The sequence below is a fragment of the Cottoperca gobio genome, unplaced genomic scaffold (assembly GCF_900634415.1).
Source record: "Cottoperca gobio unplaced genomic scaffold, fCotGob3.1 fCotGob3_332arrow_ctg1, whole genome shotgun sequence".
NCBI classification, from domain to species: domain Eukaryota; kingdom Metazoa; phylum Chordata; class Actinopteri; order Perciformes; family Bovichtidae; genus Cottoperca; species Cottoperca gobio.
The window spans coordinates 75865-147953 of NW_021166938.1; the positions used below are offsets into that span (position 1 = coordinate 75865).

At 41.5% G+C, this 72089-nt stretch overlaps 5 protein-coding genes across 7 annotated transcripts in view; 1 reads left to right on the forward strand and 4 right to left on the reverse strand.

Moving 5' to 3' along the window:
- Positions 1-217: 217 nt before the first annotated feature.
- serinc3 (serine incorporator 3) lies at positions 218-19396 on the reverse strand. Its single transcript, XM_029427556.1, has 10 exons — positions 19145-19396; positions 13991-14152; positions 12580-12773; positions 11112-11191; positions 10869-11006; positions 10425-10594; positions 8229-8319; positions 7560-7761; positions 6267-6494; positions 218-1892 (listed from the first exon to the last, which is right to left on the reverse strand). Exons 1-10 carry the CDS (start codon positions 19181-19183, stop codon positions 1757-1759), a joined length of 1440 nt encoding a protein of 479 aa, XP_029283416.1. The 5' UTR covers positions 19184-19396; the 3' UTR covers positions 218-1756.
- Positions 19397-26001: 6605 nt separating this feature from the next.
- Positions 26002-28022, forward strand: LOC115005620 (fibronectin type III domain-containing protein 11). The gene is given in 5 exon segments (XM_029427517.1): positions 26002-26054; positions 26888-26979; positions 27156-27178; positions 27424-27499; positions 27502-28022. Coding segments are annotated over 5 exon segments (765 nt in total).
- A 7004-nt stretch (positions 28023-35026) lies between these two features.
- On the reverse strand, positions 35027-38005 carry LOC115005618 (P2Y purinoceptor 1-like). The gene has a single exon (XM_029427515.1). It carries the CDS (start codon positions 37608-37610, stop codon positions 36540-36542), a length of 1071 nt encoding a protein of 356 aa, XP_029283375.1. The 5' UTR covers positions 37611-38005; the 3' UTR covers positions 35027-36539.
- Positions 38006-39532: 1527 nt separating this feature from the next.
- LOC115005621 (WNT1-inducible-signaling pathway protein 2-like) lies at positions 39533-43666 on the reverse strand. Its single transcript, XM_029427518.1, has 5 exons — positions 43610-43666; positions 41972-42188; positions 40962-41210; positions 40240-40490; positions 39533-39667 (listed from the first exon to the last, which is right to left on the reverse strand). The coding sequence occupies exons 1-5, from the start codon at positions 43664-43666 to the stop codon at positions 39533-39535; spliced, it is 909 nt and encodes a 302-aa protein (XP_029283378.1).
- Positions 43667-60211: 16545 nt separating this feature from the next.
- The window catches only part of LOC115005625 (serine/threonine-protein kinase 35-like), a 14821-nt gene continuing 2943 nt past the window's right edge, over positions 60212-72089 (reverse strand). The window contains exons 2-3 of one of the 3 annotated variants that reach the window (XM_029427524.1): positions 71973-72089; positions 60212-62576 (exon numbers count right to left, since the gene is read on the reverse strand). The exon at positions 71973-72089 is cut by the window's right edge and continues 620 nt beyond it. In XM_029427524.1, coding sequence (XP_029283384.1) covers positions 72009-72089 — 81 coding nt within the window. In that variant the 3' untranslated portion in view covers positions 60212-62576; positions 71973-72008. Of the gene's footprint in view, positions 62577-63419; positions 65074-67626; positions 71532-71972 lie in introns of those variants that run through there. The other 2 variants (XM_029427526.1, XM_029427525.1) reach the window with 2 other exon arrangements.

The window sequence follows — 72089 nt, forward strand, 5'->3', positions numbered from 1 at the left end:
GTTGATATAAATATTCGACCTGCGCATGCGCGAGACGGAAGATATTCAGTGTTAAGCACTGCCTCTGATGGTCTGTAAGGATGAAATAGAACTGCTTCCAAGCTGACAAAAAATCAATTAATACTGAAAAATCTTTTTCATTTGTGTCATTTATCCAACCTCCATAAAAACAGAATTGTAAGAATAGTAAGACAGTTGATTGAATCAGGACAAAAGCTCAGTTGTAAAACTGCTTTTATTCTTTTACAGTGTTTACACAATTGATGTAAGTCACAACAGAGTTTCAATGTACAGACAGCATTTTGCTGAATTCTAACATTTACTGGCAACTCAGAAGTGTAAAACCGACTTCTCAGTTATCAAGTTTTCAGAACACAGACAGACTGCTAATATTCTGGTGTTTAAAGGCTTATTACTGGACAATGCATTTATTTTTTTGGTCATTGTAGAGTTTATATTTTGTAAATTGATTAAATATAATTACAAAATCAGCGTTTAAAATATTTTATCACCGTTGTTTATGATGAGAATTAGTTATTGTTTGAAAGGATCCTTTGATGACGATCATTTTAACATGAGACTATGATTACAATTAACTGTTGGACATGACGCAAGATGGACTAGTTTATTTATTAAGAGATTTGCACATTGAAAATCTGTTGAGTGCAGAAGCTCAGAACTCACAGCCTGCTTATCACACACTAACTACAGTAAATCACTTTGGCTTACAAGGCATTTGGTTAGTGTTTGTATATCGATCTGGTTTGATTCAGAGTCATAATAAACATTAAAGCTATTCCAAACTATTTGGATGCATAGAAAATAATAACCATCACCAATATCAGCTTTAAACACACATCTTTTGATTGTATCTGTGTGTTCAGTGCAGTTATGTCACTATGGATTTGTTCTAAAACCTGAAGCGATCACATCTCAAAGACACATTTACATTAAAAATATCTTGGTCCATAAATATTTGGCAGAAACTTAACTTGACTTCGAGTCATATTGCAGGAATGTGTCATGTTTATCAGCAATAGTTTACTACTACTACTACTACTACTACTACTACTACTACTACTACTACTACTACTACTACTACTACTACTACTACTACTACTATGCTGATACTACTATGTGCTTACATATCTGAAACATTTTACAGACATATACCGTAAGGCATTGGAAGGCATAGCAGCAAACTATATGAGTTTCACTACTGTGAGCAGTTTACAAACCAACCCTCATTATTAATACTGTAATACATTCATATTTTTAAGCAGTGTAGAAAATATTGGTATTTGATCAAATCTGACAAATATTTGTTGCTGTTACAGCAGAAATTAATTCAATTGTTTTTTGTTAATCGATTGTTAAGAGCATGCAATATCAAAATGTGACACTGGTTTTATTTTGGACCTGGATACACAATTCATATACATTTACACAAACAAACTGAATGTTTCTCTTGATAGAGTTTTTGTGTGTCTGTAGAAAATGTGTGATTGTACTTGGATGTCCAATTAATGAGCTGCTGCTGATATGAAATCATTACAGTAAATACCTAAAAGCAGCTGTTATGGCACCTCTGAACCAGACCACATGTTTAACTTAATTAAATAATGAAACTAAACTCCAGTTAGAAGTATAAAATCCAGTCCATTTAGAAAGTAAGATGTAGGCAATGTGGTCAAAGTTTCTGTAAAAAAGATGAGGTTTGTGGAGGACAGAGTGGAGCCAGAGATGGAGCTGCTGATCAGCTGAAGTCTCGGTTGGTGAGGATCATGGGGGCCACCAGGGTCCAGACGTACAGGGCCAAACACACCCAGCTAGAGGTGATCTTCACCCACACTGCTGGCCACTTGCTGGTTATGGTGTAGTCTGCATCAGGGCTGTCAAAAAGAGAACAGTCATCAACATTACTTTGCTAATAATATTTTAAAAGCATCTTTCATCTAAAAACAAAATGAGGTTTCAGAAAAGAAGTTCAGATCTGGGGATGCAGTAATATTGCAAAACAGTCCAAAAGGGAAAGGAACATATGACACACAGGTTGTTAACAACCCCCTTTTCACTATATGCTCCCTAAATATTGGTTATAAGATAATGCCTTACTGCACAAAACAGCAAGTAACAGCTGTAAATGCTACTGGATGAGTAAAACAGAAAACTTTATAATAACTTTGACACTTGACTTTCAGCCAGACAAACCAGTTAAGGGAAATTCTTGTATTTTCCAAACCTTTTAAAAAAGAAATTGTGGCCATTCTATCTAATGGGTCACCACCGCCCCAGTTACAGCCTCGCATGTATTAGTGTTACATTTGGGTCACAGAGGCAAGCATTCTTTTCTCTGACAAATTAATACAAAACATGCTGAAAAACCCAAAAAGGGTCGTTGAACAGAAGACTTTTTTATCCATCCGGATGAAACAATTCCGTCCATAGCAGTGCAGTCCAAATCTTTTTAACCGTGTGACTATATTTCCAGCTGGAAATTACAGATCTTGTCTTTTTTGTATAAAACAAGAAAAGTATGAAGACATTACTTTCTATGAAAATATATGGTAATAGAAAGTAACATCAAAAATAGTTCAAACATTGGCAGGTATTTATTTTTCAGAGGAAGAGATGCTAACCCTGTGACTACTGTAATGGTAATACATGTGAGGAACATGTTAGGACTAATGGGGAATGCTAACTTTGCACTCTCCACCTCTGATGTAGAGATTCGGCTAAACAACGTATCTTGTGGCAAACAGCTTGAGTCTTGTAAAGGCCGTGACACACCAAGCCGATATTGGATGTCGGTGAGCGTCTGTCGGCCTGGTTTTTGCATTGTGTCTCGCGCTGTTGCCATTTTTCCGCGCCAGATTCAGCGTGTTGAATCGGCGGCGGAGACTGTAAGCAAAATAAATCACTCTGATTGGCTGTTCAGCTTCAGCGGATCAGTGCACGAAAGGAGAAACGGAAGTGAGATCAGCAAACAAACGACATAAGTCAAGAGGGCACACACAGAAGCTGTTTATTTTTCACTACATTACATTACATTACAGGTAATCTATCAGACGCTCTTATCCAGAGCGACTTACAGTGAACTAACTACAGGGACAGTCTCCCTGGAGCAACTCAGGGTTAAGTACCTTGCTCAGGGGCACAATGGTGGCAGCCCTGGTATTGAACTCACGACAATCCGGTGTTCTATTTGGAAGAAGTACCACAAGACCACTAGGCCTCATCTTCCTCTTATCTGAATACAAATGTTTTACAGCATCATGGCCATCTGGAATGAAGCAATTGAAGACCAACTGATCAGCACGATGAAATGGAACGAAAACACTATTTCTTGTTTGTATAAACGTAGTCTAAGGTCTTCCGGTTGCCTCGTGTGAATGACGAATACAGACTACCTCTGCCTGCTGGCGTGGAGACTTGTTGCAACTCACGCAGGCGCAGTACTGCATGATGGCTGGTGTGTTCAAGTGCGACTTGAATTAGTACTTTTATGTCGGCTTGGTGTTTCAGAGTTTTAAAGCTTCCAAATAAACTGATACACTGATTCTGTAAGTAGAACCTAGCAGCCAATGTAGAGGACTACTTTCCATGTTTATTTTCAGTTAGACTTAGAGACAAGGGTTTGAAATGGCTTAATCAATTTCAAATTACATTTGGAACTATCTTGCACTGTGCTGTAGACACGTAATTTTTTTTCTCCATGTCATCTGGTTTAGCTCATCTTCATCTTCTGTTAGATTTGACTCTTTTTAAGTCCCATTTATAGTGTCTTGTGCTTTTGTATATCTTGTCTTAACTTGTTTAAAAGTACTTGTTGTCATGAACATGGCCACTGTAGTTTATTTTAAGTCAATCCTATGTACCACCTAATACTCAGTGCTCAGTGCATCAAATGTGGATTCATCTGAAAATAGTCCTCAACACATGTTTTGTTAATAACCTTTGTAAAAAACAACTGCACCCAGGTGGTCATTGAACCAATGGGCTTGGGGCTGAGAGCCAGAATGTATGTATAAATCAGACATTTGTGTTAGTTGCTTAAGACTCTTCAGTTGATCCAAAATGCAGCGGCATGTGTATTGACAAGAACAAGGAAACGGGATCATATTACTCCTGTATTAGCTGCTCTGCACTGGCTCCCGGTAAAATACAGAATAGAATTCAAAATCCTTCTCCTGACTTACAAATCAATTAATGTAACATCAACTTCTGCCAAGCATAAATATATTGTGTTAAATAACATCCATGACCTCCCAGCAAATCAAAAACAAAAACAACTGTCTAGCACAGGAGTGTCCAAACTACGGCCCGTGGTCTATTTTTAATTGCAGCAAATTCTAAAAGTATAATGGAATATGGCCCAAATAGAAACTTGCGCTTGAATGTTTTGTACTTCTTAGTTCTAACACAGAAACACAGTTTTGACTTGTCAGCTAACTTAAAACATCAAGTGTCAGATAAAGCTTGTGCTTTTGATTTTTACTCGATTGCATGTGATGAGAGCACAGCTGTTAATTTGTTTGCGGGGAGTTGATGATAACTTTTGCGTTACGGAAGAGCTGCTTGGTCTTAGGAGTCTAAAGGGCACAACAACGGATAAGGATATGTTTGAAGCTGTGTCAGGTGCAATTGACAAGATGGGACTTAAATGGGATAAACTGTGTGGAATTACAACGGATGGGGCTGCAGCTATGACAGGCGAGCACAAAGGAATGGCCTCTATGGTGCGCGCCAAGGTGCGAGAGAGTGGAGGGGAGGCTGTTAAAATGCACTGTATCTATCATCCACCAAGAAGCCCTCTGTGCCAAGACAGTGCAGCTTGACGATGGGATGAACACTGTTGTGAAGACTGTCAACATAATTCGAGCACAAGGACTTTACCACAGAGAATTTCAAGCTTTCCTGTCTGATGTTGATGCTGAATACGGGGACGCCCTCCACCATTCTGATGTGCGCTGGCTGAGTCGCGGCTCCATGCTGCAGCGGTTTTATTCCCTGAGATCAGAAATCGATCTGTTTTTGAAAGAGAAGGACCGACCTCTTCATGAGCTGAGAGACCCTCCATGTTTGGCAGACCTGTTTAGTTGATCTTACTGGTCATCTCAACACTGAACAAGAGCCGACTGCGCACATGAAAGCATTCTGTGTGAAGCTCTGTCTCTTTGAGACACAACTACGCAACTTCAATGTTGCGCACTTCCCCACGCTGTCCGAAATCAAATGTGCTTTTCCAAAGGCCAAGCTTTCTGATAACAAGGGGAAATATGTGTCTGTGATCACGTCTCTCATGACAGAATTCAGTCAGCACTTCCAAGATTTTTCTATCATTGAGAAATAAATCAAGCTGTTCTGAAGTTTAAGAGAGTCTGCAATTAGAATCAACATCAGGTTCTCTCCCTCCGGACCTCCGCGACTTCTACTGGAGCTTGGAAAAGTAATGATGAGTCTGTTCGGCTCAACATATGTGAGCAAACATTTTCTCTGTTAACTCTGAACAAAAGCAGGTTGAGAACCAAAATGACCGACAGCCATCTCTGTGATGTCCTTCGTATCTCAAACACCAAACTTACTCCTGACCTGCAGCATCCTTCAGTCCAAAGCGCAGCATCACTGCTCCCACTGAGTGCAACGCTGTTCCCATTATAGGACATATATTACAAAGTATTCATGTTAATAAGCTACATGTTTCAATAAATTCAGTCAATTAAAGTTGATAACATTTTCTAACTAACGTTAGTTGATGTGTTGACAAGCCCAATAACTTATTTGCTTAACAAGCTTGAAATCTATCCATCCCCTTCTCCATCATTGTTCCCCCTTTATACAGGTCTGTGAAGGGATCACCATCTTGATTAAGAAGCAATCTGAGGCTTCTGTTCTGAGAATGAGCTGCAAATCGTTATTGTAACAACATGAATGAAAGCCTATTAATGGAAAGCTGTGATGGAGGCTGCCCCCCACCTTTAAGCATTTTTAGGCAATAGACCTCACCTCGAGTGAGTGGCCCAGTCCTTCATATATTTTTCTGTATGTGACCCTCAGTGAAAAAGGTTTTCTGATTTAAAAGTTTTCAATATTTAATGGTGTACCAGTTTATAAAAAGGAAATAATTTAAAGAGGGGCTTTTAGAATGAAATCTGGTAAAATAACAGATCAGTCTGCATTGACTGTGGTATCTGCTGCTAGGTGCATTTCTGTCAAACTGCTTAATCCAGCTGAATGGAAATGTAGGTTGTGTTGGGAGGACTGACCTGTACCAGTTGGTGAGGGTCATCATGATGTAGAGTGAGGCCAGGAAGAGCATGAAGTGGAAGAAGGAGTAGCTGTATTGGACCATGTCCCGCTCATTGTCCTCCACCCGCCTGGGTCCCGTCGACTCCTCTGAGAGGTCGGAGCTGCTGCCGCCCTCAGCCAGGATGGTCGAGTCTTTAGAGGCCATGGTCAGCTTGTTCACCTGGCTGGTGCTGGACGAACGAATGCTGAGGGCAGAACAGAGGTAAATGGACACTGTATGTCCATTTAGAAATACAACAAACTGTGTAGTTTTTTTATACAATGGACCTGAAGTGCAAAATCATATGGAAAGAAAACAGAGGCACCAACATTTCTCATGCTGACAGGTAGTTAGAGTGTAAAATCTTTCGAATAACCTGAACTTTATTTGAGTGGTTGACAAAGTGGCTGACAAAACAATCACCTCAAGGTCCATCTGTAAACTGCTCTGGAACTTTTGATCATATCACATGATAGTCCTCAACAGATGGACTTTGCCCAGTTGAGATGGCATTGTGCCCATGAGCAAGGTACTTAACCCTGAGGGAGACTGTCCCTGTAGTTAGTTAAGTCTTTTTGGATAAGAGCGTCTGCTAAATGACATGTAATGTAGAAAATGTAATGGCATGGAATACTAGATTTTAGTTTAAATATGGAATATTTACTTTTTTCCTGACATATTTTTGTCCACATTGTTGGCTTAAACGTTGAGTTTCAGCCAGCAGATAAACATCTGGTGATGCAAATGAAAGCTCTAGAACAAAAACTAAATGGACCTTGCGGTGAGACTAAGATTTAAAACTCTGTCGACTTCTTTTAATATTAATACATGATGAATAATTTTTTGTAACATTGTCATTTCATATTTGTGTTTATGACAGTAAATAGAGCTTGCATGTCAAGTCATCAAGCATCCAGGACAGTGTGGAGCTAAATTGAGCTGTGAAGGTCCTGTGACAAAAACAGCTCATACTAATGAAATAATCTGAGTTGAAACCATTGTGTTCATATTTTGAAGTGTATCAAGACATACAGTATCTTTCTTCACTCTTTAAAATGTGTGTGAGTCACACAGACTGAGCAACAACAAGGCTGTGAGATGTGGGCAGGCCAATCAATAATCCGTTAAAATCTCTGATTTGGCCATCAATGACTGACCATTGTACGACCAGAAGCCACATGATGTTCATGTGAACATTTCTAGACCTCGTAGGAAGTTTGTGAATGGAAATAGTTTGCATGTTGTTTCTTATCTCACCCAGTGATCCTACCTTGAGTAAAGGATACACAGGACAAAAATAGTGAGCCCCACGATGCTCTGGGCGTCCCACCACTGCAGGTACGGGGATGTGAGGACAGGTTCCTCTGGGCCGATGATCACCACAGCTGTTTGGTTCACCATCTCCAGAGGGGCCAGTGTGGGGACTGCGATCTGCTGGAAGATACTCAGTAGGCTGGGGTTACATGCTCGGTCTGAGGGGAGGAGAAAACATGTGTGTAAGTAGGAACGGTGACAGAGATTGATTCTCATTTGCAGACGTGTTCCCACTTTCACATGCCTTAAATACACTTCTTTGGAAAAACTAATGCGCAAGCACGAGACATGAGATCCATGAAAGTCGCTTGAATATGATACTTTAACCATTCTAAATCAATGGTAATGCTTTGTGTGTGGATAATTTTGCACAATCTTTGGAGGAATCAATTAACTATAGCATGTTGCGCTGCTGCAACAACATACATTATGTTTTTTAACAGAACAACTAAAAGCGCAACTAACAAAAGCAATAAGTCTACTGTTTCTTTCAAATGTATGCATCAGTGCATAACAGCAATGCCAAAGACAGAAACACTGTCCGGTTTCTTGTTTGGAGCTAATGGATGGCTGTTATTTATGTTTACAGCAATATATCAAGCAACCAGCAACCAGCAATTCTCACCAGGCTCATTGGTCATGGCAGACCAGGTCAGAAACATGGTGTACAGGGTGATGATGGAGGACTGCAGAAGACCTGAACGTGTCTGAGACTCCTGGGGATACACACAGATAAAATAGTGGGAAAACTATACATTTATAACATGAAATACTCCATGATAACTGGGCGAACTCCATTTACGTCATTTAAAAAGCCTGTAAGTGGCCATAAATGCCCATATATTGTTAGTTTAATTATTTTTTTTCCTTTTTGAACAGCACTCAATTTGCAAATGAGATTACGAAAGGATAAGAAGAACTTTAGAAGTCCAATAGCAGATATTCCAAATCAGGTCAATTTTTTGAACAAGGTTTATTTATGTGTTGAAGCTCCTGAATGCTGAACATACTGTATATACAAATATTTAAATTAGAATAGAAGAAAAAAAACAGAAAGAAAAAAAGGTTCATGTAATTTATATATGGTGGAGTGCAAAGGATGCAGTGGAGTTGAGGAGAAAAGAAGCTGCTCTGGTGGTATGACAGCAGAAAATTCTGTATCTTTCGCCAGATGGCAGGAAGGTGAACAGGCTTGGCTTAATATCCTCGTGATTTTGTATATCCTGTTTTATTTTGAAGTGTTCACTCCCCCTTGTGTGTACTTCCTATCTGTGTGTTTTCCCCCTCTGTGATTGTTGATTTGTTCCTCCTGTGTCCGTTCACCTTGCCCTTGTGTTTTAGCTTTTCTCCCCAGCTGTGTCTCATTCCCCTCGTTTAGTGTCTGTGTGTATATATCTCTGTCTTACCTGAGTGGCTTCAGGATTTTGTAAACACCCCACCTTGCCAGCCTAACCCTGCCAATCCTTCCACTCCACTTCCTTTTGCCGAGCTGCGGCAACCCCCTTCTCCAGTCGTGCTGTGGCAACCTCCTACTACTGTCGGGCCGCACAAAACCCCAGTCCCTGAGCCATTTCTGGGCACTTGCCTGGCCCTGGGAGGTCCTCTGAGTCTCCAGGGGACTTCCAGGTCTCGGCGCAAGAGACCCAGACCACGGCAGACTCCTGTTTCCGCTGCCGGGCCGCGACGGAAATATGTGTCTGTGATCACGTCTCTCATGACAGAATTCAGTCAGCACTTCCAAGATTTTTCTATCATTGAGAAATAAATCAAGCTGTTCTGAACTCCCTTCCTGGTGAATGCAGAAGAAGTTTAAGAGAGTCTGCAATTAGAATCAACATCAGGTTCTCTCCCTCCGGACCTCCGCGACTTCTACTGGAGCTTGGAAAAGTAATGATGAGTCTGTTCGGCTCAACATATGTGAGCAAACATTTTCTCTGTTAACTCTGAACAAAAGCAGGTTGAGAACCAAAATGACCGACAGCCATCTCTGTGATGTCCTTCGTATCTCAAACACCAAACTTACTCCTGACCTGCAGCATCCTTCAGTCCAAAGCGCAGCATCACTGCTCCAACTGAGTGCAACGCTGTTCCCATTATAGGACATATATTACAAAGTATTCATGTTAATAAGCTACATGTTTCAATAAATTCAGTCAATTAAAGTTGATAACATTTTCTAACTAACGTTAGTTGATGTGTTGACAAGCCCAATAACTTATTTGTTTAACAAGCTTGAAATCTATCCTCCCCGCCGGAATCCTGAGCAGCTCCACCTGCACCCAGACCGGCCTCCTGAGTGGCTCTGCCCGCCTCCAGCCCGGCCTCCCCACCGGCCTCCTGAGCGGCTCCGCCCGCATCCTGCCTAGCCTCTCCGCGGGCTTCCTGAGCTGCTTCGCCGGCCTCCTGCCCAGCCTCCAGATCGGGGCCCCTCTTGTTTGTCCCTTGTGTCTTCTCCTTTTTTCTCAAATCAACTTTACCAGGTTTTGCTGATGTTGAGCAGCACTCTGTAAGATTGTTGATTTCCTCTCTATATGAAGTCTCATCATTGTTTGTAATCTGGCCGATGTTTGTGGTGTTATCCGCAAATGTTATTTATATAGCTGGGAAGCTGTACATTTATCTCTCTTTTTTTCACAGCATATGTACTGTGTTACAATTAGCCTATACTGTAATGTGTTTCCTATATGTATACTACATAATACAAGACTTTACAGGTGTTCATGATATTGTTTCTACTTCTTGCATCTCGAAAGAATGACACATTTTTGCACTGATGCATCGAAGGACTGACTGAATGTTTGACACTGAAGCACAACTGTACCTGTACTTTATGCAGCACAGAGACAACAGAGGCCACGATGCAGAACAACATGTTGAAGCTGATGAAGAACTTGTTGATGAAGCATCCATCAGGCTTGGTGTAGAAGAGGAAGAACAGCACAACAGCAGTAAATGACAGGATGTAGTTGATGATCGTGACCACCAGCAAAGCTAAAAACAAAAATAATTAAAACAAGAAGTATTTAAGAAATTTATATATTTCTGTGAAGTGTTCAGTCCCTGCTCCAACAGAATTATTTTCAGCTGTGAGCAGTTTTCCATTATGTATTGCTTTGTGGAAGTGCATCAACATTTTAAAATCAACCAATTTTAGTCTGCATGTCATTTTTAAATGTATTTTGCAATTCTAAAGTGTGAACACGGCACACACTCAAAACACGTTACAACTTGTATGCAGCATGTTCCACAGTGTTGAGTCACTGACCTGCATACCAGCAACTGGAGCTGCCAGCCTCCATCTTGTCCACCCAGGACTCATTCCAGGAGTGGGCAAAGTCTACCAACAGCACCAGCTGGATCAGAATGAAAAAGAAAGCTCCACCAGAGCCCACGACAAACCACGCTGCGACAACAGACACACAGTTGATTCAGTTACTCATCTATCATGTATTATCACAACTCTGGATATTGGATGTCATACTGAAAATGTAAAATATAAAGTTCTTACTGTATGTAAAAGGCCCATCTGGAATGTAAAAACCACTGACTGTAACTGCCACCAGGGCAGCAAACTTAAAGAACCAAAATCTGTAAAAACATGTATATATACACAGTAGAATGTACATAAACATGTAATTTAGAGTTTCAGCGCATATCTATCAAGTGACCCTCAAAGTCAAACAATGCCTAAAACAGCACATTTTGCTTTGTTTTAACTCAGCCGAGCTGAAGACTAGTGGAGGCTGACCTGCCGATTGTAAGAGATGACACATAGCTTCATTCTAAAAAGGATTGTCAGCATTCTAGATTGGATTCTGTGATGTCGACTGGTTGTTCTGTGGCGTCTTTGTTCTACAGCTCTGAAAAATATCATAAAGCAGATGTATTCAGTGAAAGCTTTGGGTCTGGAATTTACTGGCTATCAAAGAGGTCAGACAAAGCCTTGATGAGCAGACATCTAACACTTTTTCCTCCTTTTGTTACAGATAGTGCTGATTATGAAACTACATTAAGAAATGGGATATTTGTTATTTAAAAAACTGTTAATTGTTGTTTGTTCTATGACGTCACTATTTTGGTGTAAGCCCCATCTGTGGGCCAACTCGCACTACTTCAGTTCTTCCTTCAGTCCATGACAGACATGAAACTAATATAAATACTGCTATAGTATTATAGTACTTTGATAAACAACACTTTTCACTGTGTCAGATCCTTAATATCCTGATTATCCTTTAGTGAGTCTGTCAACAACCTGTATATAATGATAATGTATGTCTTATGCTGATCTCTGCTGTTCTTCTTTACAGCACAATCTCAACATTTCTGGAGGATCTTAAGCACTAGTGCCAGAAAGGGTACACTTTGGAATTGGTTTGTAACGCGGAAGTTTACACGTGTATATCAAACCCTGATGTTGTATGAACTAAGGATTAGTAGAAGACAACGCTGACTCAGGGGATCAAGTGTTACATAAGTCAGTTTTATTTTTTAGCTGCTAATCAGACCAAGTGAGAAACTTCAGTTTCAGAGAAGACATCAGTTTGAGCTCAGGTAATGTGATGGGAATTTCTTGTTAAATTTTTTTCTTTCTGAATTAAATGATAAACTAATCAAAGATCTAATTAATAAATGAGTAATATGCTGTCTGTAATGAAAATAAATGAAGAAGACTTCAAAGGTGTGAGCAGGACAAAGGCCATCTGCTTGCACATGGCATGTTATATAACGTATAACCTCTGACTACAGTCCACATGCAGAGAGAGAAAGACAAAGTTCTTTTTGTTTTTATCAGCAGCAAAGACAGACTCTGTAAATTATATTGGCCGGCTCTGTTACTGCACCTTCCACACATTTAACACCTCCAGTGTGAATCTTGAGGTGGAGTTTTCAAAAAAGAAGCAGGTTCAGATAAATGAAGGTTACAAAGACAATGTGTTGGTAATAAGGGGCAAGTGTTGCTGATGTTATATGCTTACCCGTTGTGGATGGCAGCACGGGGGTCTCTGCTGTTCTTGATGTTAATCATAAGAATAGAAAACCCCAGGAACCACATGCTCATGCCAAAGCAGATGCGGTACACTGCCTTGTAGCCAACAAACATTTCACAGTTGACATCAGCCTGCAGGCCGGGGATAGAAGAGCCAGCCCCATCTTCACAGAAACCTGGGATCTACAGCAAATCAAAGAAAGTCACATTTTAACTTAACAATGCATTTATAAATGGGTTCAAATAAGCCGGAGATGAACTCCACATGATGTCAAGAAGGACTAGGCAATTAACTAAATATAAAAAAACAAAAAACATTGTGAAAATCTACCTGACTTAATTTAAGTCAAGTCTGTAACGTACCTAAGAACATAAGATCGAACCAAAAGTAACAATTGAGCGCCGTTAGTCAGCGGGTGCCTGCTTCCTTTGTGTGACTTCATTCAGGAGAGTTAGTCCAATCAGCATTTCACCTAACTATAAATGCTTAATCTAACTCAGAAAGAAAAATGACTCAATTGTTGGAGAATTTGCAATGTGCAGGTGCAGATGTTGGTACAGTAAAAGATGCAATGTTTGTCGTGTGATCACATTTTGGCTTTCAGTAAACATAACATGGACCTGAAGAAAGCTTGATCATCATTGATTTATAAAATACTGTCATAAAATTGCTGCAGCTTCGAGATAAAACATGAGCAATTCATCCCACGACCTGAAACACAACCAAGTCATACAACATGACAAGTGCGTGGCTAAAACAATAAACAGAAACTAATGACAGAAAGTCACACACTTTGACAAGGGCATGTTTAGATGCCGTTACATACACTAAATCATTTTTTTTCTCACAATTGTTCAGAGTTTATCTTCAGCATGCAACATTGCATTGTTTACACACTTTAAGGTTTGAGGAGCTTAATCACTGATTGGAATAATCAATAATCAATAAAAAATGTCTTATTTTTAGTTACCTGAGAGGTTTCAAACTTTGAACACATAATAGATAATACTCTTAGCCAACATCATCTCAAACATTTTATGGCATAAAAAGGTCCTGTCACATTATTACAGGTCATTCAGCAGATGCTCTTATCCAGAGCGACTTACAGTGCACTAACTACAGGGATAGTCTCCCTGGAACAGCTCAGGGTGAAGCACCTTGCAATGTGGCAATAGAACTGGCAGCCCTGGTATTGAACTCACAACCTTCGGCTGTTCTGTTTGGAAGCCGTAGACCACTAGGCCATCACCTACTCTACTGGAGCACCAGATGATATATAAATATATATACACACACATAATTATGATTATTTCCCATTCAGAAATAGAACATTACTGTGAATAGAAATGTCTGTTCGACATATCTATACATTTACTTTATTTCCATAGTCCACTCGTACCCTTTTAAGCTGCTGATCCACACCTGGCGACAGCATGATGCAGGCGACGATGGTCCCCAGCAGCAAAATGAAGGCGTAGATGATCCTGGTCACCGTGGAGTTCCTGGTGCTCGGACAGCAGCTGCACATCAGACAGGTTGCACTGCTGCACAGGCACGGCACCTGGGGACAAACAAAACCATACCATTCAGCATCTACCTGTCAAAGGAGAAACACCTAAAAACAGGTGACACAAACGCACAGAAAGATAATAAATGCAGATGCTTCAATACAGGTGCACAACTTCCACTGCTCCTACCCAATTTACTCCAATTGCTTTCATTACTCCCACTACAGCCAACACTTCAAATGACATCATCAATTTATCACCTACACTCAACTGATATCAGCTCCTTTTAGCGATGCTATTTTAACTGCTAATTCAATTTCTTTTGGTAATAAATAAATATTTAAAAACTGCAAAACTTCAGCAGCTAGCACTCATGTATATTTACTTCAGAAAATGTAGCCTTTTTCTAGCGGTACCTCAGTTTTGGTGATGTCTTTTCTTGGTAATGTAAAGTATTTTACAATAAACCAATGTCATCGTCCTGTGAAATAATGTCAGGAGATTCAGAGCATGACGAACTTTCCATGTCGTTCTTTTAATCAGCAGGAAGCTGAGGCTAATCGCTTTTTTTTGCTTGTTGTTAGGATGGTAAATCCGATTCAACATGAGAGAAAAGACATCGTTAAACCATAATCTGAAAGTCATTGGCCAAATAGTATCATCGGACTATCACTGACTTTTGGTCTGACTCGTACAATCTTTATTGGAGTGTAAATTGACAATAAAATACTATGAACATTATAAACTATTATAGGATTTTAGAAGAACCTCAAAATAAATTACTCATACCCCATATTTTATTTCCATGTGTAGTTATACACAATTATATCTATCAATTAAACCAGACGAAACCAATCAATTGGCTAAACTTCAAGCATGCCTTAAGGACATAAAAACTTGGATGTCTAGCAACTTTTTGATGTTAAACACAGACAAAACTGAAGTTATTATACTTGGCCCTAAACGCCTCCGAAACGCATTTTCTAATGACATAGAAGCTCTGGATGGCATTCATTTGGCCTCCAGCACCACTGTAAGGAATCTTGGCGTCATCTTTGATCAAGATCTGTCGTTTAACTCCCACATAAAACAAATCTCAAGGACTGCCTTCTTTCATCTACGTAACATTGCAAAAATAAGACACATCCTGTCCCAAAATGATGCAGAAAAACTAGTCCATGCATTTGTTACTTCAAGGCTGGATTACTGCAACTCATTGTTATCAGGTTGTCCCAAAAAGTTGCTTAAGACTCAGTTGATCCAAAATGCAGCGGTACGTGTATTGACAAGAACAAGGAAACGGGATCATATTACTCCTGTATTAGCTGCTCTGCACTGGCTCCCGGTAAAATACAGAATAGAATTCAAAATCCTTCTCCTGACTTACAAATCAATTAATGATCAGGCTCCAGCATATCTTAAAGATCTCATAGTACCTTATAAACCAACTAGAGCATTACGCTCCCAGACTGCAGGGTTACTTGTGGTTCCTAGAGTCTCTAAGAGTACAATGGGAGCCAGAACCTTCAGCTATCAAGCTCCTCTCCAGTGGAACCAGCTTCCAGTTTGTGTTCGGGAGGCAGACACACTCTCCACAATTAAGAGTAGGCTAAAGACGTTCCTTTTTGATAAAGCTTATAGTTAGGGCTGGCTCAGGTTTGCCCTGGATCAGCCCATAGTTATGCTGCTATAGACTTAGACTGCCGGGGGACACCTCCCTGCTCTCTTCCTTCTCTTCCTCTCTCCTACCCTTCCTCTCTTCTGCTCCCTCTCTATCTGTATGCATTTATGTAAATGTATGTTACTAACTCACCATCCGGGGTATCATCCCCAGAGTTTCTGTGTCTCTCATGTGGCAGGTTGCCACTGATAAAGTTTACGTCAGGATCATGAATCGTGACAGCGCCTGCTGCCCTGGTCCTGCTGGACACCGGGAAGCCTTTTTGACATTTTCCTGGATTCATCCAAACTTTCTCTTTTTCAACACAACATCATTTTCTGTCAAATGTTGTATTTGTACTATGTTGTTTATCCTGTACACACGACATCTATTGCACGTCTGTCCATCCTGGGAGAGGGATCCCTCCTCAGTTGCTCTCCCTGAGGTTTCTTCCATTTTTCCCCCTTTAATTATGGGGTTTCTTTTAGGAAGTTTTTCCTTGTGCGATGCGAGGGTCTAAGGACAGAGGGTGTCGTAACCTGTACAGTCTGTAAAGCACACTGAGACAAATGTATAATCTGTGATATAGGGCAGAATACAAATACAAATAAATTTGATTTGATTTCGTATGTTGGAAAAATATTCTTAATAACATCACGAAGTCAGGATAAAAATCAAATAAGAGTTTTAATCTTGCAAGAAGGAGCTGAGTTTATACATACTGATCAAACTCACACACACAGGTTGTAACCCTGTTGTGTTGCTCAGAGGAGTAAATGTCCCTGCTTCAGTATTTATACCTAATTCAAAAGGGCAGGAAGTCAAGTAAAGCTTCCAGGTCAGTCTTCCTTTTGTTCACACAAGATGGGGGTTTACAGTAAAGACAGATGTGCTGATCAATCAACTGGGGAATGTTCTTTAATTGATCCGTAGTTCAGCTGCAGTTCATACTCCTGTCCCCTGCTGTGCTAAACACTCAGTATCTGTATTCTTCCCATCAATTGACAATCAGCATTTCTTATGGTCATGTGGATCCCAATCACAGCAAAACAGTTAAAAATAAGAACAAATTGTAATGAAATAGGACCACCTTTAAAGGCCTTCGAGGTTTACAGGAAGTAACCTACTTAAAGTCAGTGACACACTGAGGTGCCATGGACATGCCACTGCGAATGTATCTGTACAACCAGTCACACACATTTTACAAGAGGGTGAGCAGTTTTTTAAGAAACTGCACAAACACATAAATTCAGCCGACACAGATGTGGACTGGACCACTCAAACAATGTTTGTATGTGTCTTATTATCACTATAAAAACATGGTGTTGTTCTGTAAAGACAAAACATAATGAAGCATAACTCTGTAACTGCATGCTTCACTGCTCAACAGATTTATTCGGAAAGTCATTTTGGTGGATAACAGTGAAATACGCAGGAGTGTTCGAAGGAGGAGGCTTTATTAATTTATTTTTCTATAATAACATTGGTATTGTTTTCAGCTTGTGCATCTGTGTGGGTCATCATAGCTAAATGTGTTCCGGCTGTAGCAGAAAGTACCACAGGTGTTTATATTTCTCTGTGTTCCGCCCATGTACACAGTGAAAATTAGACTTTAGAAATGTAACCCATCCTTGTATTAGAAGCAGTGGTCAGCTATTATATATACCAGCCCCTGAACCGGAAACCATCCGGTTCCAAAGCCACATCCCTACAGACTGAGCTACTGCAGCCTGGTTTCTGCTTTGCGGCTGGTGTGATCCCATTGCAAGATGGCTTCTAGTTCTAATTGCAAATAATGTAGGATTGATTACATGGCAGTTTATTTGTATGGCACCTTTGAACAGCAACAACAAGGCAATTGTAAGTGCTATTACTTGTTGTAAAGCTGCTTGCACCAGAGTGATTGTATTCTCTGTATCCACAATTCTGCTGGTAAGTTCAATGTTACGACAATCTATAGTGGCCCAAACTGACACAGTGGGGCGGAAACAATCCTTTAAATTGGAACAACTACTGATTCTGATCCTGGTAAAGTATTTAAACTATAGAAAAATGTGAATTGTTAAATGGAGGGGTACGTGAGTCAGAAACTTTACAGAGAGACTTGAAAAGCCTGTGTATTCATTTACAATAAGCCGCTATCCACAGTGCTCTAGATGTGTCTCTCTGTCCTACACCAACAACTGAGTGGAGTCAAGAGATAAGGAGGCCCGGAAGATTGTCAACAAGTTAATACCCCTGCCAGCCAGACAGGTCAGCTTAGTCCAAGCACAGACTCGGCCATGATAATGTGTGCCACATAACACACAGCCAGCACATGACCAACAAGGCCACACTCCCCCCTGACCCTAACCAAAATAAACCTGCCAAACGTGTTTATTAGGGTACAATCCAAAGAGACATGGCCTTCATTTAGTTTGAACTTCGCAGGAGCTTTGACAGTCCTCTTATGAAAAGGACAAGGTAGGATTTATTAAAATGTTTTATTTATTCACCAAGTAAAAATACCAAACATTTGCTCATCACAGCTTTAGAAAAGTGAGGATTTGTTTTTTCTTTATTTCAAAATCACCATAAATCCAATAACTGTAATATTTGATCATTTGGACTTCTTTTATATTTATTTTTTACATTTTTGTATAAATCATGATTATAGATTAAGTTAATAGATAAAATAATTGAGTGAAGCATTTGTGCTGTGTGGCACTTTAAGCCCTTTCATCCCTATACCAGACGTGCGTGTAGTGTTTGATCTAACCCTAAACATTTATCTGATATGGATTGTCACCGATGTTCTCCTCTTGCATTACATAAATGCATGCTGTCATCAATGTCTGCATCCATATGTTGACAACATTTCTGAATATGGCGCTCGTTGTGGTTGTACAACAAGGCAACAACGCAGAGTTAATCCAATTAATCACGTGTAAACAGATGACAAGTTTGTTATGATTAACCCTTTGATTGGCTTCAAGTTTTGTCTATAGTCCCTTATGTTAGAAAATCGGATACTATCAATAATAATATGCAATGAATATGTTCAGACATGCCATTGAAACTACTAAGTGAATAAGGTAACTGCTATATGTCTGTTATATTTGAGCTCTGCCAAATGTGAGGAAAAGAGAAACGCGCACTTAAAACGCTGTCGGGCAGGTATGCTGTATCTCAGCCCAAAAGCGATGAGAGGAGGACTAGAAATGAAAACCCCAGATATTTGAGTGGAGTTTGGCGGGGAGCAGTATGTAGCCTACTGTATAGTGGAGCGATATTAGGCAACCTGTTGCGTGTCATTCTTCATGACGTCACTGTCTTACATTTCCCATCAATGTAAAACAATGTGGTTGTAAATATCATATTTCATATTGGCATTGTCAAAACTTACCCAGCTTGCAAAGGAAAGGGCTCCCAGAACAGCTCCCATGTCTGAACAGTTTCAGTCACGTCACAGGAGCGAACAGTCCGTAAATCCAACGTATTACTCGTTACTCCTGCTTTTTCCCTCCAGGGCGGGTATCGAACATAAAGCAGCTAAATAAACTGTTAGACAGCCAGGAGAGAACATGGACAGTAAACACAGCTCAATGTGCAATGTTAATCCTCTATACTGCTCAATGTGCTTGGCTTGCTTGTGAGGTTCAATTATAATTTATTTCCGTCTGTGAGCGCGTCAAATTGGATTACGTCAGTACGACGTTGACCCGTTGTGAACAGTGCGCCATTATATCTATTATATTTAAAAATCAATATAAAAACGTTGTCATTTACAGTATAAACTCTGTTCTATACGCTTTTATTCATTTACAATATTTAACAATAAAATACTCTCAAATCAAAAGAATACACACTACACACTAAGTTTATGATCGTGTACATAAATTTAGTGCATACATTTCTTTTGTTTTTACATAAACCTCGTCTAGGGCCACTCGCAATTATTTAAACTATTAATAATCGTCAATACATTATATATTTGATTATTCCTTTAGTCTGTATAGTGTCAGGAAACTGTTTGTTTTGTCCAACCAAAAGTCCAAAATCTAAAAATACTTACTATACAATAATAAAACTGAGAAAAGCAAACATCCTCACATTTGACAGGCTGGAACCAGATACTTATTTGCACATTTACTCGATACATGTTAAATAATGAATCATTTTTAATTGGTTATCTCATCTCTATGGATGTCTGTAATGATTGACATGTTCCAATAAGTTTACACAAAAAGTAAAACTACTGCATTAATAATGGTGTACTTGGACATTACCAATATATGTTTCTTGTTTTGTATTCAACAGAAGATTACTTCCCCTTGTTCTTATGGAAACTTCTGGTAAGAATATACTCAATTGCAACATTTATATTTAATATTTAGGCCTAGGTTTAATGTAAAACCATTACAGCTGTCATTTACCATCTCACACACATAAGAAGACAAATACCATAGTATGATTGCCTTTTCTCTTCATTTCACTTTTTATTGTTACTGTTTTTAAATTAAATTAATCATTTACATATTCCTTTATTTCTTTGTTATTTAACTTAGTTTTTACAGATTTATTTTGTATTGTTTTTGTGTTTTATCGTATGTCTCATGATAGGACTGCTACTTTGTCAATAATATTGTGACAAATTGTGTAGTCTGAGACAGGTCATGTTTTTTATTTGGCTTTATCAGTCAGGAAATAGGTTGCTTGTAAAGGGTTGGGAAAAAGCTGAAGAACTCGGAGCTTAAATGTCGAATCAAAACAGCAATCTCCTGATGTAATCTATATATTTATTTAACGCAATAAGTCAAACAAAGAAAATATTCTCAGCTGAGGACACTTTTCACTTCGCCGTTTCCACAGACCGCATGGCTCAAAGAGCCCCATCGTTGCGGTCTCACGGCTCCGCTCCAGGTGTGTCCCGAAACATTTGAAATCATCGCATCTAATACAAGGAGTAGGCGTTGACCTTCTCCTCATTGGTCCCAGTTTGGCGCCAACACGATCCTCCGTCAGCAGTCAGGAAGTAATGGTTTGTTGACCCGTTTTCTTAAAGGGGAAGTGCCCCTATTATGTTTGTAATACACTCAGTGCAGAAAATACATAATTGCAGAGAAACATATTCGTAGTGTAGATATATATATATTGATTGAGGTAAACAAATACATACGATAGTCTTTCCAATATGGATTAATTTACCTGACAATTCCCCCTTTACACACCATTTATGGTGTGTATAATCTCCAGTAAATATAAGGCACCGAGTGGTGTACAAATTCAGCATATGGTATACAAGAATACATTCATAGTGCACTTGTTTTTATTCCAGTCATAAAAAGTACCTTCTGTATAAAACCAAAGAACTTCATTTGTTATTCCAGCATAAAGACAATTAGCTTCAGTATAATAAAAAACACTTCCAGTAAAAGACAGTAAATATTAGTAAACTTCTAATGTCTGTATAAGACTGTAATATCTGTATACGACTGAGAGACTGTAACTACAATAAAGTCAGTGGCTTCGGTATGGCAGCAAAGAACACTTTGTAGAGTTATTCACACGAAATCATCTTCCTGGCTGTCGTGTTCCTGCTCTATATCATAGTCTATGAGTACCCCACTGTTTGATGCTAGCTCTTTGCTGAGTCTGTCAAGTCCTTTCAAAGCTCTGGTAAAGGATCCATCAGGGGCTGTGTTATTTGGGATGAAAGTACAACACAGAGCCAAACAATTTGCAGACACCCCCTTTTTCAGCTAGCACCATGTCTAATGCAATTCCGTTCTGTAATCAGGCTAGTTCTATCAAATTGCATAAATCTATGGAGAGGGGCTGATACTCGTGTACATTTGTTTTGTGATTGTGGAATCAATCAATCTCGTCATGCGGCTTCTAATTTATGGTATATAACAACATCCACATACAGTAAGTATTTAGAATCAGAATAATCTTTCTTGTCATGTAGGTTTTCACCTACAAAGAATTTGCTCTGGGTTAGCTGGTACATGAATATAAAAAATGCATAAATATTTACAAAATATAAATCGGTGGAGATCTGAGCGCCGCCACGTTGGAGTTTATCCCGGTGGACGACAGGGTCGCCTCCCTACGCCTTCGGGTTATGGGGGGGAAAACTCTGACTGTTGTTTGTGCCTATGCCCCAAACCGCAGTTCTGAGTATTCGGCCTTCTTGGAGACCCTGAATGGAGCCCTGCAGGTGGCTCCAGTAGGGGACTCCGTAGTCTTGCTGGGAGACTTCAACGCACACGTGGGAAACGATGGAGACACCTGGAGAGGCGTGATTGGGAGGAAGGGCCTCCCTGATCTAAACCCGAACGGTCGTTTGTTGTTGGACTTCTGTGCTAGTCATGGAATGGCCATAACAAACACCATGTTCGAACATAAGGATGCTCATAAGTGCACGTGGTACCAGAGCACCCTAGGCCAAAGGTCAATGATCGATTTCGTAATCGTATCATCTGATCTGAGGCCGCATGTTTTGGACACTCGGGTGAAGAGAGGGGCGGAGCTGTCGACTGATCACCATCTGGTGGTGAGTTGGATCAAGGGGTGGGGGAAGACTCTGGACAGACCTGGTAAACCCAAACGGGTAGTGCGGGTGAACTGGGAACGTCTGGAGGAAGCCCCTGTCCTGGGGATCTTTAACTCACACCTCCGGCGGAGCTTTTCAGCCATCCCTGTGGAGGTTGGGGGCATTGAACCTGAGTGGGCGATGTTCAAAACCTCTATTGCTGAAGCTGCGGTGATGAGCTGTGGTCTCAAGGTCTTAGGTGCCTCAAGGGGCGGTAACCCTCGAACACCGTGGTGGACCCCGGTGGTCAGGGAAGCCGTCCGACTGAAGAAGGAGTCCTTCCGGGTTATGTTATCCGGGAGGACTCCGGAAACAGTTGCAGGGTATCGAAGGACTAGAAGGGCGGCAGCTTCTGCCGTGTCAGAGGCAAAGCAGCGGGTGTGGGAGAAGTTCGGAGAAGCTATGGAGAAGGACTTTCGGTCGGCACCAAGGTGCTTCTGGAAAACCATCCGGCACCTCAGGAGGGGGAAGCGAGGAACCATCCAAGCTGTGTACAGCAAGGGTGGGACCCTGCTGACTTCAACTGAGAAGGTTATCGGCCGCTGGAAGGAGCACTTTGAGGAACTCCTGAATCCGACTAACACGCCCTCTATGGTTGAGGCAGAGCTGGAAGCTGATGGGGGATCATCGTCAATTTCCCTGATGGAAGTCACTGAGGTAGTCAAACAACTCCACAGTGGCAAAGCCGCAGGGGTTGATGAGATCCGTCCAGAAATGCTGAAGGCTTTGGGTGTTGAGGGGCTGTCTTGGTTGACACGCCTCGTCAACATTGCGTGGAAGTCTGGGACAGTGCCTAGGGGTTGGCAGACCGGGGTGGTGGTTCCCCTATTTAAAAAGGGGGACCAGAGAGTGTGTGCCAACTACAGGGGTATCACACTTCTCAGCCTCCCTGGTAAAGTCTACTCCAAGGTACTGGAAAGGAGGGTTCGGCCGGTAGTCGAACCTCTGATTGAAGAGGAACAATGCGGATTCCGTCCTGGTCGTGGAACAACAGACCAACTCTTTACTCTTGCAAGGATCCTGGAGGGGGCCTGGGAGTACGCCCATCCGGTCTACATGTGTTTTGTGGATCTGGAGAAGGCGTATGACCGGGTCCCCCGGGTGATACTGTGGGAGGTGCTGCGGGAGTATGGGGTGAGGGGGTCACTTTTGAGGGCCATCCAATCCCTGTACGCCCAAAGCGAGAGTTGTGTCCGGATACTCGGCAGTAAGTCGGACTCGTTTCCCGTGAATGTTGGCCTCCGCCAGGGCTGCGCTTTATCACCAATCCTGTTCGTGATGTTCATGGATAGGATATCGAGGCGTAGTCGTGGAGGAGAGGGGTTGCAGTTCGGTGACCTGAGGATCTCATCGCTGCTCTTTGCAGATGATGTGGTCCTTATGGCATCATCGGTCTGTGACCTTCAACAGTCACTGGATCGGTTCGCAGCCGAGTGTGCAGCGGTTGGGATGAGGATCAGCACCTCCAAATCTGAGGCCATGGCTCTCAGCAGGAAACCGGTGGATTGCCTACTCCGGGTAGGGAATGAGCCATTACCCCAAGTGAAGGAGTTCAAGTAACTCGGGGTCTTGTTCGCGAGTGAGGGGACAATGGAGCGAGAGATTGGCCGGAGAATCGGAGCAGCGGGGGCGGTATTACAGTCACTTTACCGCACCGTTGTGACGAAAAGAGAGCTGAGCCAGAAGGCAAAGCTCTCGATCTTCCGGTCGATCTTCGTTCCTACCCTCACCTATGGTCATGAAGGCTGGGTCATGACCGAAAGACCGAGATCACGGGTACAAGCGGCCGAAATGTGTTTTCTCAGACGGGTGGCTGGCGTCTCCCTTAGAGATAGGGTGAGAAGCTCAGCCATCCGTGAGAGACTCGGAGTAGAGCCGCTGCTCCTTTACGTTGAAAGGAGCCAGTTGAGGTGGTTCTGGCATCTAGTAAGGATGCCACCTGGGCGCCTCCCTAGGGAGGTGTTCCAGGCACGTCCAGCTGGGAGGAGACCCCGGGGAAGACCCAGGACTCGGTGGAGAGATTATATCTCCTCACTGGCCTGGGAACGCCTCAGGATCCCCCAGTCGGAGCTGGAGGATGTGGCCCGGAGAAGGGAAGATTGGGGTTCCTTACTGGAGCTGCTGCCCCCACGACCCGATCCCGGATAAGCGGTAGACGATGGATGGATGGATGGAATGTTTGGATTACTAGTCCACTGGATTATTATTGTATGAGTTAAATACTAAGTAGTCTGCTAAGTGTTGTGTACTTTAGGTATTATCTGGTATTAGCTTGTTAGCTAGCCGTATCAGGTTAAACTTGTTGTTCACTTTAGAAAATCATGTAGGCATATATTAACTATAAGATAATAAAAGGGTAATGTGTATTAGGTTAATTGATTATCTTAATCATGTTAGTTCTACTGATCTGATTTACACTGCCCTGATTAGTGACTGACAATTAAAATGTAAATGTTTGTAAGGTAACACTAGCTAGCTTGTTGGTTCAAGTAAGCTATAGTTGAGTTAGCTTGACCGGAAGTGAGATTTCACTCATTGTGTGCGTGTGACCTTTAAACATGACCTTTTTCTTGAAATAAATTTGTTATAAATATAAAAATGTGTTCACCTCACTTTTTTGGCCATTGGTTAGTGACTTTATGACTTTAATGCTTGCAAAACACATTAACATTATGAGACCTTATCATCATCTATCGGAAGTTCAATCAAGTCTCACAAGTGGTTATCCTATTATATTTTCACCACCCCATAGCGTTTTAAAAAGTTACCCATAACCACATTCACAATAGAGAAATATAGAACTTTGTATTGTTAATAATTAAATACAATCCATTAATAAATAAAATGTTAATGTCCAGAGAATGAGTAGAAGCAATTTCAGCTCATGTTGAATCTTTTTCACAGAATACTAAATCTTTTTAATAGAAATGTAAAGAAGGTTATATTAATAAATGTTCAATGTAATGAATTTTCATGTGTACAGAAAGAGGATGTTGTGGGCTCAGTTTGTAGTGATAGTTGACAGATGAGTGTAAGCATGTTGACAGATCAGATCACTGTGATTGGCTGGTGGGTTTAGGCATGAGTTTGGACTTTGGAGTGGTTATGGTAAGCAGCTGTGATAACTGCCTGTCTGGGATGATTTTATTGATTGGAACTTTTATTTCCCATCGCTGGTCAACAATCAAAATAGAAAGAACAAGCAAGTAACATCGGGGCTTTTGTTATGCAATAAAAGAAGATTAATCATACATTAATACAATGTAATATATGACATGTTACTGTAAACGCTTCTTTTGATGGTTGGCACCTGAAAAGCCAGTGATCCATGTATGTTGCTTGCTGCTCATACTCATAGTATAAACGTCCCACAGGATTGAGTTTTTTCCTTATTTGTAAAGAAGGCAAATCATAAGAGAAAACAACCTTGGGTCTGTGAATATCAGAATCACATTTGCATTTTTCCACAGTTTCACAGTATCCACTTCATGACAGTATTGGTTTTAAGGATGTATATCTGTTTTTTATTTTTCATAGTCATATTAGAAAATGCCCTAAGAATACATTTGCAGATTAAATTAACTCCAAATTGTTTCGATTGTCAGCATGTTGCCTATGACCCACACACTGTACATGAGTAAATGTGAATGTGTGTTACAGTTACCATGGATGAGGTCAAGCTGGCTTGTACAAGCTCAGATCAAATCAAATCAAATCAAATCAAATTTATTTGTATAGCCCAATATCACAAATTATACATTTGTCTCAGTGTGCTTTACAGACTGTACAGGTTACAACATCCTCTGTCCTTAGACCCTCGCATCGCACAAGGAAAAACTTCCTAAAAGAAACCCCAAAATTAAAGGGGAAAAAATGGAAGAAACCTCAGGGAGAGCAACTGAGGAGGGATCCCTCTCCCAGGACGGACAGACGTGCAATAGATGTCGTGTGTACAGGATAAACAACATAGTACAAATACAACATTTGACAGAAATTATGTTGTGTTGGAAAAAAAAAAAAGAAATAGAAAGTTTGGATGAATCCAGGAAAATGTCAATAAGGCTTCCCGGTGTCCAGCAGGACCAGGTCAGCAGGCGCTGTCACGATTCATGATCCTGACGTAAACTTTATCAGTGGCAACCTGCCACATGAGAGACAGACACTCCGGGGATGATACCCCGGATGGTGAGTTAGTAACATATATTTACATAAATGCATACAGATAGAGAGGGAGAAGAAGAGAGGGAGAAGAAGAGAGAGGGAGAGAAGGAAGAGAGCAGGGAGGTGTCCCCCGGCAGTCTAAGCCTATAGCAGCATAACTAGGGGCTGATCCAGGGCAAACCTGAGCCAGCCCTAACTATAAGCTTTATCAAAAAGGAAAGTCTTTAGCCTACTCTTAAATGTGGAGAGTGTGTCTGCCTCCCGAACACAAACTGGAAGCTGGTTCCACTGGAGAGGAGCTTGATAGCTGAAGGCTCTGGCTCCCATTGTACTCTTAGAGACTCTAGGAACCACAAGTAACCCAGATGAACGTGGAACCTAGGAGGTCAGGACTCAGATGGACGCCCTTCCATATCTCTGCAACCAAATCTTACAGCTGCTCTGCACCAGACTTAGACAAACACATCATAGTATACCAGAATGTAAAGCTGGCTAAGCTATATACTTCTGTGTCATCATGTATTTGTTTTGTTCTTTGTTATACAAATAACATATAGTGAATTTCATCTAGTCCTCTCTACACCCATAGTGCACCTACACAGGTGTGTGATGATTCTCAAAATTGTGTGGGCGTGTACAGACTGTGCTTGATTGACAGCTTCTTCACTGGCTCCTACACCTGTCAGGGGCGGGACAATTTACACTTGTATCATTGTTATTAGTTTCGAAGACTTCCTAACTTCTAGAGGTATAACTAGCCAGAGTTATTGAAAACACCTGTATGGGTTTGCTGGGTCTTGAAGCATTTTAAAATCCTTCACTCGTATAAATGTACTGTCTGAGGGATATCTGTGATACAGTTTGAGAGGTTGAGCACATAGCAGATTACCTGTGGACTCACCAGTTCATGTGATGTATTTTTCAAGGTGATGAAGCAAGAGCTGCGGCTCGTGCAGAGCAGCTCGTACTACTTGGAAATACAACGGGAGGGTTTGCTACCAACAACCACGGTTTGGTGGACAGTGACATGGCAGCTTTCCTGCAGCAGAGGCTCCGGCAAACCCGACAGTACGTAAATGATTTTGAGAGCAGATTGACTCGGAATCGCGGCCGACTGAAGCTGCAGAACCAGCTCATCTCCAACACAGGCAACTTACCCATACTACAGCTCAGTGCATCAGTGGACATCAAGATACCGGTGATATTTAACAGGTTTGAGTCCTGCACGACATCAAACGCTGTGCATCTGTGTTGAGAAGTCGCAGGCGAGCAGTCTAAGGAGCTGAACCAAAAGTTTGAGATCAACGTAGAGAGCCTTTGCCCAACTACCACTGAACATGGCCAGCTTACTAAATCTATATGCCAGTCGTATGACATACAGGTCAGCAACCTGATACCTGACAGGTACTATAAGTTCTCTGTCAAGAGAACAGATGCTGTAAACTTCTTGTATGGACTGTGGATTGACAGCATCACCCTGAAGACCTTGAATATTTCCAAGTGAGAACAACCTTTTCAGACATGAAGAAAATGAAGAGAATCCACAGACTGTATATACTTACAAAGAGAAATATATTTACCTGCTTTATTACAAATAAAATAACACTGCAGGATTTCTTGACTTGAAAACTGTGTTAAGTTCTTGATGAAATGGTTGGTGAAAAAAAAAACTTGGCTCTAGTCTAGGTGGGCAATGAAGATGAAACATTAAAAATACCCACACATGGCATAGTGGCACCCTAAAGGCAGAATTCTGAAGCACATGCAATAATTAGATAGGGCCTTGTGCAGAGGTCTGCAAACCGCGGCTCAGGAGCCACATGTGGCTGTTGTGAATTGTTTAAAAGCCAAAGAAATGATCACCACCATTTGGATGAAAACACACATAATAATACATACTGCCCTATTTTTTTATGTTTACTCTTTCTAAGCTATTAGGCTGCAGCTGTACGTTTTTTTTATTCATTTCATTTTTAGATTGTATTTTCTATTGTTTTGTGTATTTTTATATTATATTAATTGGCTGCTGCGGGACAAGTTGGAGTGCTCGGGGGTCGATTATCACCTCACCAGCTGGATCCTGGACTACCTCACCAACCGTCCACAGTATGTGAGGACCCGGGAGTGTCACTTAGACATGATTGTCTGTAGCACAGGGGCCCCCCAAGGAACAGTTCTGGCGCCGTTTTTCTTCACCCTCTACACTGCAGACTTCACCCATAACACAGCAAAGTGTCACCTGCAGAAGTTCTCTGACGACTTTGCTATTGTCGGCCTCATCTCTGATGGGGATGACAAGGAGTACAGAGAGCTGACACAGGACTTTGCCCTCTGGTGCCAGAGGAACTACCTCCTGCTCAACGCAGGGAAGACCAGGGAGCTGGTGGTGGACTTCAGGAGGCGCCATCATTCTCCCCCAACACCAGTGAACGTCCTGGGAATGGACATTGAGATTGTAAAATCGTACAAGTACCTGGGTGTTCACCTGAACAATAAACTGGACTGGTCAGATAACTCTGCTGCTCTGTTTAAGAAGGGACAGAGCAGCTTTATCTGCTAAGGAGACTGAGATCTTTTGGAGTGCAGGGGCACTCCTTAAGACTTTCTTTGACTCTGTGGTGGCATTATTTATTTTTTATGGCGTGTTCTGCTGGGGCAGCAGCATCTTGGCTACTGACAGGAAGAGACTGAACAGACTGGTGAAGAAGGCCAGCTCTGTCCTGGGGAGTCCTCTGGACACTGTGGAGGTGGTGGGAGACAGGAGAATGATGGCCAAGCTGTCTTCTCTACTGGACAATATGTCCCCCCCCCCCTCCAGGACACTTTGTCCGCACTGTGCAGGTCCTTCAGGGACAGGCTGCTTCACCCGCGGTGTCTCACGGAGAGATACCGTAGGCCTTTTCTCCCTGCAGCGGTCAGACTGTACAATCACCACGGCCCCTGGTAGTGATGTGTCCTTTCGTGTCGAGGCTTCGAAGCGTGTGTCAAGTAATCGCGGAAGATTTTTGTGAAGCGCGTATTGAGGCTTGTGTTGATGACGTATGTGATGACGTTCGAAGCCTCGCGAACCTGCCGTACCACGTGACTGATTCAGGAACTGGTTTGCCATTCACAATATAAGGGGAGTGAACCGCAATTGATCCCCCTCACAAGTTGTGGACTTTATTGAACATTTGTCTGCAATCTATTCAAGCTTATTTTTTTTGCGATGGAACCAGCAAGAAAGAGGAGATTTTCAGGGAACATTTTGAGCTGATCTCACCTAATAAGGTATGCACATAGTAATAATAACTAACGTAATATACTGTAAATAAATGTGACAGCGTATCCTTTGTTCTAATGTCTTTCTTCTCATTTCTGGTATTTTAAAAGGTGAAGTGTCCTTTGTGTTCAAAAGAACGTGGATACAACAATAACACCTCATCTATGCTGACGTAACACACGCACATTCACATCACAACCCTCTCCACAATTTGTCTCCACTTTCCCTTTTGACTCCACTAACATTAACAGACACCATATTAATAAGTTCATCATTTATGTATTGGCATCACAAACATCATTCATTCATTTATTAAATTCAAAGCTTCACACACCAAAGCTGTAATCACTCTGCCGGTTTTACATTTATTGTCCACTTTATGGCACAGTAGAGCAAATGAAGCACCATGAAGCTTCGACCCATGAGTGAACCAATTGAATGGAAAGCTTCAATGTTTCATGAAGCTACATCTCACCATCACTAGCCCCTGGTAGACCACCACACCAACAAAAGTCTATTCCAACACTGTGCAATTATCACTGCCATGTGCACTATTCACTTTTTATAACTTTTGCAATTACCCTACACTTGTACACGTGTACGTTACTGTATTTTTATTCTATTTAATTGTTACTCATCACTTTACTCTCTTTGCTGTAACAACGTACATTTCCCCGTCGTGCGACAAATAAAGGATTTCTGATTCTGATTCTGATTTCATTTTTATTTGATTAATCAAATATGGCGAGAAGTCAAATAGGCCTGCATAGTTCTGTGTTCAATTTATTTCAAAGTTGGCCTAAATATGCCAGTGTATTTTTCCCTTTTATTTAAAAGAGTTTGGTGTGTTTCTTTGTTAAAACAGGTAAACATAGCAATACGATCGCAACAGTTTCCTTTATTGTCATTCTATAATTTCATAAATGCAACAAATAACTATATAACTATATACAAAACTTAGAAGCTGTGTTATCAAATATGTTTTGTGGCTCCAGACAAATCTTATTTGGTGGAAAAGGGGGCAAAATGGCTCTTTTGATAGTAAAGGTTGCCGACCCCTGCACTAGAGAAAATAGAACCTGGGTAATGACATTAAACGGTTTTGGATTGAAACCATGGACACTTTAGCTTTGATGATTTTGTTCTTGATCATCATCTTCTGTCTCAATGTTTGGGTTTTCTGAGTTGTGAGACTTTACTTGCTTATGAGGTCAGACAGAGGCCGATAAGATTGTCTAATGTGTTGTAAATATGTCAAGGGACCCTAGGGTAAATCTGAGGTTTTATAGAAAGAAAAGGTAAAGTGATCTCAGATATCTCTTTAGTTATTGTTATCTTTAAATATCCTATAATGGCTATTTGCAGCTTTGAGGTCTTGAAAAGCGCTATATAAATTCAATTTCTTCTTCTTCTTCTTCTTCTTCTTCTTCTTCTTCTTGATGGACATTTAGTCTCGTGGTTAAGCTCCCAAACAGTTCAATACCAGGGCTGTCACCATTGACACCTGAGCAAGATACTTAACCCTGAGCTGCTCCAGGGGGACTGTCCCTGTAGTTCAGGGGTGGGGAACCTTTTTCCTATCAAGGGCCATTTTTTTTTTATCAACATCCTTCGTGGGCCATACTAATTATTAAACTCATAACCTCTGCAAAACCTTTTTAAGACGCAGCCCATTCATTTCACCTTTCTTTTATGCTGTGCAAAAAAGCAACTTTTTTATCCATGTATCTTTCTGTTTTATCAGAAATCAGAAATCCTTTATTAGTCCCACAACGGGGAAATGCATCTTGTCACAGCAAAAGCACATATGAAGTAAAAAGGCAGTACACAATAATTAAATAGAATAAAAAATAATATAAGTACCAAGTGGTTGATAGAAAATAAAGTGAATATTGCACATGGCAGTGATAATTGCACAAATTATAAAAAGTGAGTACCGCACCGTTTTCACGAAAAGAGAGCTGAGCCAGAAGGCAAAGCTCTCAATATACCGGTCGATCTTCGTTCCTACCCTCACCTATGGTCATGAAGGCTGGGTCATGACCGAAAGAACGAGATCACGGGTACAAGCGGCCGAAATGGGTTTTCTCAGACGGGTGGCTGGCGTCTCCCTTAGAGATAGGGTGAGAAGCTCAGCCATCCGTGAGAGACTCGGAGTAGAGCCGCTGCTCCTTTACGTTGAAAGGAGCCAGTTGAGGTGGTTCGGGCATCTAGTAAGGATGCCACCTCCTCACTGGCCTGGGAACGCCTCAGGATCCCCCAGTCGGAGCTGGAGGATGTGGCCCGGAGAAGGGAAGATTGGGGTTCCTTACTGGAGCTGCTGCCCCCGCGACCCGATCCCGGATAAGTGGTAGACGATGGATAGATGGATGGATGGATAGATGGATGGATGGTTAAGGTTAAACTACAACTTTGTATGAGACTGACGCAGCCGAACAAGTTGTTATGAGTGCACGGTATGGGAATAATGTTAAGTTAACAGCTTCAGTTTACACTCCACTGAAAATGACTTTCTAGGATAGATACATGACTCACTTAACACAATGACTAACCCCTCCTCAAGACAAGACAAACAGAATGTCAGGCTGAATAAATAAAGTGAAACAGAACAGCATTTTAGTCTGAAGTGAACAAAATTTTGAACTTCCAAAAGACAGCAGAGAAAAGTTGTAGCAGAAGCAGATAAGACATCTACATGTCAATCTTGCATTGTGCCATTTCCTTGGTGAGGCGGAGAATTTACATTATTCGCTATTAAACAAAAAAGCTGTTGTATCTTGACTGTACTTGGTCAAAAGTTGCCACTCGCAAATAAGATTAGAAGTGCAATATTTCTGATTTTCCAAACCCGTGTTCCTTTTTCCTTGACAGAATAATACATGGTCTCTGGTCGTAGCTGCTCATGGTGTTTGCTTCTAAGTGCTTATGCACATTCATCAGGCTGCTCAGTGTTTTTCCTGCCAGACTGTGTTTACAGAATCAGAGAGTGAGTGGGAGAGAAAACAGCAGGATGGTAATATTTATCTGTAGAGACAACACAGGTTTCTGTTAGAATCCTTCTCCAACACCAAAAAGGCACAAAGGACACGGATGGAATGAACTCCAAAGAGTAAGGAAGTCAGGGCTGCTTAAATGAATGCCTAAAACCTCTGCAGTGTGAAACCACAGGAAGGAAGGGCGATGCTACATGCAGTTGAGATTTTGCACAAGTTCCTTTATTTTTGCTCTCATTACATCACACACTGCAGAGTAGCATTCTTTACATAATAGTTAACTTTGGTGGGAAAAGTGGTTGTGCATCTCATATTTGTGCAGAATAATTAGTTTGTGAATTATTATCTTTCTGCCTTTCGTCCAAACAGAAGCCACTTGTGGCCTTTGTGTACACTTCAATGGGCCAGGAGAATGTTGGACTGGGAAAGTATATTCTTATTGTGATATATGTTACCGTTTATAGCACAAACCTGCTCTGATTTGCAAACCAGATTCCAGTCAGAGCCAGAGTCATTATTCCTAACAAGCCAGGAAGTCACATATCTGCTGCTAGGGCAGAGCAAGTTGGGATTTAATAAGTAGTTTAATGAAATCCTTCCAGGGCGCAGACTTCACCCAGCCGTGCCCATGGTTTCATGGTTCATGACTTCCGGTTTCATTGTGCTGCTTCAGATGACATCAGACCTTTTCCAGTAATGATACACACCTCAGATATTCATCTAAGCTTGGATTTTTATGTTGGCTAAACACAGTTTTTGTAGAAATTAGGTAGTTGAACTCCTGAGCAACAGCTGCACCCTTTCCTGAAAAGGCGAGTGTGTAAAGTAGCTGAAATTGTTGCAAAATTTCTCCATATCCTTGCAAAGAACTATAATACAGCCTGCATTTTACCGTGTAATTTTGCAGTATGAATCCAGTACCTGCTACCAATAAAATACATTCCGGTTCCTCCTGGTACTTAAATGTAGTTACATTTAAAGAAAGCAAGAATATGGGGTACAAAGGAGAAACAGGGTTGTGGAGACTCTTGTCCACAGTCAGGGATAAGGATGACAGAGAGGAGGTGTAGTGTCACACACACAGCTTTATTCTCAAACAGGTAAGCTTTATATTACAGGCACAGGCACAGCTCTCTTGTCCGTCGCTCTGCTGTCCGCTGTTATTCAGGCTGCGCTGCGTCGTGGCTGCAGAAGCGTCCCCGTCTCCTCTGGAACCCAGCCTACTGCAAGAGAACAGAACCAGGCCATCACCATGCATTTATTATGTGACTGATTACCTGATTCCGTTCAGCTGTCTGGCCTCCAGCTGGGACACTCCTGTCTCTCCACAGCAGCCGGCGCCCTAACCACACCCCACTGCCACAAGGGTGTTGGGGAAATCTCAGGAAACTTGGATGGGGGGGTTATTGAAAAGAAAAACATAAAGGGAGTAACGTTCCCAAAATGACAACATACCTGTAATATTGCTAACTGTTCTCCTCTTTTTACCCTTCAATCACATAGTAAGAACTAATTATGCAATAGTTGTGAAGGAATGTAATCTTTTTATTTTCTTCTAAATTGCCTGACTGTACTTTGTACCTACAGTGAAGTACCAGTAGGTAACTAGTATCTTATTGCTACCTGATTCATAACATGAAATTACACTTTAAATCACAGGTTGTATTATAAAGTGTTGCCTAACTAGATTTAGAAAATCACAGAATACAGTTACCATTGCTACAGCAGCTAAAGAAAGATCCTTTAGCATTACAGAGAGGTACAAAGATTGTTCATGTAGCTTCAGCTTCCTTAAATTCTCTCAGTAGTTTGTGAAGTTAGCACGGAGAAGATAAATATCTCCTGCATAGCTGAGCAACCACATAAAGTCAACAGTCTCGTTTGCAGACTGGCTTCTGCATCTTTAATCAAGGTGTACTCTGGGTCTCAGTCTGTACTTTGGGGGAAACACATCTGATCTGAGAAAACCTGCAAAACAATCGTAGATAATTCATAAAGTTGCATTTAATACCTATAAAATAAACTGTGCGTTAGAGAATTTCTCTGATGATTGGCTGCAACACCTGAGTTTAGAAATTAGTTCATACGTATCATTTTTCTTGTTATCATTCAGAAAAAGGCAGGCCTACCTGTGACACGAGCTGTTTATACCACAGGGGAAAGCCATACAACATGGAATATGTACAGTGTTTTTTCACAATGCCGAAATCAAACAGGTCACAGAAGACATCTTGTCTGGTCGTTGACTGGGTTTATGTGTGTGTGTTTGCTACTGTTGTCTTAAAACCTGCAGGGGGAAGTAAATTAGACACATTCACTACAACTCTGTAGGTTCTTGTACTTTATTTGAGCATTTCCATTTTGTGATATTTTATACTACGACCCCACTACATTCCAGAGGGAAATATTATTTATATATTATATATTTTTTACCCTATTACATTTATTTGCCTTTGTTCAGATCGAGACCTTACATACACACACATGGTCATCTTATTAACACTTAACCCAATTAACTCATGTTGTCTGATGCTTGCTGCTGTATCTCGCTGTCAGTCAACACATCAATAGCTCTGGCTCTTATGAGCAAAATGTGCTTTCACACTTGATTATAATCCGACATGTAGTCATGGCGATCCAAGCGACATGAACAATTGATGATGTCTCGTTGTCTTTAAGGGCAGAGAGGTTATATTCTAAGTATGTGCTATCTGTTGGATATGATTCTTTCATAAAATATTTACATTCCACAACAGAATTTTCTGCTTTTCCTTGTGGTGCCTTAGTATATTGAATATCTTTGGATTTTGGATTCTTAGTCAAATGAAACAAAACATCTGATGACGTCAACTTGCGCTTTAAACATTTGTGGCAGGTATCTTTCACTGTTTTCTGATGTTTGATAAATCAGCACATTAATGGATAAAGAAAATGATCGTTATTTGCAGCCTTATTGTGTATACAAACAGTTGCCAGTTTATTAGGTACACCTACCAAAACTATGCAGTCTAATACAAAAGTCAGTGAGGGTATTGTTAGCCTACCTTCACTGATATAAATGGGGTGAAAACAATAACAGAAGCTCATCTCTGTATAATGCAAAAACAGTTCAACAGCAGCACAAAGTAAACACTCCAAAATGATCCTACAGTTGAATAAACCCATCTCGTAAACAGAATATATTAACCTGTGTATAATGATCCAACAATATAAATAGAGAACTTTAATTTTTTTATATTTGAGAAAATTTAGTTGATAATACTTTTATTTAAACATTTTAATACAGGACAGCTGTTATTATTATTTTTTACAGTGTGGTGTTTTGAATATTTCTTCCACCAATTCTTCAGAAAGTAGATCCCAGCACTTACATCACTGTTGCAGTTCTCTAAACAAACGTGCAATATAAAGGCTGTGGGATGATCACTCTGACAGTTTAATATGGTTCTTTTTCAAAAGCTTTTAAGGGTTTGGTAAACCCTGGAATATACAAACGTTTGCCAAGTAGCCTGTGTCAAATGCTTCACCTGTAGGAGTGCAAAAGTAGTGTAATACGTATATCGCAAAAATATAAACAAGTAATACAATGCTCAAGCAAAGTACATGAATTGGACTTTGCAGCAGAACATTAGATGTCTTATGGCACTGCTAGATAAAAGGCTCAATATCTTGCAAATCATCGCTCATCATTGTACTTTGTTCCCGGAAATGTGGTAGCTCTGGCGGTGCATGATACTCAGGGACTCAGCCACACGGAAGTGTATCTCAGATGAACCGATTGTGCGTTTTATACTTTCATTGGGTCGGAGTTACCGCGAGTCTCTGACGGTGAATCCGCGTCCGCTTCCATCGGTTTGCGGTAAAGGATCGCTCCTGTCAGGCCGGCCAGAGACAGCCGGGCCCGCCTGCTGAGGTGATGAAGCTTCATCATGAAATCGTCATTCCCCACGATATAAATCAGAGGGTTTAATGCGCTGTTTAGACAAGCCAGGCATCTGCCGACCTGATGCGCAATGTAGATGTCTCGGTAACTAGTGCGACAAATCCCATTCTGCTTCAAAATCCTGGTTTTCAGATTAACATTTCTAAAGACATGGTAGGGGATAAAACAGATGGAGAATAGTATCACCAGAATCACGACCAGTTTTAGACACCGCTGCTTCAGCAGAGGGTTGACGTTGGCTTTTTTGACAAGAACCACAGCAACATGTCCATAACAGACCAAAATGATAACCAATGGTATGGCAAACCCTGTGATGGTCCAGCCAATGCTGTAAGGCAGGTAGCCTCTGATAAACTCGTCCGAGGTGGTGTCGTAACACGAGTTTGGGGATTTTAGATCATTCTTGTCGAAGAACATATCTGGGAGGATCTGAATAATGACGAAGAGCCAGACCAAGGCGCTTATGACCAGCGAGTGGCGGCTGGTGATCTTCCCCATCACTCTCATGGGGTGCACAATGCCCAGGTACCTGTAGATGCTGATGCAGGTGAGGAAGCCAATGCTGCCATAAAGGTTGAGGTTGAAGCAGAAACGTGTCACCTTGCAGAAAGGCTGACCGAACTGCCAGCGGCTTTTGCACGCGTAATAGTGCACGAGGAACGGCAGGGTGAACAGGTACAGAAGGTCCGCCACCCCCAGGTTGAACATGAAAATGTTAATGTTTCCTATTTTGTTCCAGTTGGTGCACACGTTTCTCAGTCCCCAGATGTTGGACAGCGTCCCGACGACGAACACCGTGATGAACACGGGCGGCAGAAAGGCGTGCGTAAAATATAGGTTGATGTTCCCGCATGCTCCGTGCGTGGTATTTCCAGACATCTCTTTGGTTCCCCTAAAATCTCTCTTTAATTCCATCTGAAGTTTTCCGGAAAATAAAATAGCTGGCAGTGGCCTGCTCGCTCAGACCAGAATTCTGTGGAAATACGTGTGCGAAACAATACTGAAGTGAATACAAACCCAGACGATGCCCGCCCACTTCCCAGTCAAGAGGTTGGTGTGATACACATGAAGAAGAGCCCTACCGACTAAACAAAAATAACACATCAACATCACAGACCTTTGCGAATAACAAATCAAAGGATTTATTTCTGTGACATAATTTACACCATTCCTACCTGTCGTGACGCTCACTCTTGTACAAATGTCTATGGTTATTAAAATGTCTCATGGACTCACACACTCCCTCTTGTCAAACACTGATTATGTAATATTTTTAAACAACAAGGTGGATTGTGTCCTTTAAATCAAATGCAGACAACCAAATGACATTCTTCTAGATATTCATCACATAAATACAATATTTTTTAATACACATTTATTCACCAGTTTAGTTGTGTTCTTGATTAGGCTGCTGCCTGGCTGACAAAGCAACAGCATCATCTGCTTAATGTACAGTGTGAAGGTTGCTATCATGAAATCTAAACAATCTCAACCTACTTCCTGTGTAAGTATGTGTGATTTATGAATCAAATCTGTATGCCACAGCTGAAAATAAAACATTTGATCATTCTTGTCGTAAAAAACATATCTGGGAAGATCTGAATAATGACGAAGAGCCAGACCAAGGCGCTTATGGCCAGCGAGTGGCGGCTGGTGATCTTCCCCATCACTCTCATGGGGTGCACAATGCCCAGGTACCTGTAGATCAGGGGTGGGGAACCTCCGGCAGACCATTTGATCCGGCCCTTGAGGTCATTCATAAACACACGCAAAAAAATCCACTAGAAAAAAAACTAAAATATCTAGAAAGCAATAGACGGGCGATTGACTGTTTTTCCTGGCAAGATCAGGGTCCTTGAACACAACACGAGCGGAGCGTGTCATCACGTGGTCACGTCATGTCAAAACACATCAATATTAAAGGAGACGGTCATTGACATCAGCGAACGCAGCATGGTGAGTGTAAAACAGAGAAAGCTGGATGCGGAATGTCGCACTTTCCAGGAGAAATGGACGAATGATTATTTATTTGTGGAAATAAAAGGCCAGTGTGCCTAGTATGTGTGGACGTACTTGTGGTGATGAAAAATAATCTTGAGCGTCATTACTGCACGAAACATGTCGAACTGCACGAGCTGAAAGGACGAGTGCGTTTGGATAAAGTTAACGCTCTTCGGCAGAGTTTGGTCCAACAAGCAGCTCTCTCCAGAGCGTAACATACAAACATGGACAGATAGAGAGGTAGACCACCACACCAAGAACAGACTATTCCACCATTGCTGTGCAATTATCACTGCCATTTACAATACTCACTTTTTATAATTTGTGCAATATTCACTTTATTTTCTATCAACCACTTGGTACTTATATTATTATTTCTTATTCTATTTAATTATTGTTTACTGCCTTTTTACTTCATATGTTATTTTGCTGTGACAAGATAAATGTCCCTGTTGTGGGGCTAATAAAGGATTTCTGATTTCTGATAAAACAGAAAGATACATGGATAAAAAAGTTGCTTTTTTGCACAACATAAAAGAAAGGTGAAATGAATGGGCTGTGTCTTAAAAAAAATTGCAGAGGTTATGAGTTCAATAATTAGTATGGCCCTCGAAGGATGTTGTAAAAAAAAATGGCCCTTGATAGGAAAAAGGTTCCCCACTCCTGTAGATGCTGATGCAGGTGAGGAAGCCTGCATGAATGTCCTTATGTCCATCTTTTTTGTAGCTGGATGCACATGCAGCTCACAGCCAGGGCAGGACACTGCGGCCAGCTGTGGCTGGGGACTGGCGGTAGTTGGAGATGCTGCAGGAGCAGGACTCGATAATCATCACCTGCTATTGGGTGAGCCTGTCTTGGGGGTAACAGAAAACCATCCGCACTGTCCTGGTGTGGGAGGGGCTGCAGCATCGTCCCTCTGGATAAATCAAGGCACAGAACCTGGGACGGTACGCTCTGGTGCTCCAGCAGCCCTGCTACAGATTCTTTTTTACCTACGTAATGCTCACATCAAACACTAGTGGGATAATATACCCCCATAGTAATGGTCCTGTTGTATCCTGTGATATTGTATTCATCACCAAAGTTACAGTACCAAAGAGTTTTGAAGGTTGTGTGAGTTTAGGCACACATAATTCACAAAAATCAAACACTGAAATTGACGACAAAAGAGAAGATGTTTTCTGTTTTATTTCAGAGGATGTATTATATACTCACATGGTTGTATCCTTGACCAACATATAGTTAGCTTATTCAACAGGCTAATATCTCACCCTCATCCTTCTCTCCCTCATAGGATTGCAGCCGTGAGGTCCCCACGAGGTCTACAGTTGCATTTTTTTTTTATAGCACAGACATAGTGTTATGAAAGCTGTCTGCTGTGATGCCAGCTAGTATTGTGTCTTTCTTTTTGTCTACTTTAGCTAACAGGAGATATAATGTTTTTGAGATCAATGTAGGTCATGAGGAAATCATGTGGATGTCAAAATGGTACACAGAGGCAGCTCAGAAAAGCAGTACATCACTGAAAATATCTATGAATTACTGTGTGTGTCAATAATGGACTGACCGGCTGCAGCCTTCGGAGCAGCAGAGTCTGGCACAGCCTGACTTGGCACAGTCTGGTATCCATCTGCAGGCGACAAACCCAGTTCCTGTTTGTGGTACGGCTAGAGACACCTGGGCCACAGCTGTGAGAGCAGGGGCTCCAGTCTGAGGTCCACTTGATACAGTTAGCGATGGAGCCAAACGACGGGCCGGACAGCCCACCCCTGTGGTCCTGACGCGCCTGCTCTGCTGGAAAGAAATACGAAGAGGAAAATATTTTCTGTGTGCATGAAGCTGAAAGTTGTTTGGAATGGAAAGCTTTGAGGAGAGATTCAACACATATGCAGTCCTGAACGGTTGTTTTGTTAAGAATAATATGCGCATATGTTTCACACAGATGTTTCATCTTCCTGACACCTCTTTGTTATTGAAATCTGTTTATTTCGTCACAATCCAACCTGTGGCGACCTGAAACATGCTGGGAGTTGACTGTGGGTCCATGTGTCCACCTGCTGACCAGAATGTAAAAGCAGCTTTTAATGCCTCACAGGAAGTAGCTGAAAACCCTCCAATTGGTTTAGTGTTTTTCTCAAGAGCCGGCAGGGAGGGGATGGATACGCCTCTGCAGACTTCAAAGTAGCTATTTGATGCGTTAACTCGTTAACAGAGTTGTTGCTGCAGTTATTATTCTGATAACATCAACAACATCAATCCTATTACCTGCTGATGGATTTGAGGCAAAGCTGTTGTCAAGGCCGTCACACACCCACTCTTTGCAGCAGCTCCCTGGTAGTTTCAGCAGCTGGGGGCTGGGGCACTTATCAGTAGGCCTCTGCAAATCATGGCTGCACAGGGGCACACAGGTCACCCCTCCCCCCAGACAGTAGCAGAGCTGGGCACAAGAGGGTCGAAATACCTCTCCCTCCTCCAGCCTCCTGCCATGCATCTCACAGCCCAGCTTGTTCCGACCTGATAACAGCAGAAGAAGGGTAAGAGGAGGGAATGTTATGTGGGTGAAAGTGGCACGCTCACTACATCCTTTCTGTGCCAAGTATGTGATGAGTTATGAGAACCATGTGCAGACAAATAACTTGCAGGAAACATGTTGTTATCCAGTCATTACTGAGAACAATAGCAAGTAACTATTTGGTATATAAGGCAGGGTAGTCACGAATGGAGTCAGTTGATTACATAAAGTATTAAGTGTGCTAGAAAGGACATGTTTCTTATACTTAGTAGTAGTAGTGTTGACAGCTGCTTCAGGTTGTGCCTCCTATCATTACGTTATTCAAAGAATTTACTCTGATGGAAAGCAGCAAATTCTAATATTTGAGAACCTTGAACCATCAAATATTTGGATTTTATTCTTTAAAAATGACTGAAAGGGGAACACCACCTAACTGAAATATTCCTAAATTAAATATGTCCTAGGAAAGTTCAATCAATATTTGTGAGCATGAGCTACTCTCTCTCTCAAAGCCAGAAACCAGAGAAGTCTCAAACTTGTGATGTCAGCAGGTAAAAAGCTGCTATATAGACAATAAATGAGAGATGTTTGTTTTCTTTTTATTATTCTATCGTAGTGTTCTTAGTTCTGAAACAGAAAATGTACCATACACTCAGAACATTCAAAGGTAGACAGTGCTATCGTAATAATTAGCACAGTAGTGGCATAAATGATCCTCTTATCCAAACTAATGTGTTTCAGTTTGAGTCTACTTTGTTCGCACCAACACACTGTCCCGGCCCTCCAGGGAAGCTGGCACTGTAGTCACACTGCAGTCCTCGGCGGGTGTCACAGGGTAGCCGGTCAGTGCAGGCCTCGCCCTCCTGCCTAGTACACACCTGACAGCACCCGCAGCTGTCTAACTTGAGAGGAACACCAACAGGGCAGCGCGGCTTGCTGAGCGGGCACTGGCATGGCCCAGTACACAGTTGGCACCACACCTAAAGTGAGAGGAACAGGATACAGCTGTTGTTTATACTGCAGCACAGCAGCTCTTGTGCTAATATCTGGCTCCACTGGTATTACAGTTATTGCTTGTTAAGGTATTCCATACATGTCACTGTGAACATTTTTACTGAAGCTCTCTCTACTGAAGAGAGATAGCTCCGGTAACTATGACATTGCTTCTGAAATGTCTTTTTTAAAATTCTTTGAACAGCACACACAACTCTTTTATACATTTGGGATTTGGGTGAACTGACCCTAAATCTTGTCTCTGCATGTTCTACTGGTGATCTTCTGAATAACTCAGTGTGAGTCATCTGTGACAGCAGCATAAGGTGAGGATGCTTTGCGTGATTCAAAAATGCTTTGACCAATGCTGTGTAATTGAAATGGAACAATTAGTAGTTGTATAATACTATCAAGTGTGGCTGCAGTCAGTTTTCACTTTCATAGAGATTCTGCACACTACTTTTACATTACAACATGTGTCAGAGCCCCATATAAAACCAGTGGGTGTGACTTTCAGATGATAGCATCATCATATTAGGTGTTTTCCGTATTTCCATTTAATTTGACAACCAGAAAGGTTCAGAACTAAATGAAACACTCTGATCTCTGGGGCTGCTTCTCCGAGCTGATTATATTAGCTTCTGTACCTTTTTATGGAAGGGGAGTTTTTACTTATCAACCATTATAGTGAAAAGATTAGTCACTTCAGAAAAAACTATTCTGACACCACAAAAGTATCCACAAATATGCTTTGATAAGCACTGCAGATTCTTCTGCCCTACTAGAGACAGCAATACTTGACACTTTGACTGATTTTACAATCAGAGAATGAAGACTTATTAGTTGACTAATATTAAATAGGGATTTTATTTTTCAATGTCAAACATTGGGCTCATCCCACATGGGATTACAAGACACTGTTATATATCAAGCATCAACAATGTAACAAGCATTTTCTGGTCACACATATACCAAACAAAAAGCAAAACATCAGCTAAAACATTATATATGCTTTTACATACTTCCAAATAACACAACATGTGCAAAACATTAATAAACAAAAACATTTATTTTTAGATTTGGGGCCAGCTGTGTTGGAAACTAGATTGAAACTCTCCTGTCGTTGCTCACGTACTGCTGCGATTCCCCCATGATAAGATGATTATTGGCTGGTCTTTGCTTTGTAATAATTCAATAATTTCAAATATTTCCAATAATCATAATCTATGTCATTATGAAAACAACAGGGACATCCCCTACCCATAATATAACCATGTCAGAACTGAGATTCTGTAACAGTTTCTTCAAGTATAGTTCTGATGCACCTGACAGAAAGACTTCTTTTGTGGCTAATGATATGACCTATGATATTAAAGAGAGGATATAAATATGTCTCATCTGGTCTCACCTGAGTGATGATACACAGCAGCAAAGAGCAAAGCAGCTGGGTGTCTTTTCTGTCCATCTCCCTCACCACTGCCTTCTGTGCTCCTTCTTACGTGCTGTCTCCCTCCCGTCTTCTCCTCCTCCTCTGGACAAGATGTATTTATTTAAACTGCCCACCTCCATTCATTTATATAGTCTAGGTTCTGATGTCACAGGCCATGGACTGCAAAGTAAATAGTTACTGGAAAATAATAAAAACTCCCAGTAACCCTTTGTGCTGGATGCCCTTTATTATTACATTATTACTATTATTACAGGTAATTTATCAGACACTCTTATCCAGAGTGACTTACAGTGAACTACCTACAGGGACAGTCTCCCTGGAGCACCTCAGGGTTAAGTACGTTGCTGAGGGGCACAATGGTGGCAGCCCTGGTGTTGAACTCACAGACTTCCAGTGTTCTGTTTGGAATCTGTACCACTAGACCATCACCACCCACCTCTTTACCTGCTGCTTAGCTAGCCAACAGTTGTTGGGGAGACTGACAAAATGGAGCTTAGTTGAATATAATGTAGTGTCGATTTCCTTTTTACAGAAAAGATCTTTGAGACTTCCTGCCTTTCTTTTATTTAATCTTGTTTCTTTTTATTTAACATTTAACATTATCCCGATTATCTTGATTTAATACTTATTTCATAATTAAAGCTACATTAATCATTTTCTGAACTGCAGGAGGCAGAAAAGGAACATTACAGATGATCATCAACCCCATAATACTGGCTGATTAAGTGGTTATGGTTACCATCCAGATACAGAGCAACATCAGCATTCTTTGTGTCTCTCCTTTGAGCTATGCTTTTGTGTAGTACCTGAGAAAAATGCATGGTTGTTTAGCTGCTAAATGCTCCACTTTCTCCACAGTGGAGCCAGGTTGTGCGATGTTTGGTGCTCGGTAGGTAGTGTATAGCAGGTTTACTAAGCCTTTTCTTCTTCTTTTTTTATCTAGCCTTTATTTTGATATTAACAATGGATCAGATGACTATGTGTATTATGAAAGTCTCTCATAGTGACAAACCAAGAATTATCACCAAGTACCTTATATTCTCCTCAGCTCTATGGAGTCTTTTAGCCTCTTTCAGTTCACTGTTTTGATTTTGTGGCCACACAGCTCTGGTCAGCCTTGAGAGACAGAGTGTCTAAAACGAGACTTACGTGTGTGTGTGTGTGTGTGTGTGTGTGTGTGTGTGTGTGTGTGTGTGTGTGTGTGTAAGCCAACTACATATGTGTTTGTAAGCCAACTACATATCATGAATAACTGCATAACTGCTGATGCCAGGACACCTGTCAGAAACAATGATGGTGTTTGTCTGCACCTAGTGGTTGAATAAGATCAATACATTCACTAGTGAGCAGCTTCCTTCACTTATCCTAATACACAACATCCTACTACTCTCACCATTAATGATAATAAAAGACATATCAAATCCAAGAGTTAATGCAAACACGTTTGGAATATAAGCGACTACGCGGAGAAATAATGCAAATGTAATGAAAACAGTGCAGCCAGGTGCATTTGTTTTCTCTGTATTTCAGCAGATTGATTTTGAAATGAAACAGTGACTACAAGGTTAAATGTTTAATTTGTAGAATCTTACATGCACATCAGATGATGAACTGTGCAGTGATTGATGGTGGAAATACATGTACCCAAGAACTGGGCTTAAGTATAATTTTGTGGTACTTATACTTTACTTGAGTATTTCCATTTGGGCAGATAAGTATTTTTTTTAAACCTGAGCATCTAAAATGTGATGCATTGTTATACAATAAATTAACCTGACCTGAGACCTGTGTGCAGATACTTTACCAAAAGGTGCTTCTGGATGTGCCATTAGCAGGATAATTGTTATTTAACTGTTCAATTAAGTTTTCTGTAAATGCATCCCCAAACTGAAATGTCTGTCCACTTTTTCAAAGCCTTGTCTAGCAGATACAATTTCAGTGGATAAATATGTAATACCTTTGTTGTGTTAAAGCTTGATTTAAAAGCTTCTGACAAAAGAATTGTTAAATCTAATGATGACAGTCTAAAAAATATCAAAATCATCCTTCAAAACCCACCCAGTATAATTGGTTTATAACTGTAGAAAAACAAACTCCTCCTCTTTTAATACATAGAGAGAATAGCAAATATGCTTTGCTTTGAATTCATTTATTACGTTTAAAGTTTAGACCACAGTAAATGCATGTATTGTAGTAAAGATATTTCACCCCTAGGTGGCACTGTTGAATATCTTTTGAGATGTTGAGATGTTTCTGTTTTTGTTGTCAGCAGCAGGGAGTCGTCTGCACTGAAACACTCAGGAAGAAGTTACAACAATGGACAATACATTCTTAGCTGTTTTGCAGTTCATATATAGATATATAGATATATTTAATATAATATATAATATATAATATATAATATGTAATATATATATATAATATATAATATATAATATATATATAATATATATACTGTTTAATATATATATATATATATATATATATATATATATATATATATATATATATATATATATATATATATATATATATATATATTGTGAGTTGGTCTTCTCTGAGACCTGAGGTAGTGCATCACAGAACCCTACGAGGAGTGTTTCATCTCCCTCATACTCACTGGAGTAGAGGGAAGAATACAAACTCATAGCTCGCCTTCTTGGTTCAGTTATTTCATGCCCTGTGTCTGAGAGAAGTGAGTGGATTACCCTCTTCTGTCCGTTGTTTTTCTCCAGGCCGAAGAAGAACCTTTACTATCAAAAGAGCCATTTTGCCACCTCTTCCACCAAATGAAATGTGTCTGGAGCCGCAACACATATTTCACAACACAGCTTAAGTTGTATATACTATATATAGTTATACTATATTTGTTGCATTTATGAAATGACAGAAATACAAAGGAAACTGTTGAGATTATATTGTTATTAGGACAACACCAAACTCTTAGCGGTATCAACTCAATTATTTCTTCCTGCACCACATCAGAGTTCACATACCTGCATAACAGCGCTGTCTGTTCAACATCATTTACATCACTTGACTCATCACAGGCGATTGAATATGCTTCAGCTGAATTGATGTCCTCAATTTGCTGTTTGGTGATGTGTGTTGACATTTAAATGGTCCTGTCCTTGACGGTCTTTGCAGAGAGAGACATATCTCAAATGTTCTGAACAATTTCATCTTTGTTAGTCCGAAAATAGATGCTCTGATATTTTTAAGAATGCTTCTTTCATGTATTCTCCATCTGTGAACGGCTTTCCACGCCGTACTATCTCCTGAGCGGCCACAAAAGTAGCAGCAGTAGATGAGTTTGAAGACTTCATCCATTTCTTGAAAGAATATTTGCTCTGCTCCGCTTTCAGAAGAAGTTCAGAAATCGCTTTTTTTTCGCGCATCTCCAGCTCGGTACTTTTCGGCAAATGCTGTTCTGTTCTGTTCTTGAAAAATGTCTTTTGACATTACATTTTTTGTTGTTAGCTAATTTCTCGCCACATATCAAGCAGACAGGTAAACCAGCATCGTTGGCAGTAAAAGCAAATGTATCTGTCCACGCAGAATTAAACTTTTTTTTAGTTGTATCCATTGTTAACCAGGGGGTCGGAAACTCAAGAATAGCCACTTGCAGGGAAAGGTGCCGTGCCCGTAAACGCAGTAGAATGTGACGCATATTTTAGTGGACGAAATGTAAAAAGTCAATTAAATGTATTTCAGTGTCACAATATCATCTCGAACTCCAAGATAAGAGGTGTTCCGTTTGAAAGATTGTTCACTGTGCAACAAAAAAATACATACAAATAATGTTATTTATTTCCATGCTTTTTTTTGTCAAAGCTCCAGGGAGCCACTGCAGAGGGGTTAAAGAGCCGCATGTGGCTCCTGAGCCGCAGGTTGCCGACCCCTGGTCTAGCAGGTTGGCTAAAGCCATTTTCTTAACTTTGAGGATTTCAATATATCCTTGATCTCTTGTGGACTCACTGATTTTTTTGTAGTTCCACTATATCACCCTCCAGTTCTTTCATAGATCTGGTGATTTATTGTGTAACATTGAGGGTGTGCTGTTAACATTTAACTTTAATCTCCATTTTACCAACGTCCCACCACTGCATAAGACTGCTAAAATCACCTTCCTCTGTCTAAAAAGACTCCAGAATTACACAAGCACCTTCCTGAACTTTTTATTAAATGTTAAAACTGAATTAAAATGCCAATATGCATTATTTTATTATTATTTCTAATAAAAATAGGGCTGTCAAGCGATTAAAAAAAATAATCTAATTAATTACAAGATTTGTGATTAATTAATCTAAATTAATCGCATCTATCAATATTTGCTGTGAGAAGCATTTCAAAATATTCAAATGGATTTTGGAAGATGAGTGAATCAATGAGTAGACATTATAAACTTAAAGGTCAACATGTCTTTTATTTCAATACTATTTCTCCAATATCTTGTTTGCTACAATTATCTTAGACACACAGACCATCAGTTTGACATAAAGTACAATTTCAAATCGAGCATAACATCTTTCATTGCGCAATAAACAATATCTTTAAAAGTTGTGTCATTTGACGCCATCTGTAAAGCCTCCGTTAACCCCGTCCTCTACCACCTGCAGTCCATTGTGATACATTTCCTGATGGAGTTGTTAATGTGTCTCAGGTAGACCGACTCATTCTGCGTCTGAACGCCTGATCGAGAGATGACGAGACAGGTCCCTCACTTTAGCATCAGCGGCGGTGCTAGCTCCGAGCTGCTAAGTGCTTTGCGTTGAGGTGAAATCTCAGTATGAAGCCATGCGATGGTTCGAACATTCTTTGCTGCAGGAATCACACAGAACGGAGCATCAACAGTTACATCCGGGAGTTTATTAAATGTAAACTTTCCATTCACTGGGCCAAGTAACGTTTTCTCATCCGCTTCCATCATGTTGACGAGGATGCTGTGGCCGCGCCGCGTCGGTGACGTAAAGCGTCAAGGGGCATCTAAGAGCGCGATTAATCGATACATTTTTTTGTTGTGTTATTTTTTCTGTGATTAATTAATTGGAATTCATGCGCTAATTCTACAGCCCTAATAAAAACATTACATAAAGGAATGATCTGTAAAACCAGCCAGGATAATGCCGGACATTTTAATCCTACTCTCTCTTATGTGGGACCATGTGTATTGTCTAGCATCTGCGTCCATGCTCCTCCACACATCCACCAGACCATGGGAGTGGACCAGTGTCCTCAGAGCATTCTGGGATGCTCTGCGTGGTTGCGATCTAAAGATGCATTTTCTGTACAGTTAAAATCCCCTCCCAGGAATAAAAAGTCCTCCAAGGCACAGCCATTTAAAACATCATTAACTTTTTGTATAAACAGGTCAAACGGTGCTTTAACTAAAAGCAACCTCCCCTCGATGAAATGCTCGACCTCCAGTGAGACTGGAGTAAAAGACTTGGAGAAGCGGGAAGCCCACTCCTCCACTGAGAGAAGTGTTGTGACTTAAAATGACTTCCCCTTCCCACTCTCTCCAGTCTATCTCATTAAAACTATCACTGTGCATTTCTTGTAAAAAAAGTACATCAACATGTTTCATTTTAGCAGTTTCATATATGTGTCCACTTTTTTTAAGACTCTGGCTCCATTCACATTTAAAACACTCACACTGAAAGTATCCATCACTAGTTAGATAAAGATAGTGAAATAAAAACTAATTAATTAATTAAAACATGCATTATCAATGTTTATTTGTTTTTATTACTCTGAACACATGTTTCGTTAATCTACTGCTGGTCAGTGAGGCCAGACTCCTCTCTTTGACTCATATGGAGTCTGGCTGAGGTAATAATTTGATTTATATTTGCTACTTTTGCTCTCATGTTTTTGTTATTGGAATGTTAGTTGTAGCTATGGAATTCACTATTTGTGACAGTCTAGTCACATTCATACACTGAGACAGTAACTCAGCGTTTCTTATTAGTGACGATAGCTTGATCACCTAGATCTTCAGCTGTCTTCAGTGAGATCTCGTTCAAGGCAGTTGAATACTATTAAGAGAAATGAAGATAATCTCATCCAGCTCATACTAATGCTACAAATATTGATGATTAACTCAAGACTTGATGGATGACTAGGTAGAGGGAGGGTTCAGCCCAGTTAGTCACTATGCTATGGACACTGACGTGTCTCATAGAGGGAATAATGTAATAGGATGAACACCACTTTTTGTTGTACGTTGTATTGTATTTACATAACAGTCACAACACTTCGGTTTGCCAGAGAAAATCAAATCATCAAATTTATTTCTAATCAAATGTATTTATACAGCCCAATATCACAAATGACACATTTGTCTCAGTTTGCTTTAAAGACTGTACATACGACACCCTCTATCCTTGGACCCTCGCACCACATAAGGAAAAACTGCCTAAAAGAAACCCCACAATTATAGGGGGAAAATGTTAGAAACCTCAGAAAGAGACTGAGGAGGGATCCCTCTCCCAGGACGGACAGACGTGCAGTAGATGTCGTGTGTACAGGATAAACAACATAGTATAAATACAGCATCCATGTGACAGAACTGATGATGTGATCAAACTTAAAAAAAGAAGATGAATGAAGGATGTCAAAAATGCTTAATTTCTCGCACAACAGTACAGGATGACATTTGGGCTGAGCTGCTTTCAGCGTCTGCAGAAAGCTTCTGTCACACCGACTGCAAAGGATGTCAGGACAGACAGACGAGGACCCAGGAGCGCAATTTCGAGATCAAGGTTTTATTGAAAACACACACACAACAGGGCCGAATGAGGCACGGCAGTAGTACAGTTCAGGGATATTCTAAACTCGTAGTCGTAAGGCGGAAGGCAAGTCGGGTTTACCGGGGCTGGAGATCAGAGTAGTAGTAACAGATCACAGATCAGGAGTCAGAGTTGAAAGCAGACAGGCAGGCAGGCAGGCAGGCAGGCAGGCAGGCAGGCAGGCAGGCAGGCAGGCAGGCAGGCAGGCAGGCAGGTAGGCAGGCAGGATTTCCGATGTAGGCTTGCAGATGATCTGACAAGTGTGGACAGGCAGGGAGAGGGCTCATGACAGGACCCCCCCCCCCCAAGGGACGGCTCCAGAAGTCCCCAAGAAACACCACCAAGCCGGGCGGGAGGAGGGGAAGCCGGCGGAGGGTCAGCGGCACCGTCTCCATCAGAAGACTCGACATCCGAGAGCCCCAGCTCAGAACCAGGTTCAGGGTCAGGACTAGACACCGGAGCAGTCGCCGGACCGTGTAGATGGGGCCACCGTCGAGGAAGCGCGGAGGAGGCGGTGGTGCTGCTGGGACCAGTGGGCTCTCATGTACAGGTCTGAGCTTGGAGACGTGGAAGGTGGGATGTACCTTCATGGTCTTGGGTAGCAGTAGTCGGACTGCCGTAGGGCTGATGACCCTCTGTATGGGAAAGGGTCCAATGAAGCGAGGCGCCAGTTTCCGCGACTCCACCCGCAGTGGTATATCTCGAGCCGACAACCAGACCTTCTGTCCGACATGGTAAACTGGTGCTGGGGTCCTCCTCCGGTTAGCTCCGATAGCATAGCTTGCACTGGACTTCAGGAGTGTGGCGCGAGCCTGGGCCCATGTGCGGCGGCAGCGGCGGGCATAGGCGAGCGCAGAGGGACAGGTAGCATCTCCCTCCTGACTGGTAAACAGAGGTGGTTGATATCCATAAACACATTGAAAGGGGGAGAGTCCGGTGGCAGAACTGGTGAGTGAGTTGTGGGCATATTCTACCCAGAGAAGATGTTGGGCCCAAGCATGGGGGTTGCGTGAGGTCACACACCTCAGTGCCTTCTCCAGCTCCTGGTTCATGCACTCCGTTTGACCATTCGACTGTGGGTGGAATCCCAATGACAGACTGGCGGTGGCCCCAAGAAGGTTGCAGAATTCCTTCCAGAAGGCCGCAGAGAATTGAGGCCTCGGTCTGACACAATATCCCTGGGCAGACCATGGACTCGAAACACATGTTCCGAGACCACCCGGGCGGTCTCCTTTGCAGTTGGCAGCTTTGGGAGGGGCACGAAGTGGGTCATTTTACTGAAGCGGTCAACGATGGTGAGGACGACAGTGTTTCCTTCAGATAGCGGAAGGCCCGTAACGAAGTCCAGGGAGATATGGGACCAGGGTCGCATGGGCACTGGCAGAGGCTGGAGTAACCCAGCTGGGGGTTGACTGGGGGTCTTGTGCTGGTTGCAAGTGGGGCAAGCTCTAACAAACTCCTGGATATCTTTTCTCATCAACGGCCACCAGAAACGTTGGGAGAGCAGATGGAGGGTGCGTGTGATTCCGGGGTGACAGGCCAGGCGAGAGTCGTGCCCCCACTGAATCACCTGAGACCTCAGATCTGCTGGGACAAAGAGACGGTTAGAGGGGCATGCACTGGGGCCCGGCTGGTTCCGGATGGCTTCTCTGACCTGCTCCTCAATGTCCCAGGTCAAGGCAGCAACAACACAGGGGCTTGGGAGGATGGTTGTCGACTCCTCATTGGATGCCTCATCCTTCTGAAACATCCTGGAGAGTGCGTCGGGCTTGATATTGCGGGAGCCAGGACGGTAGGAGAGCGTGAAGTTAAAACGGATGAATAATAATAATAATAATGACCACCGACGCTGGTGGGAGTTCAGCCTCCTGGCTGTCTGGATATACTCCAGGTTTTTATGGTCTGTCCAGACCACAAACGGAACTTTAGACCCCTCCAACCAGTGACGCCACTCCTCGAGGGCGAGCTTGACGGCCAGTAGCTTGCGGTTGCCGATGTCGTAGTTGCATTCTGCTGGAGTCAGTCTACGGGAGTAAAAGGCACAGGGGTGCATCTTGCCATCCTCTGCTGCTCGTTGGGAAAGCACCGCTCCAACTCCTACATCCGAAGCATCCACCTCCACCACAAACTGCCGTCCAGCGTCAGGCATTTGGAGAATAGGGCCTGAGGTGAAACGAGCTTTGAGGGTCTTGAAGGCTCTGTCAGCGGCTGCTGTCCACTGAAACGGCTGTTTCACGCTGGTCAGCGCAGTGAGTGGTGCTGCCACTGTGCTGTAACCCCGGATGAATCTCCTATAAAAGTTGGCGAACCCCAGGAACTGCTGCAGTTTCTTACGGGTCTCTGGAACCGGCCACGACACCACAGCAGACACCTTTGCAGGATCCATTTGAACGCTGCCTTCGGTCACCACATAACCCAGGAATGAGACAGACTTGGCGTGGAACTCGCACTTCTCTGCCTTCACGAAGAGAGAGTTCTCCAGCAACCGGCGTAGCACCAACTGGACATGGTGAGTGTATTCTGTCTGAGTTTTTGAAAAGATCAAAATGTCGTCAAGGTAAACGAAAACAAACTTATTGAGCATGTCTCTGAGGATGTCGTTTACCAGCGCCTGGAACACTCCCAGGGCATTGGTGAGACCGAACGGGATGACGAGATATTCGTAGTGTCCTGTTGGAGTGTTGAACGCAGTCTTCCACTCGTCACCCTCTCTCATCCGCACCAGATGGTAGGCATTCCGCAGGTCTAGCTTGGTGAACACTGTGGCCCCTTGCAGCAGTTCAAAGGCAGAGGAGAGTAGGGGTAGAGGATAACGATTCTTCACTGTAATGTCGTTCAAGCCCCGGTAATCGATGCACGGACGGAGAGAGCCATCCTTCTTTCCGACAAAGAAGAATCCCGCTCCCGCGGGGGAAGATGATGGACGGATTATGCCGGTGGCCAGTGAGTCGTTTATGTAGTCCTCCATGGCTTTTCTTTCTGGGGCTGACAGCGAGTAGAGACGGCCCTTCGGGGGTGTGGTGCCAGGCAGAAGGTCGATGGCGCAGTCATATGGTCTGTGTGGTGGCAGAGACGTGGCCTTGGACTTGTTGAACACCTCTCTCAAGTTGTGATAACAGGCAGGAACATTGGATATGTCGGGGGCGGTGCTGGAAGCTCCCCGGTCGATTGGCAAGATGGCTCCCTTTAGGCAGGTCCGATGGCAGCCCCTCCCCCACTCGCGTATTGTGCCTGTTTCCCAGTCCAGTTGGGGGTTATGAAGATGGAGCCACGGAAATCCAAGGATGAGTGGTTGGCCGGGTGAGGGTAGGAAATGGAACTGGATGGACTCCTAGTGGTTTCCTGACAGCAGAATTGTCACAGGGGCCGTGATGTGAGTGATGGTGCCGAGACGGTGTCCATCCAGGGCTCGTGCAGGAACGGGTGGAGTGAGTTGTTGACGGCTCACGCCCAGTTGGCGCGCGAGGTCTGTGTCCATTATGTTTGTTTCGGCTCCAGAATCCACTAGGGCGGCCAGGGTGTGAGTTGTGTCGGAAAGTCGAAGGCGGAGCTGAAGCAGGGGTTTTCAGATGGGGGGAGACTGAAGATGTATTGAGCTCACCCGGATCTCCCCTACACCTGGTGAGCTGCGGCTTTTGACGGGCTTGACAGGCGGGGGGTGGAACGTGGAGGACTCCCCCCGAATGCGGATGGCTGGTTGACTCAGACGCCCTCTCTCTCTTCTGCGGGTCTGGATACGCCGATCAATGCGAACGGCAAGGGCAATGGCGTCATCAAGTGTCTTGGGCTGCTCATGAGAGACGAGCTCGTCTTTAATGTAGTCCGCCAGGCTGTGGAGGAAGGCGTGCACCAGTGCCTCGGAGTTCCACGAGCTGCGACTTGCCAGGGTACGAAAGTCTATGGAGAAGTCTGCCACCGTCCGATGGCCCTGGCGGGTGGTCAGCAGTGCCTGTGATGCTTCGGTTGTTGTTGAACCTAAGTCAAAGACCTTTAACATCTCCTCTTCGAAGGCACTGAAGGAGGCACAGCAGTAGTACAGTTCAGGGATATTCTAAACTCGTAGTCGTAAGGCGGAAGGCAAGTCGGGTTTACTGGGGCTGGAGATCAGAGTAGTAGTAACAGATCACAGATCAGGAGTCAGAGTTGAAAGCAGACAGGTAGGCAGGCAGGCAGGCAGGCAGGCAGGCAGGCAGGCAGGCAGGCAGGCAGGCAGGATTTCCGATGTAGGCTTGCAGATGATCTGACAAGTGTGGACAGGCAGGGAGAGGGCTCATGACAAAGGAAGTGTGAATTGTTCTTGCTTCCTGTGTTACAGCCCTGTACGCTGTGCTACCACATCTGCACTGCACATATACAAACAGAGTGTTTCTGCTTTTGCATGCTGATTGCCAGACAATGTGTGGCCTGTCACATTCCAACTGTGCATCCTTTCAGAGCTGGGAAAGTCTGAGAGAGGATGAGTACGCTATTGTTGGTGAATAATTACACAGATCACGGCTTGTCAACTCCAGATTCTATTCTGTTCCAAAAACAGAGACAAGTCAGAGCTCAAGCTGCACAGAACATGATGAAAAAAACTCATTCACTCCATAATAACAAGAATGTGGTCGATATCATGTCCTAAAAGTAACATACTGTCCAAGGCCAACAGTATGACCCATGTAGACGATTTCACTGTGATCTATTAACAAAACTATTAAGAAATGTATAAGCTCTTATTACATTTAATTTATGCAATGAAACTTAAAGTAAATAGAATAATAACATATGGTAATAATACTTTTATTTCATTATTCTACTTATAAATGATGATTAATAATATGATAAACACAGGATGGGTTTAATGTTGTGCTTGTCTGTAAGACTGGTGTGATATGTATTGAACTCAACTGAGAGACATTCTGTCAGGGTGATGTTTCAGAGTGTGAGACCGACCTGTGCAGCTTGTCATATAGGGATGGATCAAATAAAATAAAATAAAATAAAATTTATTTATATAGCCCAATATCACAAATTATACATTCGTCTCAGTGTGCTTTACAGACTGTACAGGTTACGAAACCCTCTGTCCTTAGACCCTCGCATCGCACAAGGAAAAACTTCCTAAAAGAAACCCCATAATTAAAGGTGGAAAAATGGAAATAACCTCAGGGAGAGCAACTGAGGAGGGATCCCTCTCCCAGGACGGACAGACGTGCAATAGATGTTGTGTGTACAGGATAAACAACATCGTACAAATAAAACATTTGACAGAAAATTATGTTGTGTTGAAAAAGAGAAGGTTTGGATGAATCCAGGAAAATGTCAAAAAGGCTTCCCGGTGTCCAGCAGGACCAAGGCAGCAGGCACAGCCACGATTCCTGAACCTGACGTAAACTTTATCAGTGGCAACCTGCCACATGAGACACAGAAACTCCGGGGATGATACCCCGGATGATGAGTTAGTAACATACATTTACATAAAATCATACAGATAGAGAGGGAGAAGAAGAGAAAGGGAGGGGAGGAGAGAGGAAGAGAAGGAAGAGAGCAGGGAGGTGTCCCCCGGCAGTCTAAGCCTATAGCAGCATAACTAGGGGCTGATCCAGGGCAAACCTGAGCTAGCCCTAACTATAAGCTTTATCAAAAAGGAAAGTCTTTAGCCTACTCTTAAATGTGAAGAGTGTGTCTGCCTCCCGAACACAAACTGGAAGCTGGTTCCACTGGAGAGGAGCTTGATAGCTGAAGGTTCTGGCTCCCATTGTACTCTTAGGGACTCTAGGAACTACAAGTAACCCTGCAGTCTGGGAGCGCAATGCTCTAGTTGGTTTATAAGGTACTATGAGATCTTTAAGATATGCTGGAGCCTGACCATTAATTGCTTTGTAAGTCAGGAGAAGGATTTTGAATTCTATTCTGTATTTTACCGGGAGCCAGTGCAGAGCAGCTAATACAGGAGTAATATGATCCCGTTTCCTTGTTCTTGTCAATACACATGCCGCTGCATTTTGGATCAACTGAAGAGTCTTAAGCGACTTTTTGGGACAACCTGATAACAATGAGTTGCAGTAATCCAGCCTTGAAGTAACAAATGCATGGACTAGTTTTTCTGCATCATTTTGAGACAGGATGTGTTTTATTTTTGCAATGTTACGTTGATGAAAGAAGGTAGTCCTTGAGATTTGTTTTATGTGGGAGTTAAACGACAGATCTTGATCAAAGATGACGCCAAGATTCCTTACAATGGTGCTGGAGGCCAAATGAATGCCATCCAAAGCTTCTATGTCATTAGAAAATGCATTTCGGAGGCGTTTAGGGCCAAGTATAATAACTTCAGTTTTGTCTGTGTTTAACATCAAAAAGTTGCTAGACAGCCAAGTTTTTATGTCCTTAAGGCATGCTTGAAGTTTAGCCAATTGATTGGTTTCGTCTGGTTTAATTGATAGATATAATTGGGTATCATCTGTATAACAATGAAAGTTTATTGAGTGGTTCCTTATAATATTGCCCAAAGGAAGCATATATAAGGTGAATAGAATCGGTCCAAGTACAGAACCCTGCGGAACTCCAAGACTGACTTTGGCTGTCATGGAGGATTTATCGTTAACACATACAAATTGAGATCGCTCAGATAAATAGGACTTGAACCAGCTTAGTACGGTTCCTTTTATGCCAACACAATGTTCCAGTCTCTGTAGTAGAATGTCATGATCAACAGTGTCGAAAGCAGCACTGAGGTCTAACAAGACAAGAACAGAGACAAGTCCTTTGTCTGATGCCAATAGAAGGTCATTGGTAACTTTCACCAGTGCCGTCTCTGTGCTATGATGAACTCTAAATCCAGATTGAAAAACCTCAAATAAACTATTATTATGTAAAAAAATCACATAACTGTTTTGCAACTGCTTTCTCAAGGATCTTAGCGAGAAAGGGTAGGTTAGATATCGGCCTATAGTTGGCTAAAACCTCTGGATCAAGATTAGGCTTTTTAAGAAGTTGTTTTATTACAGCTACTTTAAAGGATTGTGGTACGTAGCCAGATACAGAGACAGGTTGATCATATTTAATAACGAGGTGTTAATTAAGGGTAAAACTTCTTTAAACAGTTTAGTTGGAATCGGGTCTAAAAGACAGGTTGATGGCTTAGACGATGAGATTGTTGAAGTTAGTTGGTTAAGGTTGATTGGAGTAAAACAGTCTAGATATATTTCAGGAGTTACTAATGTTTTTAAAATTCCGGAGGTTGAAGTTAAGTCATTACCAATTGAGGGCAGGAGGAGATTAATTTTGTCTCTAATAATTATAATTTTATCGTTAAAGAAGCTCATGAAGTCATCACTACTGAGAGATATAGGAATAGAAGGCTCTGTAGAGCTGTGGCTCTCTGTCAGCCTGGCTACAGTGCTGAAAAGAAACCTGGGGTTGTTCTTATTTTCTTCTATTAAGGAAGAGTAATAAGCTGCTCTGGCATTACGGAGAGCCTTCTTATACGTTTTAAGATGATCTGACCAGACTAAACGAGATTCTTCCAATTTAATGGAACGCCATTTACTTTCAAGATTTCTCGACTTTTGTTTTAGTTTGCGGATTTGTAAATTAAGCCATGGAGCTTTCTTTTTCTGTTTTATGATCTTCTTCTTTAGAGGAGCGACAGAGTCGAGTGTTATTCGCAGTGAGGCTGCAGCGCTATCAACAAGATGATTAATTTGGGAGGGACTAAAGTTAGCATTGGAGTCCTCCGTTATATTGATATTGAGTCCTGGTATTGAATTAAGTGCTGATGGAATCACTTCCTTAAATTAAGTCACAGCACTTTCAGGTAAACATCGAGCATAGGATATTTTGCCTACTGGCTTGTAGTCCAGTAACAGGACTTCAAAAGTTATTAAAAAATGGTCTGATAAAAGAGGATTATGTGGACACACTGATAAACTTTCAATTTCAACACCATATCCCAGAACAAGGTCCAGAGTGTGGTTTAAACAGTGAGTTGGTTCATGTACATTTTGACTGAACCAAATTGAATCTAATATTGAGATAAATGCATTATTAAGGCTGTCACTATCAACATCCACATGAATATTAAAGTCACCTACAATAATTACTTTATCTGTTTTAAGGACTAAACTTGATAAAAATTCTGAGAATTCAGATAGAAATTCAGAATATGGACCAGGAGGGCGGTACACAGTAACAAATAAAACTGGCTTTATTGTTTTCCATGTTGGGTTTGAGAGCGTAAGAACAAGGCTTTCAAAAGAGTTATAGTTTAGTTTAGGTTTAGGATTTATCTAGAGGTTTGAGTCGAATATGGCTGCAACTCCACCTCCTCGGCCAGTACCTCGAGGAATGTGAGTATTAATATGACCAGGTGGAGTGGATTAATTTAGACTGACATATTCTTCATGTCTCAGCCAGGTTTCAGTGAGACAAAATAAATAAATCTTATTATCTGATATTAAATCATTTACCAATCCAGCTTTCGTTGATAAAGATCTGATGTTTAAGAGCCCACATTTAATTTTTCGATATAGTTGCACTTTTGCAGCGGTGGTGTTTATTTTAATTAGGTTTTCATGTATAACTCCTCTTCTGTTAACCATAGACTTGATTAGTTTCAGTGGTCGTGGGGCAGACACAGTCACTATGGGGATTTGAGTGGGTGACTGCCCGGCAAGAAGCACAGAGAAGTGTGTAAGACTGCAACTTTTTCTCCTGGTCTCAACTCTGGGTTGTCATGGATTAGGTCCACTAATAAACTTTGTAATATTATTGGATATGAGATCTGCTCCATCCAAAGTAGGATGGATGCCGTCACTCCTAATCAGACCAGGTCTTCCGCAGAAAGTCCACCAATTGTCTACGAAGCCCACATCATTATCTGGACACCACCATGAGAGCCAGCGACGGAATGATGACATGCGGCTAAACATGTCATCATTCAAATGATTTGGCAGAGGACCAGAGAAAACTACGGAGTCCGACATTGTTTTTGCAAATGTACACACTGACTCCACATTAACTTTAGTACACTCCGATTGACGCAATCGTGTGTCATTACCACCGACGTGAATAACAACCTTAGCAGCCAGCAGTTTCAAATGTGGCCCCCGGAATGCACGTGACTGTCGTCGCTGGTGTCTCAAAATGAATGTATCTCAAAATTGAGCTACCGATAACCAGAGTTGGCTTCTCAGCTGGTGTGTCACTGAGTGGGGAGAAGCTGTTAGAAACAGCAAGCGGTTGGTGGTAACCCTAACCGTGGGCTTCTGATAACACTAAATATAGATCCAAGGCCACACTAACTTTGCAAACTGCTCTAAAAAAAACAGTAAAGCGAGCAGACAGTAACCCAGTCTCTTGGCTGCTCGGGCCCCGCCAGGGGACAGCTAACAGGAGATACCACTGGTCGGCCCGCACTGGCTACAGGGAGCTTGCTAACAGCTATAGTTGCTAACCGCTGACTAACCATGGTGCGGAGCCGCTCATCTATCCCTCTAAAATTCACCTCCAACCCTGCGTATAAACTACATTTAATACACGTACCATTATCACTAAAAGAGGCAGAGAATAAGAATAAGAATTTGAAGAATAAACTCTATTGATCGGACTCTGATCGTCTCCAGTGAATTCTTTCGAACCTTTCGACTACAACAGCTACTCAACTGTACGGAAGTTAAGGTGTTGGTGAGGAGGTCCTGACTCTTATTCTGGCCCAGACTAGGATTTCTCTCCTCCGACACCTTCCCACATCTCCTATTGTCATAAAAAATGTAATAATTTACACAGATTTGAGGTATTACCAACCTTTATTGAAACCGATCTCCGATATGTACAAAGTCAGCAATAAAACAAAAAATGTTTTCATTCAAGCTAACTGCTTTAGTATCTTGTACAACCAGGACTGTGACTTTGTTGAAATGAAGGGTCAAGTCATCTGAACATAACAAGGTCCAGTTGTTTAGTAGAGTTTCTGTCAGGATGAGAAGCAGAGGACTAAAACACAATCAGCTGGATTGTTCCACAGTGTATCAGGGAGGCAGAGTTGCATAGAAAAGTGTTGCATGTAACACAAGTGACCTACGAGTCATTAGAGTTTAGTGTTCCTGCACACATTTACAGGTACATTATTCCAACACCAAAGGAAGCCCTGCAGATGCAGCTACATTGGAGTGGAATATTTTGAAGGTTTGCTTAAACCTCTTTAAGTACATTCCTTTAAATTAAAGTAAAATAAAAGCAATTCCTCAGAAATCAGAATAAAGAACAGTGTGGGGGCAGATATCTCAATATTAGCACTACCATTAGCTCATCTCCAGTTCAAGATGATCATCTCTACCCTGCACAATCACATACGAATACATTAATGGAAAAAAAAAAAGTGGGGAGCTGAGGTACATTTTTCACAGAAGTTAAAGAAATCAACCAAAGTACATTATGAACTATGTTGAGCTAAAGTTGTGTAAACATCTTTATGAATGTAAAACCATTTCTCACAATGTATCAGCAAACACAGAAAGTAACAAAAAAGCTGGGTCACAGATTACAAACCAATGTGATACATTCACAATCCAAGGAAAACTGCACTAGCCAAACAATCACTGTGATGACATTAAATAAAAAGCTGTTGCCTTGAAATCTGCCAGGTCGTCTCTGACTGAGGAATGAAAAAATTCAACTATGGCTCAGAGAAGAAAATGAGGTAGTACAATTAAAAAGAGGGTCCTAGTTAAATTTACAAAATTACTTTAGACCTTTGGTTTCAGGGCAAAGATTTTAACCGAGTTACAATATTCAGCTGTGTAGCTGTACAAATGTTCCTAAATGCTTCTAAACTCGTTATTTTTCACATTCCACTTACAATCACAGGCACAATTAAACCTCACAAAGGCCTGTGACTGAATTTAGCAACACGGCCATTAAGTGTGATTAATTCTCAACAGAAATCAAACCCTGTTCACCAGTTTAGAAACTGCAACACACCCGAAACATTATGAAATAACTTTGCTCCTTTAACATGAATGGCACCTGTTCAAAAATTCAATCTTCAGTTCCCTTTTAAATCGTGATTTCATTCAAATAAATGGCCTACAGAAAAACTGTCAAAAACACTAAATGTGTTCTTCCAAATAATCACAAGGGAATTGGATCATATTTTTGTTGGTGTGGGGGGGGGGGGGGGGGGGGATTACATTTATCATCCCTTATCCATAATTACACCCAACATACTGAAGAAATAAAATTATTGAGACCATATACCATTAATAATGCATTTGGACTGCCAAATCAAAACAATATTATAACAGCTGATCAGCTGTGAGCCAAATTTGACCTGACTAGCAAATTCAAGGCACCATAGGTATAAACAGTGAGATTACAGAGGAAATCAAAAGGAGCACATTGACCATGAAGTCAGGTACATCACAAATAACTGCACCAAGTTTCTAGTCAAAGAAGTGGAGAGAGGCTACACATATATAGAATTGTCCAGCGGCTGATGGGGATGGGTGACATGACCATTTTCTCTCTCTCACACATATAGGTGCTGATGCAGTCAGTCAGTACATAAAGCCCTCACTGAGCAATGATGTTGTTTACTAGATATAATGAGGAAATACACCACAAGACAGGTAAGCATGTGCAATACAATCCTAACCGTCAGCTAATTTAAATATCTGACATGAGACCAGACTTCACTGAAGTTTTAGACAAAATAACAGAAACCACCACAGGAAGTGAGAGGTCGCAGTGTGCATCTGATGTCAGTGTTTTCATTAAATATGATCAAAATGTTTGACAAATGGAGACGATCAATGCTGTGAACACATACATAAACTAATGCTGCATTTTAGCTTAATTTTAAATAAAGTAATTTTTTGTCAATGGAGTTTAGTTTTTTTTTAATAAATGGGCATTTCTCCAGACCCTGTCCTTTAATGAAACCTACTACGTCAGTTTAATCAAGCTTCCCAATAAGCAGCAGATGTAATGTTCGCTGTTTCATTATAATATTCAGGAAAGAATGGGCAGATGACCTCACTGTAAACAAGTTAAAAGAAAACAAAAATTCCATTTCAGCATCCAAACGTCAGGAGTCTTTTGCACAGTCTTCAGATGAGACCCTCACTGATAGCAGCTCCGGTAGAGACACAAGTCTGCAGAGGAACAGAAGAAAACAACAAAGTGGATCAACAGCATGTCTGATTATCTTTGAAACATTATTTATCTGAGTAACTTGTTTTCTGTGTGCATGTAAACTTTGTGTCTGTAGTCTGTTAGCCGTTTGAGTCAATAAGAAGCAGGCTGGTTGTGCTGGGCAGCGTGTGGTTCAGAGGGACACACGAAGACATCTACCAGACATATTGACACAAATGGATGCTGCCTCTCAACTGAATCGCTTTTGGTCATGTTGACAAAATCAGCAATATATTAATCAAATAAAATAAAAATTAACATAAAAAAAAGGGGTTGAGATTCCATGAAGAACATAACAGACATCACTTTTGACATAAGGAAATTTTAAATGTGCATTTCTTCCCTATTTTCAGACAAAACAAATCAGCGAATATAGAAAAGAAATGCCAGGTTTAGCAATGCAAAGCTAGCTAGGACTTCCAATGATATTTCCCAAGATACAATCCTTCAAAGAACTTTAAGAGTTTAACAGTAGGGCTGGGCAATATATCAATATCGACTAGATATTATCTTAGATTTTGGATATTGTAAAATGGCATCAGTGTCTTTTCCTGGTTTTAAAGGCTTTCCAGATTGTTCTAGCTCCTAGTCATTATATCCACACAACCGATGATTATTTGTCAAAATCTTATTGTGTAAAGCACCAATAGTCAACCCCACAATATCGCTAGTGGTATTTGATAAAAAAATATCCTGATATTTGATTTTCTCTTCATCCACCAGCCCCATTTCATATTGTCCCCTTCTTAAACTAATGGCCCATGTCACATTTAAGTGTAAAAAAAAAAAGAAAGAAACTGAACCAAATATATAATATTTATTAATAATTTCACACAAAAAGGTTATGACAATATGTGACTATTGACATATAAAAAACACTGTCAATTAACATGAGGATTAAATTACTTACCAATTTAAGAACTTTGTTGGAGCCAAAATGATATGTGTAAAAAAAGTATTGAAAATGGAAATAGACAAAATATTATGTTGATTATTTGTTGTCGGCACGTGTAGTGTACGCCACTCCCTTTTGACAATCAGGTGGTTGAGGCAGTGATGGTATCAGCTGGTATATAACAGGGAGTTGACATTAAGACGGCTTCTTTTTGGTTTGAAGTCACACGGATTTTTGACCGCTGCGCTGAGTAACAGTAGATTTAAGTGTTTTTTTGTTTAATGGTAATTTCATCTGGTAAGAACGACTCATTTATTTGTAAAAAGAAGAAAAACATAACAAGATGGTGTGAATGAGAAAGGAAAATAAGTGACAAAACAAAAAACCGGTGAACTCTGTGCGATGTTTGAGCGCGTCAACCCAGACGCATTCCAAAAGGACAGGAAGGAGTAAATACAAGGCTTGAAAACTTGCTCAAATAAACATGCCGTTGTGATTTAGGCAATTTTAAACCTGATTTAGACCTAAATCACTTAATCCAGAAGTAATTCTGGAGTAAGTGATTTAGGCAAAACAGTGCACTTTTTTTATTCCCACTACTGTGACAGACCATGGGGGAAGGGTCCGCCACAAACAGTTTAAAATGTAAGCGGAGCACACAGAGACTCTGGATGGCCCTTTATGAATGGCGATATTGAAGGTGTGTGAATACCTCGCTACTAAGTTCGCCCTCCAACTCTTCCCAAATATAGCAGTACCCTTCCTTTGATTTCAAGTCGAAGAGGTTAAAGTTATGGACCTGCAGTTTCGTTTTGTAATACAGACAGCTGGCTTGGGTTTTGGACACAGCAGCACGGCTTGCAAGTCCATTGTCCAACTGACTTCTTATTTTTTGCAGAATCCTCGTCATAGGATCTCTCTTGCCTCGCATCTTTCTGGTTCACATGTGCATCATAGTCGGCCTTACTGATATTCCCATGCTTGAATGAAACACAAACATCCCACTGATCTTTTCGTGGAATGAATACAGAATACATTCCTTCATGGAACACATGTGTGAAATGTTGTATCCCTATGGCCCTCACTCCAGCAGTTGCAGCTGCCTGTTGATATTCCCAATGTAGTGCCTGGATGAAGGAACTTCTTGTCTTTGTAGGTCGCTGTGCTTCTGCAGTAGTGCAAATCAACAGTGGTCAGATCCTTCAACCAGTCCTTAAGGAAATCCGTGACGGGAGTTTCCAGCTTTGCATTTTTGCCACTCTTAGGTCCAGATGCAGATGGCGGGTCTGCCGCTTGTTCGTCGTTGTCGATGGTGTCTTTGTTCAGCCAGTGTGTGATAGTTCTTTTAGGGAGACCAAGTGTAGAAGAAAAAAGTGCCTTGCACACTTTAAGGATTGTCCCATCCTGAAGTTTGTTGAAAAATTATGAATTTCGCCTGGATCCCTCAGCAACTTTCTTTTGCTTTATGGCAACCTTTGTGATCAAAGTGGTGACGTATAACCGATGTTCTTCCCAGGTGTCCATTGACCACACTTTCTGAAATATCCACTGCCTCTGCTCTTCTGTAATGGATTGACAGTCTTGAGTCATCAGAAAACATAACCATCATAAAACAGAAAAAGAAAGCTCCATGGCTTAATTTACAAATCCACAAACTAAAACAAAAGTTGAGAAATCTTGAACGTAAATGGCGTTCCACTAAATTGGAAGAATCTCATTTAGTCTGGTTAGATCATGTTAAAACGTATAAGAAGGCTCTCCGTAATGTCAGAGCAGCTTATTACTCTTCCTTAATAGAAGAAAATAAGAACAACTCAGCACTGTAGCCAGGCTGACAGAGAGCCACAGCTCTACAGAGCCTTCTATTCCTATATCTCTCAGTAGTGACGACTTCATGAGCTTCTTTAACGATAAAATTATAATTATTAGAGACAAAATTAATCTCCTCCTGCCCTCAATTGGTAATGACTTAACTTCAACCTCCGGAATTTTAAAAACATTAGTAACTCATGAAATATATCTAGACTGTTTTACTCCAATCAACCTTAACCAACTAACTTCAACAATCTCATCGTCTAAGCATCAACCTGTCTTTTAGACCCGATTCCAACTAAACTGTTTAAAGAAGTTTTACCCTTAATTAACACCTCGTTATTAAATATGATCAACCTGTCTCTATTATCTGGCTACGTACCACAATCCTTTAAAGTAGCTGTAATAAAACCACTTCTTTAAAAAGCCTAGTCTTGATCCAGAGGTTTTAGCCAACTATAGGCCGATATCTAACCTTCCCTTTCTCGCTAAGATCCTTGAGAAAGCAGTCGCAAAACAGTTATGTGATTTTTTGACATAATAATAGTTTATTTGAGGTTTTTCAATCTGGATTTAGAGTTCATCATAGCACAGAGACGGCACTGGTGAAAGTTACCAATGACCTTCTATTGGCATCAGACAAAGGACTTGTCTCTGTTCTTGTCTTGTTAGACCTCAGTGCTGCTTTCGACACTGTTGATCATGACATTCTACTACAGAGACTGGAACATTGTGTTGGCATAAAAGGAACCGCATTAAGCTGGTTCAAGTCCTATTTATCTGAGCGATCTCAATTTGTATGTGTTAACGATAAATCCTCCATGACAGCCAAAGTCAGTCTTGGAGTTCTGCAGGGTTCTGTACTTGGACCGATTCTATTCACCTTATATATGCTTCCTTTGGGCAATATTATAAGGAACCACTCTATACACTTTCATTGTTATGCGGATGATACCCAATTATATCTATCAATTAAACCAGATGAAACCAATCAATTGGCTAAACTTCGAGCATGCCTTAAGGACATAAAAACTTGGATGTCTAGCAACTTCTTGATGTTAAACACAGACAAAACTGAAGTTATTATACTTGGCCCTAAACGCATTTTCTAATGACATAGAAGCTCTGGATGGCATTAATTTGGCCTCCAGCACCACTGTAAGGAATCTTGGCGTCATCTTTGATCAAGATCTGTCGTTTAACTCCCACATAAAACAAATCTCAAGGACTGCCTTCTTTCATCTACGTAACATTGCAAAAATAAAACACATCCTGTCTCAAAATGATGCAGAAAAACTAGTCCATGCATTTGTTACTTCAAGGCTGGATTACTGCAACTCATTGTTATCAGGTTGTCCCAAAAAGTCGCTTAAGACTCTTCAGTTGATCCAAAATGCAGCGGTACGTGTATTGACAAGAACAAGGAAACGGGATCATATTACTCCTGTATTAGCTGCTCTGCACTGGCTCCCGGTAAAATACAGAATATAATTCAAAATCCTTCTCCTGACTTACAAAGCAATTAATGGTCAGGCTCCAGCATATCTTAAAGATCTCATAGTACCTTATAAACCAACTAGAGCATTACGCTCCCAGACTGCAGGGTTACTTGTGGTTCCTAGAGTCTCTAAGAGTACAATGGGAGCCAGAGCCTTCAGCTATCAAGCTCCTCTCCAGTGGAACCAGCTTCCAGTTTGTGTTCGGGAAGCAGACACACTCTCCACATTTAAGAGCAGGCTAAAGACTTTCCTTTTTGATAAAGCTTATAGTTAGGGCTGGCTAAGGTTTGCCCTGGATCAGCCCCTAGTTATGCTGCTATAGGCTTAGACTGCCGGGGGACACCTCCGTGCTCCCCTCCCTTCTTCTTCCTCTCTCCTCCCCTCCTTCTTCTCCCTCTCTATCTGTATGCATTTATGTAAATGTATGTTACTAACTCATCATCCGGGGTATCATCCCCGGAGTTTCTGTCTCTCATGGGGCAGGTTGCCACTGATAAAGTTTACATCAGGATCAGGAATCATGGCTGCGCCTGCTGCCCTGGTCCTGCTGGACACCGGGAAGCCTTTTTGACATTTTCCTGGATTAATCCATACTTTCTCTTTTTCAACACATCATTTTCTGTCAAATGTTGTATTTGTACTATGTTGTTTATCCTGTACACACGACATCTATTGCACGTCCATTTTCCCCCTTTAATTATGGGGTTTCTTTTAGGAAGTTTTTCCTTGTGCGATGCGAGGGTCTAAGGACAGAGGGTGTCGTAACCTGTACAGACTGTAAAACACACTGAGAAAAAATGTATAATTTGTGATATTGGGCTTTATAAATAAATTTGATTTGTGACTCGTTCACATAACTTCGAATTGCAAGGAGGACCCATAGCCTTCGCAGCTATTTCGTTGCCACCTTTGGCCTTGTATGCCATTCCTTTGAGACGTTTCTCCATGGATTGATGTTTCTGGGCTGAGGTATTTATGTTGTTTCCTTTTGACCGTATTGTTTTCATCAACATCCTTATCCTCTAGATGAGGACCATGCTGTTCTGGAGTTGCTGGCAGGCTGTCTTCATTTTCAGAGACAGAGGACTCATCAGAGGATGCTTATAGTCTGGATCTATGATAACATCATCATCATCATCATCTGTGTCTTCTTTATGGTAGGGATGCATCTGCTTGGCATCTTCAGCAACATTCTCTTCTTCAATGGGAGTGTAAGGTATTGCCTGCGCCATCTGAAACAGGGTCTTAGCTGGTACATGCTGCTCCACCACTTTAATGACGGTCTCAGTGTCATTTTCATTTGAAGATGCCTGATCGGTGTCGGAATAGTCTAATGCATCTCCTACCAAAAAGTAGGTGTACGGTCACAAATGTCTGATCATTCTGAAAAGCATTTTTGTAATTGCCATGTGGTCACTTGTATTAATTCATTATTGCTATTTTGATGAATATTCTTTGACCAAATTCAATTCAAAACTATTCAATCTTCCCTATTTAGATGGAAATGTAATGTGGAAAAAAGGAGACAATACATGCAAATTAAATATTGTTTGAAGAGACAGAATATTAGGAATTGAAGCCAACAAACACAAAAGTTACTTTTCCTAGTAGCCAATTACTTTTTTATAATTATGCAGTAATTGTAAAGTAACTGTTACTTTTGAAAGATTAGAGTAGTCTTTAGATTAATCTTTATTGTCCCTGAGGGAAATGCGTTCGTACTTCATGGAGCTACAGGAGCTGTTTAGTGTCTGTAACCCACTGGGAGGCTTCATAATTAAACTATAACTTGTGAAAGTAAAACACTAAATAACTACACAACATTTACAGCCTAGCCTATATTACAGTAAACATTATCTCTTACCACGAGACGAGCCCTGAACCATGGAAATAACTTAATTTATCTGGTATTTTTCTTTTTTCTTGAAGCAGCTGCCATCTTGTAAAGTCACAAGACAATGTGACTTAGGCCATTATTTTATTGCCTGAGTCACTCTTGCCATTATACTACCAGGATAGGAACAGCATTGTCTTTTCAGTAAGGATCTAGGACATCTTATCAGAGGTGGCCAGCATTATGAAGAGATGATTTAATTTTATGATATAATTTTCCTCAAAATATGACTTAGACCATTAGTTTAAGAAGGTGACGATATACAAAAACATGTTTCTTTTTTTGTGCTGCAGAACAAACAATAGCCCAATGGTGATCACATCAGTAACTTCACACAGTGACCTTGATAAGATGGGTTCCCAGGAATATGCATCATGAAGAGAACTTGGAACAACTGTGCTTACACTTTGTGCTCAAATACTATGCTGCCAACTTGATAGGTATTTATTTGCTGTCGTCAGCTGTTATAAAACACACTGAAAATCCCCTGAGGATTTCATCCAACAGCATTCACATGATCAGTCCTATTGTGCAGCAGTGAGGGCGTGAAGGTTACAGAAGCACAGAGATTTGCTGAGTCACTGCAGTATCTCTCTCTCTCTCTTGCTCTCTCTCAATAAAAATCAGTTACAGGTCCTGCACTCCACCTTACATCAACACAGTTGGTATGTCTGACAGCATGTCAGTCTGTAACCACGGTGTTGAGGATTCTCAGTCATTGTGCGGCAGTGAGAGCCAGAGGCTCTGGTGTATCCTGCAGCACAAACAGTCCTTTGTTCCTTCGGTCCTGCAGCACCATGTGAGGGGACTGCTCTGTTACGAGATGTGCAGCCGCTTGGCTTGTCACTCACAGATACAGTTTGGGCCCAGCTATAACGTCATAGATTTTCCTCACGCACTCTGTTACATAACTGACTTAAGAAGTTCAGCAGGGCTAGAGTTTTATCCTGCAGCCCATAGAGACAAGATCCAATGGCCAGTACTGACATGTCAATTTCTTTAGCATAATAATTTTACTGATAGAGTCAGAGTCACAGGCTGTTGCTGATAACAGGGCGATTGGGTTCTTGCTCTGTATATCAAATACATTAAAAAATACTCCTGAAATTGACGTGACACTAGACTAAATCACTTGGTTAGAGTCGTTTGAACTACAGAAATACTCAGTCCACCTCAACTGTACAGTGGTATTAGGGTCGGCTTTGTTTCACACGGCTCATTGATAGACATCGGTGTATCTTCATCTTGTACAATTGTTTACAGTTGATCAACGATCCAAAACAGTAGCTCTAAAATAAAACCAAGAGGCAGTATTTCTCAGAATTTCTAGCCATCAATTTCATAAAAACATTATATTTGTAGATTTTGTACTAGGAAAAACAACCTCATAGAAGTTACATTTTGGCTATGCAGTACAATGCATCATGTGTGTTCTTTAACAGCACAGTCCATGAACAAAGACCCTGCACACTCTTACATGTGGTCCAATATTATAATGACATCGGAAAACTGGCCTTTGCATTTGGTGTGAATTATTCTTATTCTGGATTTCAGATTGAATCTCAATTTGTAAATTAGCTGATCAGAGCTGGCTGACTTGTTAATGAACATGGTGCGTTCCAGGTGGAGAAATAATGCTGCTGCATGGGCTCTATTTATTTTTCCATTTCAGTGAAGGGCTGGCCTGTAGCCATTTCAGAGCTTGCTTGATCCTCTTGGATTATAATCAAATCTACTCAGGTGTTCTTCTGTATTTGTAAGTAACTACAATTACAAATGACTATCATTTGTTGTCTGAGAGGGCCGATACACAACACCCCTTTGTTGGCCTGATCAAGTGTTTTACTCTAAACAAACAAGAACACACATTATGGCACGTTACTCATGGAATTAACGATAAACAGTAACTGATACGTTTACAGCCGGCAATGTCATTTCAACTGGCGATAGGGACAGTGAGCTGACAGACAGGCAGTAAGCAGAGCAGCTCCTACCCCCTCCATGCTCACATATTATGCACTCTTACCCCTCCAAAAGCTAGGATACAATGTCTTTCACACACACACAAAAAAAGTAATTCTGGTAACTCAGTTGAGGGACAAACAGCTCACCATCATATGCACTAACATGAACTATCTATGTACAGAACAACAGGGGCAAGCCAGTACATGCTCACCCAACCTCTTAAAAACACAGACATCTGTGTGCTACTGGAAGTGTGGCCCCCGGGCCAGGGGGCAGCTGGGTCTTAGATTGCATAAGACTGTACAAGAACACATACACTGAGGGCAGTCACTGAAGTTACAAAACGGGTTCTGTGCAAGACAGTAAGAGCAACCCCACCCTCACTCTTTACCACTCACTTGTACACATAAATAAATTCCATGGAACATGTCTCAACACCTCAGTCTGCAAATGTAATTTTCTGCAACTGACTGACAGCCATCAAAGTAAAGGCCAAACAGACCTGAGGACAAAGGTTCATACACTATATGGACAAAGGTATTGGGCCACCAACACAAAATACCTTCAGGAGCTTTTATGACATCCCATTGCAAATTCATAGGCATTAATATGAAGTTGGTCCCCCTTTGCAGCTATAACAGCTTCCACTCTTCTGGGAAGGCTTTCTACAACATTTTGGAGCGCGTCTGTGGGAATGTTTGCCCGTTCATCCAGAAGAGCATTAGTGAGCCTGGCTTGCAATCTCTGTTCTAGTTAATCCCAAAGGTGTTCAATGGTACCTGCGGTACTATAGACGTTTTCAGAATCTTGGCATCAACTTGGTACTGAAGTATCGATCCTTGTGACATCCCTAATTCAGGTCAAAAACAGACACAGGTTTAACCCAAGCTGAGATTTCACTGGACAGTGGCACCTGGAGCTCTTCAGTGCCACAGGTGATCAGAACAATCAGTCAAGTCATCAACAGAGGGTTTGGTAAAGATTTACAGGTAAGTAATCCATTCAGTATAGGATGCGTGCCTCACATTACAATATAGTACAAAAATGCACCCGTTTCAGATTGTTAAACAAAATTGTCTCCACGTATATTTGCTATTGAATGAGAACATAACAAACTACAGAATAATGTGCAGGGGAAAGTCTTTCAGAACTTTAGTCATTGTGAACCATATACAAATAGAATGTTCACATTATGTTGGAGAAATTCATCAACAAGCAGAGAGCAGAACAAACAGCACAGAAAAAGAGCAAAGAAGTCATGGGGTGATTATATGAAGATAAAAAGGCATACCTGTAAAACAATCTGATTGATGGTCATGCAGCACATCTAGGTAACCTGGTCCATTCTGGCCTGAAGCTCGAAAGCATCGGGCCGGTCCTGAGGGTTGACGGCGAGCATGTCCTGCAG

What these genes read in the sequence shown, in the direction of transcription:
- serinc3 (XM_029427556.1), bottom strand. Translation starts at nt 19,183, where the DNA reads ATGGGAGCTGTTCTGGGAGCCCTTTCCTTTGCAAGCTGG. An exon ending in CTGTGCTGCATAAAGTACAG is followed by an intron (nt 8,320 to 10,424) that starts GTACAGTTGTGC and finishes GTGTATCCCCAG; the next exon opens with GAGTCTCAGACACGTTCAGG. An exon ending in ACCCTCACCAACTGGTACAG is followed by an intron (nt 1,893 to 6,266) that starts GTCAGTCCTCCC and finishes TCTTTTTGACAG; the next exon opens with CCCTGATGCAGACTACACCA.
- LOC115005618 (XM_029427515.1), bottom strand. Translation starts at nt 37,610, where the DNA reads ATGGAATTAAAGAGAGATTTTAGGGGAACCAAAGAGATGTCTGGAAAT.
- LOC115005621 (XM_029427518.1), bottom strand. Translation starts at nt 43,666, where the DNA reads ATGGACAGAAAAGACACCCAGCTGCTTTGCTCTTTGCTGCTGTGTATC. An exon ending in AGGGCCGGGACAGTGTGTTG is followed by an intron (nt 41,211 to 41,971) that starts GTGCGAACAAAG and finishes TGCTGTTATCAG; the next exon opens with GTCGGAACAAGCTGGGCTGT. An exon ending in GTCCATTATTGACACACACA is followed by an intron (nt 39,668 to 40,239) that starts GTAATTCATAGA and finishes AATCTGTAGCAG; the next exon opens with GGCTGCTGGAGCACCAGAGC.